This window comes from Vicia villosa, linkage group LG1 (genome assembly GCF_029867415.1).
Source record: "Vicia villosa cultivar HV-30 ecotype Madison, WI linkage group LG1, Vvil1.0, whole genome shotgun sequence".
In the NCBI taxonomy this organism is placed as follows: domain Eukaryota; kingdom Viridiplantae; phylum Streptophyta; class Magnoliopsida; order Fabales; family Fabaceae; genus Vicia; species Vicia villosa.
In genome coordinates, this window is record NC_081180.1 from 101879442 (window position 1) to 101951530 (window position 72089).

At 35.6% G+C, this 72089-nt stretch overlaps 3 protein-coding genes across 6 annotated transcripts; 2 read left to right on the plus strand and 1 right to left on the minus strand.

Annotated features, from left to right (window-relative positions):
* Window positions 1-8302: 8302 nt before the first annotated feature.
* On the plus strand, window positions 8303-10407 carry LOC131613580 (GCN5-related N-acetyltransferase 4, chloroplastic-like). The gene is made up of 3 exons (XM_058885239.1): window positions 8303-8602; window positions 9408-9804; window positions 10022-10407. Exons 1-3 carry the CDS (start codon window positions 8446-8448, stop codon window positions 10308-10310), a joined length of 843 nt encoding a protein of 280 aa, XP_058741222.1. The 5' UTR covers window positions 8303-8445; the 3' UTR covers window positions 10311-10407.
* Window positions 10408-27150: 16743 nt separating this feature from the next.
* Window positions 27151-34484, plus strand: LOC131643737 (uncharacterized). Of its 4 annotated transcripts, XM_058914038.1 has the most exons (18): window positions 27151-27297; window positions 27615-27821; window positions 28020-28086; window positions 28778-28961; window positions 29348-29400; window positions 30054-30142; window positions 30601-30837; window positions 31089-31153; window positions 31357-31417; window positions 31495-31612; window positions 31703-31784; window positions 31884-31956; window positions 32061-32122; window positions 33023-33118; window positions 33336-33490; window positions 33569-33665; window positions 33836-33913; window positions 34005-34484. In XM_058914038.1, exons 1-18 carry the CDS (start codon window positions 27291-27293, stop codon window positions 34110-34112), a joined length of 1839 nt encoding a protein of 612 aa, XP_058770021.1. In that variant the 5' UTR covers window positions 27151-27290; the 3' UTR covers window positions 34113-34484. The 4 variants fall into 4 exon arrangements, with proteins under 4 accessions (XP_058770021.1, XP_058770022.1, XP_058770023.1 ...); XM_058914039.1 differs by lacking the exon at window positions 27615-27821; XM_058914040.1 differs by lacking the exon at window positions 27615-27821 and having other exon boundaries at window positions 27227-27297; window positions 28801-28961.
* Window positions 34485-52893: 18409 nt separating this feature from the next.
* On the minus strand, window positions 52894-55591 carry LOC131613587 (auxin response factor 16-like). The gene is made up of 2 exons (XM_058885246.1): window positions 54428-55591; window positions 52894-54049 (listed from the first exon to the last, which is right to left on the minus strand). The coding sequence occupies exons 1-2, from the start codon at window positions 55499-55501 to the stop codon at window positions 53264-53266; spliced, it is 1860 nt and encodes a 619-aa protein (XP_058741229.1). The 5' UTR covers window positions 55502-55591; the 3' UTR covers window positions 52894-53263.
* Between the last annotated feature and the right edge of the window lie 16498 nt (window positions 55592-72089).

A 72089-nucleotide genomic window follows, 5' to 3' on the forward strand; every position in this document is an offset into this window, starting at 1 on the left:
ATTGGCGCCGTTGCCGGGGATTCTTGTTGTTATTAACTGATAATAGAGTCATAGGTTTAGTGTTATTGCGTTTAGGCCTTAGTTTCCTCACGGTTTTGGCCAATCCGCGTTTAGAGTCGAAAAATTCAGTTTTTGAAAAAATTGTGTTCGATTGTAAAAAGTTTTTTCCTACTGGAAGTAGAAAAATCGTGTGATTAATACTCCCTTACTCTAGAAGAGTAAGGGAATTCGAGCCAAAATTGACAAATTCATCGTTTTTCTATTTTTAATGAATTTTTTACTGTTTTCATAGAGTAAAAAAAATCCAAAAAAATTCTCAAAATTCTTATTTGTCTTAATTAGATTAATTTTTGTGTTTTTATATTTTTCTGAATTTATTTTAATCGTTTTTATTCTTTCTATTTGTTTCTGCATGTATGGGACATAATCGGTATTTCGGTGTTTGTTGAACCCATGGCTGAACAAAGAACACTAACGCAGTTGGCTGTCCCTAATGTGAACTATAATGGTTTATGTATTGAGTATCCCGCAGCTGATGCAACTTTTGAATTAAAATCTGGTTTGATACATTTGTTGCCTAGGTTTAATGGTTTTGCAGGTGAGGATCCGCATAAGCATCTGAATGAATTTCAGGTTGTGTGCTCTGCACCTTCCGAACCTTCACTAGAGGATATTGTCAAACAAATGGCTGCAAATAATCTCCAGTATCAACAACAAATAGATTCTACTCTTCAGACTTTGCAAACACAGATTGGACAGCTTGCCACTTTGATGAATGTCATGCAACAAGCTCAAGGATCAAACCAACAACCCTTGGAAGAGCAATATATTTTTCAAATAGAGTTGCTTTCTGAAGCTGTTGATGATACTTGTTTTGATTTTTTTGCAGATGATTTTCCATCATTGTCTAGTTTTGGTGATGTTTATTCTTGTGATGTTTGTACTGACACTAAAATTTGCTCTGTTTGTGCTGAGATTGAGGCTGCCTTGCAGGTTGATGTTTCTCATCCAGATAAAGTCATACATGAAGTCGTTTATGCGGCTGAAGCTCTTGACACCCCGACTGCCCCAAACACTCCATCCATCAAGCAGCCCCCGTCCTTAGAGTTGAGACAACTCCATGAAAACCTGAAATACGCTTATTTAGAGAGTAATGAAAAACTCCCGGTTGTAATTTCTTCTAACCTTAATTTTTATCAAGAAAATAAGCTATTGCAGGTTTTGAAGAAGCATAAGAAGGTGATTGGGTGGACTTTGACTGAAATTTCCTATATTAGCCCATCTATGATTTTGCATAGGGTCTTAATTGAAGGGGAAGATGAAACAAAAGTAGTGAGGCAGCCCTTCAATCTTTTGAACTCCGATATGATGGAAAATAAGATCACGTGTCCATTCGACACTTTTACTTATCGAAGATTATTCTTTGATCCTGGAATAAAAGGCGAAGGCACTAAAATAAATTTCAAGGTCAATGTACACCGTATTAGGCTATTCCATGAGAGCCCTACTTTGGAAGGAGAGATTGTAAAAGAGGTCTCACTAGCAAAGGCTGTTTATGCGATCACATATCCTCCTTGAATACTCGGGTGTGTTCTTTCCTTTCTCTCACTCTTACTTTATATTTGAGTTCTTTTCATTGAGGACAATGCTTGTTTTAAGTGTGGGGGAGGGAATCATTTATTTTCTTTGCTTTTGTTCTTTGTTTTATTTTCTTTTGTTTTCTTGTTTTGTTTTCAGTTTAAAAAAATAAATAAATATGCATCGTTTTGAAAGTTTTAGGCTATAGACTGATTTGAGTCGAGTTTGCGGAGACTTGGAAAAATTCATAAGATCGGTATCATTCTAACACCGTGAGTCTCCTGCATATGGAAATTGATTTAAATTTGTTATTATGTTTTAGCCTTAATTCTCATTCTCTGACAGCTCTTGAGTAGTTTATTTCAGCAGTCGGCACCATCTCTCACACACTTTACGCAGGGAAGCCGATGAATATAAGTGAGTGTTCCAAAAAAAAAAGGATAAGAAAAAGGGAATGCACCTTCTAAGTTTGGTGACCCTCACCCGGTCACTTAACCCAACGGTTGTGGAACCTTCAAAAGAAAAAGTTGAAAATAAGACTCTTTGTTAGTTGGTTCAGCGGTTTCTGGTGCTGAACTTGGTAGGGAGGATTACGGTTCGATCCCCCGCAACTAAAACTGAGTAAACAAAGGGTTATGCCACGTAAGTACCAGAACCCCGTGCAGAAAAGGATCATAGTCACTAACCGGTCGTCTTGCTATAAGTGTGTGGAGATAACGGGCTTAATGTGATTGCGCCTGAATGAAAAAGAGGAAAAAGCATGAGTAAGTTAGGCTATGGTATAATAATATGATCTGAATTGGTTTGTATATTTAGGAGGCTTATGTCTGCATAACTGTGGTTAGTGTTCTTAGGATGTCCTTAGTGTGCAATATTAGTACCTATCGATGCAAACTTAACCGAAGATGAGTTGTAGCCTATGATGAGTAACTAATGATGTATTTGTGCTTTCTTTGTTTTATTGTTCATTTTGCTCGGAGTGCAAAAGTTCAAGTGTGGGGGAATTTGATCAGTGCATTTTTATGCACGTCCTTTAATGTTTGTACTCGAGCATTTCCTTGGTTTGTTTTGATTATTTTTATGTTTTAATGTGTTTTTATATTTTATTTTATTTTTAGCTTTATTTAATTTTCGCACTTTATTTTTCAGCTTTAGCAGTCTGCACGGAAACGATCATAACTGGAGTTCTGAGAATCCGATTGAGGCGTTCTAATAATCGCCGGAAAGCTAAGAGAAAGAGCTACAACTTTTGTGTTGGAGTCAAAGTCAGATTCGGAGCGCATATTTTCCAGATTTTCGTTTTAATTTGCAGCCTTAGTTTATTTTAATTATGGGTCATTAGTTTTGGGTCTGGGTTATGTTTGTTTGACCCAGTTGGGTTATGACCCGAATTCTTGTTTCTCTCTAGTACCTAGGTTTGGCCGTACAATTGAGAATCACGACATACACTATTCACGAAAAAAAAATACTCTTTTGCTCTGTACGCTTGAATGGAGAACTAAACATCCAGAGTCGATCTACTGTAATCGAATTCCAAAAGCTTTGAGGTTTTTATTTAATCAATTCAATTTCGTTTCTCTTTCAATTATATTCTATGAATTTTCATTTGCTTAATCTGTTATTTCGTGGAATATTTTGATTAATTTCGTATGATTGTATTCCTAACTGTTAATCGTTGTTTACGTCGCTTCGTCGTTAAATTGTGTTTCTATATCGTGTTTGCTTAATTCACGATTGTATTAATCCGTTTGCTTAATTCGGAATAGGAATCCAATCTGTTTAATATCTTTTGCGCTTGTCAATTGATATTGAAATCAAATAGAGATCGAAGCCGCTTAGGGAATTGGTAAGGTAGAAACCCATGATAAGCCGGAACCGAAATTAGTAGATTAGCTTAATTTTTTAATCACTTTTTCAAAACAACTTATTTCATTAATCGCTTTTGATAATCATTTTTTCTATAATTCGAAACTAAACCAACCCCCCTAAATCGATTTACCTTTGGTTAATAATCAACGAGAATCCTTGTGATACGATATCCGAGTTGTCGTTACCGTTACTACAGTTTTTACAAAACACTCGTTTTTGATCCGTGCGCGACAGCGGATCAAATTGGCGCCGTTGCCGGGGATTCTTGTTGTTATTAACTGATAATAGAGTCATAGGTTTAGTGTTATTGCGTTTAGGCCTTAGTTTCCTCACGGTTTTGGCCAATCCGCGTTTAGAGTCGAAAAATTCAGTTTTTGAAAAAATTGTGTTCGATTGTAAAAAGTTTTTTCCTACTGGAAGTAGAAAAATCGTGTGATTAATACTCCCTTACTCTAGAAGAGTAAGGGAATTCGAGCCAAAATTGACAAATTCATCGTTTTTCTATTTTTAATGAATTTTTTACTGTTTTCATAGAGTAAAAAAAATCCAAAAAAATTCTCAAAATTCTTATTTGTCTTAATTAGATTAATTTTTGTGTTTTTATATTTTTCTGAATTTATTTTAATCGTTTTTATTCTTTCTATTCGTTTCTGCATGTATGGGACATAATCGGTATTTCGGTGTTTGTTGAACCCATGGCTGAACAAAGAACACTAACGCAGTTGGCTGTCCCTAATGTGAACTATAATGGTTTATGTATTGAGTATCCCGCAGCTGATGCAACTTTTGAATTAAAATCTGGTTTGATACATTTGTTGCCTAGGTTTAATGGTTTTGCAGGTGAGGATCCGCATAAGCATCTGAATGAATTTCAGGTTGTGTGCTCTGCACCTTCCGAACCTTCACTAGAGGATATTGTCAAACAAATGGCTGCAAATAATCTCCAGTATCAACAACAAATAGATTCTACTCTTCAGACTTTGCAAACACAGATTGGACAGCTTGCCACTTTGATGAATGTCATGCAACAAGCTCAAGGATCAAACCAACAACCCTTGGAAGAGCAATATATTTTTCAAATAGAGTTGCTTTCTGAAGCTGTTGATGATACTTGTTTTGATTTTTTTGCAGATGATTTTCCATCATTGTCTAGTTTTGGTGATGTTTATTCTTGTGATGTTTGTACTGACACTAAAATTTGCTCTGTTTGTGCTGAGATTGAGGCTGCCTTGCAGGTTGATGTTTCTCATCCAGATAAAGTCATACATGAAGTCGTTTATGCGGCTGAAGCTCTTGACACCCCGACTGCCCCAAACACTCCATCCATCAAGCAGCCCCCGTCCTTAGAGTTGAGACAACTCCATGAAAACCTGAAATACGCTTATTTAGAGAGTAATGAAAAACTCCCGGTTGTAATTTCTTCTAACCTTAATTTTTATCAAGAAAATAAGCTATTGCAGGTTTTGAAGAAGCATAAGAAGGTGATTGGGTGGACTTTGACTGAAATTTCCTATATTAGCCCATCTATGATTTTGCATAGGGTCTTAATTGAAGGGGAAGATGAAACAAAAGTAGTGAGGCAGCCCTTCAATCTTTTGAACTCCGATATGGTGGAAAATAAGATCACGTGTCCATTCGACACTTTTACTTATCGAAGATTATTCTTTGATCCTGGAATAAAAGGCGAAGGCACTAAAATAAATTTCAAGGTCAATGTACACCGTATTAGGCTATTCCATGAGAGCCCTACTTTGGAAGGAGAGATTGTAAAAGAGGTCTCACTAGCAAAGGCTGTTTATGCGATCACATATCCTCCTTGAATACTCGGGTGTGTTCTTTCCTTTCTCTCACTCTTACTTTATATTTGAGTTCTTTTCATTGAGGACAATGCTTGTTTTAAGTGTGGGGGAGGGAATCATTTATTTTCTTTGCTTTTGTTCTTTGTTTTATTTTCTTTTGTTTTCTTGTTTTGTTTTCAGTTTAAAAAAATAAATAAATATGCATCGTTTTGAAAGTTTTAGGCTATAGACTGATTTGAGTCGAGTTTGCGGAGACTTGGAAAAATTCATAAGATCGGTATCGTTCTAACACCGTGAGTCTCCTGCATATGGAAATTGATTTAAATTTGTTATTATGTTTTAGCCTTAATTCTCATTCTCTGACAGCTCTTGAGTAGTTTATTTCAGCAGTCGGCACCATCTCTCACACACTTTACGCAGGGAAGCCGATGAATATAAGTGAGTGTTCCAAAAAAAAGGATAAGAAAAAGGGAATGCACCTTCTAAGTTTGGTGACCCTCACCCGGTCACTTAACCCAACGGTTGTGGAACCTTCAAAAGAAAAAGTTGAAAATAAGACTCTTTGTTAGTTGGTTCAGCGGTTTCTGGTGCTGAACTTGGTAGGGAGGATTACGGTTCGATCCCCCGCAACTAAAACTGAGTAAACAAAGGGTTATGCCACGTAAGTACCAGAACCCCGTGCAGAAAAGGATCATAGTCACTAACCGGTCGTCTTGCTATAAGTGTGTGGAGATAACGGGCTTAATGTGATTGCGCCTGAATGAAAAAGAGGAAAAAGGATGAGTAAGTTAGGCTATGGTATAATAATATGATCTGAATTGGTTTGTATATTTAGGAGGCTTATGTCTGCATAACTGTGGTTAGTGTTCTTAGGATGTCCTTAGTGTGCAATATTAGTACCTATCGATGCAAACTTAACCGAAGATGTCATAACATTTGGCAGAACATCTGTCAAAACACATAACAGCTGAACCTATTATGACAGTTGGTCAAGATGTTTCAACATCTTACTCAACATCAGTTATGAATCATGTTTTAGCAAAATTAATGTCAATCACAAAACCATGGAACTAACAATTTTTATTGAAGTGCAGGTTTTTCTACCTTTTCATGGCATGGGACTTAATTGCATGTCTAACAATATTTTTTGTGGCAAAAGTCATTCATAGCTTAAGTCTCACTCCATCTCCATAATCAGGCATTTTGAATTTGGGATACTTATGTTTGTCACCTTCATTTTCACTTCCTAGAGGAGTATCCAGATCATCTGAATCAATATGTTTGCCTTCATCAAAATCATTTGCTGTTGTTGGTTCTTGGTTTGAAGACACTTGGTTTCCATCATTTTCTTATTGCATAAAGGTAAGGTTAGGTACTTCATGTGTCCAATCTCAATCATCTTCATCTAAGTCGTCGAATTCAATATCACTCAAGTCATCATTATCTTCCTGAATAAAATTTGAATCCTCCTCGCTAACGCATCAACTTTGATCTAAATGTACTTCTCCATTTGATACGGGTACGAGTATAAAATTTAGTACCCACGCGAGTATGGACTTAGATACGAAGATTTTTTCAAAAAGCAAATATGGCTCAAGTACTATAATACACGGTCCAAATTCTATCTATTGTAGGGATGACAATTGGACCCATCCCGAGTGGATACTCGCGAAAACTACCCACAATGGATAGGGTAAAAACCTGTAAAATAGGTACGAGCATGAGCAATTAATTATCCACTAAAATTAGCGGATATGAGCGCGAGTACAAGTAACTTAGTACCCACACACCCCATATCCGCCCAATGTACATTTATATATTTATATATTTATTATTATATACACATGTATGCTTATCAATTTTATTAAATACATCACTATTAAATTTGTACGTATTTGAATATAAATGTTTGTTAATTTCTTAACTCAATAATAACATTCTTAATTTTTTAAAAATAATATTAAAAAATTCAAATGACATATAAAACTATAATTAATTAAATTTGTTCATTAGAAATGCAGGTAAATTGATATGAGTATGAATACTTATAGAGTACGAATACGACACAAACATTAATGTCCACGCAAATATGAGTTCGAGTACGACTTAAACCGCGTGTATGAAATCAAATACTATAGTACGCTACCCATATCCTTCCCATTAGCTTCCATAATTCATTGTCATCCCTGAATATAGAGCTATCAAAATGGGCTAGCCCATATGGGACGGCCCGCCAGGCCCGAAAAATCAGAGGGCTTGAGCTTTAAAATTAGAGCCTATATTTTTCAGGGCCTTTTTAGCCCAGCCCTAAAAAGCCCGCTACCCATTAGGGCTAGCCCATATGGGCTGTGGGTAGCCCATCAGGCCCGCATAATTATAAATTTTAAAAAAATATATTAATATTTATATTATCTTACTCCAAAATAGCATATTAATTTTTCTCACTTCGCTAAATTTTATCTCTATTTTATTCAATCTTTCTCTTTTAAATATTATACATTAATACAAACAACATTTTTTCATCGCATTATATTAGTTTTTCTCTTATAATAAATATTCAAGTATTATTTTATACAATTTAGACATATATTGTATTTAGAAACACATTATAGTATTTATAAGAGATAATATAATACTTAAAAATGTATTATGTTTAAAATAACATAATTTTTAATTTTATTTATAATAAATATTATGGAGTTTTTATTTTAATTTTTTTAAATAAAAAAGCCAATTTAGGACCGGGTAGCTCGAAGCCCATCTAGGGCCGGGCTCGGATAGTAAATCTTGAGTCCATATTACACATGATCTTTTTGGCCCAATCCTAAAAAACCCAGAGCCCGCTAGGACCAACCCGTTTAGGGTTGGATAGCCCATATTGACAGCTTTACTTGAATAGGATTCTAACCTGTTATTAAAATTTAATCTAGTTAGATTTAAAGACAAATTTGATAATTATTTAATCACAACATTTTTAGCAACACAAGATGAATAGAAAACAAAATAAAATCAGAAGGCAATGTTTTAGATTCAAGGAATTCAACTCCTGTCTGTCTTTGAAGCTGTCAGTGTGAGTGACCCCACATATTTGGAAACTCATAACTTAACCAACCGATTTGTATTAGGTAGCTTAGCTAACCCAACTTCTAACCCTTCTCTTCTCTTCCAACATTCTTTCATTCTACCTCAAATACACCAAATGGGGTCAATTCCTCTTGGAACTTCAGTATCTCCAACTCCTATATACACTTCAAAAATCTCATCTTTCAATATCAATTTTAAGAAATCAACTCCTTTCCCATCTTGGGTTTCACCTTCATCTCATGAATTACCAATTCTTTCTCCCTCCCAATCAGGTACCTTTTTTTTTTCAATTATTTTTTTAGCATAACTTGTTGTTCAGTTACCATATTTGACTTATTGTTGTTAAATTCTTTAATTGTGTTATTGGATGAAGTGGAATAATGGTTGAAATTTGAAAGCTGATGATGATGTCTGTGAAATTTGAAAGCATTGGATCAACTTGTCTTCTGAGAAATATGGGAAAAATGAATTAAACTTGAAGATTTTCGATTAGTGTTGTTGTTCAAGGGAGGTAGGTTTGATTGAAAAATGAAATATTGAAAACACTATTTTATACTGCAATTAAAACAATCAAGGCATGTTTGAATTGACTTATTTGAGATTATATTGTAACATAAGTACTTGTGAGACTTTTTGAGAGAGCTTGTGCAAACAACTTATGACATGTCCATAAGTTGATAGTAGGTGGCTCAGAGGATCTTAAACGAGACTTTTGATATTACATTAAGAATTGTGATTGAGCCAAACTCGACTTTACAAAACCGGCTTGTAAGGTGAGAATTGTCCCATTTGTAAGCACATGTTATGGCCATATATTGTCTGATATGAGACTACGATATAGGACTCTTGACAGTGTGATTTTATCTTTTGTTATAGAAATAGCTTATACATAATCACTTATATGATTAGTGCTTATGCTATAAGTGCTTAATTTAGTTGTTTATCCAAAGAAAGCCTATATATTTAATAAGTTGGACTTTGAGTTAAAGAGGAAATAGATATATGGGGTACTGGAAAATTTCCTAATTTGTGATGTTAACTTCGGTAGAAGCTTAAAGTTTTGGTGTTTGGATGTAGGATTATGCAGAGCCAGTCAAGTTGTTGATTTGTTTCCAACTATGTCTCCCGAAATTACCGTCAGAGAGGCGAGATTAGAGGACTGTTGGGAAGTGGCAGAGACTCACTGCAGCTCTTTCTTTCCTGAATATTCATTTCCATTAGATTTTGTTTTGAGGATGGATAGGTTGGTGGCTATGTTAGCAGGATTCTCTTTACCGAATGGTTGCAAAAGAACCTGTTTGGTTGCTGTTGTTGGCAATTCACTTGATCAAACCTTCTTATTTGGAAGTGAAGATTTCAAAATTGCAGGTTTTGACGGGAAGTTAAGCCTCAACAAGGGATACGTAGCTGGCATATTGACGGTAGACACTGTTGCCGACTTTCTGCCTAGAAAGGGGCCGCTGCGACAGAGAAGGTGAGTTAAAACTTGTTTCTGAAACTTGGGTTAGTGAGTGAGGATTTATGGCATGAATGATGAATCTGACCTATATGTTGTAGTCAACTTTTGAACGTTGTCACTTCCGAAAAAATGTGTCTGTGTCTAGGTCGTATTTCCGGTGTCTATGCTTTATTTTGGTTCATAGGTGATGAAAATTGATTTTGTAACTTTTATATATGAAAATATATTGTAGAACTGGAGTTGCATACATATCAAATGTGGCAGTTCGAGAAAAATTTAGACAGAAAGGAATAGCAAAACAATTGGTGGCAAAGGCAGAATCCCAAGCGAGAAGTTGGGGATGTCGGGCCATTGCATTACACTGCGATTTACGAAATCCAGCGGCGACCAAGTTATACGAAGGGCAAAGTTTCAAATCTATAAAGGTTCCAGAAGGAGCTAACTGGCCTCAACCAAAGACCTCACCAGATGTTAAGTTCAACTTCATGATGAAACTTCTCAACAAATCAGGAGTTTCTTAAACTAATTAGATACTTCCTAGATAGAATTTTTTTTCCCGTTGTACAATGTAATGTAAATGAAGACAGACATAAGTAAATAAAGAATTTAAGTTAGAAATTGCTGAGCCACTCTAATTTGCAAAGTACTTTATTCCTACTCATGAAGTTTTATGCTGATTTTGTATTGAATTTCAATAGCAGAATGGGTTGATCAAAGTTTCCTTTTCTGTTTTGTCGGACAGAGAAGTTGAAATCAAAACATACTCTTTCTAAAATTAGAAAGGCTACATCATTCTGTCAGTTGAGATTGAGTCCAAACGCATATTAGAATAATATTCAATGCAGACAACAGCAAAATTACAGGAGATATTGATAACACTACTCTCAAAATGGTATATATCACAAAACTTTCATCTTGGAATATTTCTAAACTTAAAGTTTAGAAGATATTAGAGGTACTTTCAAAAACGGTACAAAATCAAATAATATTGGATAGGTTTAGATGACCTTTTGTGAAAACAGTTTGGATCATATCAAATTTTGAATTGATTTTTTTAAAATCAAATTAAATTGTATACATATATTTTAATATATTTTATTATTTTTATTAGTGTGGTATATTATATTAATCTATCATTAGTTGACTTATAATTATTTCAATATACTTATTATTTATTTTAGTGTATATGTTTATAACATAATGGAAGGTTGCCATTCTGGAATATTAATTTTATTCAGTGATATTAACTTTTGAAGGAGTGATATTTGAACTCCTAAATTTTAACACAGGATAATTACACCATATGAAAATACATCTGAATTAAGTGTTTATTTTATTAATAAAAAAAATTATTATTTTAAATTGACAATAATACGAAATCAGACACCTTTTATAGTATCAACATATTTTTTCTCTAAACCTTGGTGTCAATATTCTTTTATGATATATGTTACATTTTGGTGTCAATATATCAACTACCTAACTAAGATTATAACATGCCACCAAACACCCAAAATTACCCTTAATAACAAAAATAATTACCCTTAAAAAAAGCCCTTTATTGTAATTTGCTAAATCAAAATTTTATTCTCACCAATCACACTTCTTTATTCCTCCAACTGGTACACATAATTCCCACTTTTCCCTTTCTCCATCCATCTCATTTGAAAAGACTCATTTTCCCTCACTTTTCTCTCACTTTTCTCTTTCTTCCTCCTCCTCTCTCCCGAAACCCTAGCCCCCTCCTTTCTCTCATACCCACTTTTCACTCACTCTTTCTCCCTCTTTCTTCCCCTTTCTCCATCCGTCTCCTCTCTTCATCTCGTCTTCCATGAAGAACTTTGTCATATTCTTCACAGGAACAATCGAATTTGTTTCTGTTTCAAAGTTCTCTCAGTTGATTTTTTTCATTCTTTGCAATTCTTCATCATCAACAAGACAACTACACAGTTTTTCATTCTTTTCACTCTGTTGGTTTTTGTTTGTTATTTTTACTAAATCCATGTTTTACTAATTTTGATTTATTCTTTCCCCTCTCTCACTTTGTATTGCAATTTGGTTTGAAATTTTTTTAGGGTTTCCCAAAAGCTTATGGAAATGAAGTATGTGCATGATTGAAGAGACAGAACACAAATTAGAGATTGAAGAGATGAATGGTTCACTGTTGAATGAAAGGTTTTGTCTTAGTTCCTCTTATTAATGAGTTTTTTGTTTTAATGGTTTTGTGGTATGTTTTAATTGTTTATGCGATTGTCGCAAGCGTGGTTCCGAACATCATTTCTTCTGTTAAGATTTGTTTAAATCACGGTAAATTTCATTTAGTTTGAGTTCCTGCTCAGTTTTTGCACGACCAAATCGATATTTGTTATTTGATCCCAAACTTGGCAATTGTTATTTGATCTTAAACCTGTCAATTGTTTTATAACTACGACATGTTTGGATGGAACATTTCCTGGTAACCATTTGGACCGCGGATTTGAATCTGGTGCAAATAGTTGGCTTATTCATCTTGAGGTATGAAAAATTGTATCCAAACTTTATTTGTTGTAGCAATTAGTTTTTTTACCGTGACTATGCCTTCACTGGTGAGGTATAACTGATAAGTTATTCACTCATTATTTGTTATAGCAATTAGTTTTTTTGCCATGATCTTACAATAACTATACTTATAATTATCTGAACATCTTTATTATATAACTGAGTGAGTTCTTATTTTGCGTCCTTCATTGGTTTAGGGTCTGGTAAGCATACTTTTGTTCTATACTTGGATAGTCACCTAAAAATGTTTGAAGGGCATCTGGAATTTTTCATGAAACCAGAATTAGCCAAAACTTACTAAACTTTAAAGAGTCAACTGGAGGAATTGATACAGAAAAAAGTAAGTCAAAGTTTAGGTACTCTTACTTGCTTGTGTGTTTCTGTTTCTAAAATTTTGGATTATGAACTCTGATAAATCATTTTTCCAGGTGCGAATATACGGTTTCAGCCACATACTACTCTTATCTTATTTGCATACCTGATTCTTATGTATATACATTTGTAATACATGGTCTGATAGTGTGAATTTTTGTTCTACCAGGCTGTATGAAATATTCTATTTTCGACACTCTTCACTTTTATGATATGATTCGAACTTTTAAGGTTGAAGCGACGTGGATGTTTAGAGGAGGAGAACAAGGGTTGGATGCAAGTGTAGAGAAGAGTGAAAGTGCTAATGATGATGTCTTGATGTTCTTCTTTGAGCTGGACTTAACCACAAGAGTGCAGGTTTAACTGGTTTTAATCTTTTATAAATAGCATCAATTTAAATTGCGGTTGCAGTTATTGTTGCAGTAGAAACCTTTATATCGCGGGAAAATGCGTCTGGTATGGTTGAAATTGAGGTTGCGATGCTGATGCTGATGTGGATACCTTTTTAAACATTGAAGAGTATGACATTGCACAGCTGCTGCGAAATAAACTTATTGAGGTTAGATCAGATATTAACTAATATTGTTCTGGTATTCTATACCTATGTGGATGATAATGTTTACAAGGCTTACTTGAAGTGGTTATGTGTGCGTGCGTGTGCGTGTCGGTAGAGGTTATTTTCAATGAACTCCACTTTGTTAAATCGACAACGTGAAAACAAGCACACTCTAATCAGCTTATTTTTTGTTTTTCATCGTCATATTCTGCTGGCCAGCTAGAACATTGATAGAAAATAATCCTGTTTCGGTTGCAGTTCAGACCTTCAGAGCGCTATTGAGAATAAGGACTATGCCTTGGCTGCTAAATTACGTGATGAAATTTCCATACTCGAAGTAGTGTCTCTGGCTGTGTCAGCTAAAGCCTTAGCACATGAAAATGCACAATATGTGTTGATTTGGGGCAGAAAGTAAAGCATAAAATATTTGGCATGTAATTTAAATATTTCATATCAATACAACAATATGTGTGTTTCTCTTTGATTTCACCTTTTCTGCTAGGCTTTTGTTATCAAATGTTTCCTTTTTCAGTTGTTCAGAAGGTCTTATTGTAATATAATGGAAGCAGTACACCAAGTGTTAAGAGCTGCAGACCAGTTGGAGAAATGTTTGTGCAGATAGCTATTAAGGATTCATTATACAATGATTTGACTTCTCATCTAGGATCACTATATAAATTTCCCAAGCCAAGTGCTTATAACTTCTGTTAATCCATAGTTAGCTTCTTTCTGAAAAGTAAATAGATTAACTTAGCACGAGGAATGTGGAAAAACAAAAAGATAGCTGGGTTTTAAGGAAATCACATTTGACTTTTTTTTTCATTAGAAAATTACAAAAGAAAAAATCAACTTGTGTTTCACAACTCATTTCTAATAGATATGATTCATGAATTTCAATTTACTAAACATGTTTCATTAGATATGATTCATGATAGGATATTATTGTTGCACTAGCTATGGAGAAAGAGAAAGCCTTCCTGAATGCTTGTTTGACTGATTTCTAATATGCTTCTTTCAGTACTACATTTGTCAGTTAAACCTGAATTTTGCTTAGTTTGCTAATTTGCTTTTATGTAGCATCTTTAAATATTTTTGTGATATTTTTCTGTGAAATTCTGTTTTTCTAAAGGTTGAGTACATGGCAAATTAAAATGAGGATCGAGGGCCTTAATTAGATTGATGAAATTTTGTGATAATTTGAAGTTTGTTAAGAATCCGTTGTATGGATGTATTTATTGAACTGGTGGTTGTTATATGCTTATGTTTGATCATGGTGAAGAGCAATGAAGGTTAAGGATTTCATGATGATAGTGGCTGGAAAGATGATGGGAGCAAAACATGGATGATGGTGCTGATTGTTGAAGCAAATGGATGAAGGCATATGCGTGTAAAGCAGATGTCCAACTTCATTTTCCTTTTCTTTTTAAATTCCGTCTGTGGTGTATTTGTCTTCTTCTGGTATGTCCCATTTTATGGAAAGCTGGTGTAACAATGTATGATATGTATTGGCATGTATCATAACATGTATTATAAACCAAATAGTTCTTCTCTTTTGTACATTCATGATACGTGTTCTGGCCTGGGCCGAGCAGGCCCAGCTCCTCTCACTAGCCGAGCAGGCCCAATTCATTGGGCCCATTTACTGGATAACCGTCAAGGAGTTATCCACGCGCGAAGACCACGCGTCGCGCAGCGGGGGATTCGGTCAACCACCTCCGAACCCTACGCTATGATCATCCGGAACGTGAGTCTCCTGCTGACTCAGCCCTAGCATGGGACGTTCTGGCAGTTCCCTAGCACGTGGGCCTCCAGTTGGATTTGGCCCAATTAGGGAACCTTGGCCCAGCGTTGGGGGCTATAAATACCCTCTTTCACTAGAGGGTCAGGTATTCTATTCTTCACTCTCAACCCTCATTCTCTGATAGCTACTAACTTAAGCATCGGAGAACCTTGCAGGTACCCCCCCCCATCTTGCTCTCCAAGCCAGATTCTGCTGCCTTGACGATTCTTCTGATCAGGTACGATCAGTGGCGCCGTCTGTGGGAATCTTGCTCCCCCTTCTTTAACAAAGATCAAAGCATAACCTTTCACGATCGTCATGGCTAACAACAACATCCCAAGCTCCGACCCCTTCCTCCTGGAACATCTGATCGAAGATTCCACCCGCGAGGTGACGAATCGCCGCCGGCAAGAAGAACCTCAACATGCCCTTGCCGGACAGGGAAGGTCGAGACATGAGACTTCGCAACCTAGGAGGCAGCGGGTCCAGAACGTCCAGCAGCTGCAGGGCCTCCAACAGGTTCAGAATGTCGAACAAAACCCTCCCGAGGGACACGTTCAGAACGGGGAAGACCAGCAGGCCCGAACCCACAATGGGCCTGAGCGCCCCAGAATGAGAATGAGACCGACGCCAAAGATGGGCACGCTGCTTCCTCATTCACCCACACCTCCGACAGGCAGAGGACCCGTCATGTAGAAGAGGAGGAACCGCTCAACATCCCCGAGGATGCTGACCTCGTCACTGTCCTCCTTTTCAAAGAACTGCAAAAGACGAACAACCTCCTCCGACTTCAGGACGACCGTATCCACGAGCTGGAAAGGAAGCGACGATACCGCTCCCCTCCGCGGAGACATTACCGGTCGCGCTCCTATTCCTCCTCGCGCTCACCTCCGAGGAGGCACCGCCGGCGTTCCCCATCTTCTTCATGCTCGCCACCTAGAAGACACCGCCGTCGGAGATCATATTCCCGCTCTCCACCGAGAAAGAGCAGGAAGAACCAGAGACCAGAGGCCACTGAAGCAAGAAGCCTCTCCCCCGAGCAGGGTCATCAGGGCCCCTCCAAGGCTGCGCTGAAACCCCGCGAGCGTCCCTCTCCTCGGGATAATCGCGCCGGTCCCAACAAATGACCAGGAAAGACCCCGGCGAGGCAGACATTCAACTTCACCAAGACCAAGCGACGAAGAGGACTTTCGCAGCCCTTTCGGGATTACCTCGACAGGTTCAACAAGGAGGCCGTCCAAGTACAAACAGAAGACTACATGAAGAGATACCTCTTAGAACGGGGACTTCTCCCCGGCAGTGACTTGAAGAAGGCCATTAAGATGAAAAGGTCCACTCAATGAACGCCCTCCTTCGCAAAGCTCAAGCGTTCATCGCGTTCGAGGAAGGAGAGGCTACTGCCATCAAAGCCTCGCGAGGCAGTGACGCCGCTCGCAGTTCAAACTACGAGCACCCAGGTTCGAAGAGAGGGCATGAAAAAAGGAAAGACGACAGATCTCTCGACATCAAAGAACGTCGAGGACCATCTGGTCGCTTCAATGACTACACCCCTCTGAACACCTCGCGGGAGAGGATCCTGGCCGAATGCCAGAACACCGACTTCAAGAAATCAAACATCAGGCCCCCAAAGTCGAACCCCGCAAGGCCGGGAACCGACAAATCAAAGTATTGCAAATACCATAGAAGTCACGGCCATCTGACCGAAGAATGCATCCATCTCAAAGATGCAATTGAAACACTGATCAAGGAGGGTCGCCTTTCAAAATACACACAGAAAGGGGAACCTTCCCGAAGGGACGACCACAGAAACTCTGACGAAGGGAATTCGCCGGATAACAGGCCCCCACAAGTAGCACTGTCCGTCACTCGCCCAGAGGATTTCATGCCATCAGCCGGGATCCTCCCCGCACTCAGTAAATGGGAAAATTTCCCATTCACCATGGTCGTCTCCAACGGCGGGGATCCAGGCTCCCTCACCATCAGTTCAGTCAAGAGAAAGTTCGATGAGTTGCTCAGCGCCAACGCGGACCTCGGCCCCATACTGCGGAAGTTCCGGGGAAATTCAGAACCAATCACTTTCTACCTGGAAGAACTGCCCGGCGGAGCTCCAAACGCCACAATCCCCCTGCTCGTCCGAGCTAGAATGGCGAACTTCGACGTCCGACGAATCTTGGTCGACGAAGGCAGCTCAGTCGACATCATGTACTCCCACCTCTTCCAGACACTCCAGCTGGACGACTCACATCTCACTCCCTATATGGGTTCGGACCTCCAAGGTTTCAACAGAGCTACCACCAAACCATGGGGTTACGTCGAGCTGATTGTCACCTTCGGAGAAGGGGAAGCCTCCAGGCAAGTCAAAACCAGATTCTTGGTGATCGACTGCAAAACCCTGTACAATTGCATCATCGGGCGCCCCACTCTAGCCGAGCTAACCGCCGTGCCCTCCACTGTTCACCTAAAGATGAAGTTTTACACGAGGACAGGACGAGTGGCCACCATCAACGCCGATATCGAAGCTGCCAGGAGAATCTTTGACGCCTCCGTCAAAGGACTAGAACTGATCGCCCCTCCGACCAACTCCAACAAAAAGCCAAGAGCCGAAGACAAACATCCTCGAGAAGACCAGCATCAGACAACCAACGTCAGCTCAGTCGACCTTGATGCACGGTTTACAGAGGAAGAACTGAAGATCGGGGAAGAAACGCAATCAAAGGCAACTCACCCCGTCCGACCTATCCCTGACGGAGATTTCGAGCTGGTCCCCCTGGGCGACAACCCCGATAAAGCAGTAAAGATCGGCAAGGGCATCCCAGATCTACCAAGGAAGCAGCTCATGGCCTGCCTTCGAGCCAAAGCAGACTTGTTCGCCTGGAGCGCCGCAAAAATGCCCGGACTCGACCCCGAGGTCGCCTGCCACCACCTCTCCATCAATCCAGCCGCGAAGGCCGTAGTTCAACGTAGGCGTCGGCAGTCTCCCGAGAAAGCGGAGGCTGCCGAGAAAGCTGTAAAAGACCTCCTAGAGGCAAATTTTATTTCCGAGGCCAAATATTCTACTTGGCTCTCAAACGTTGTACTTGTTAAAAAATCTAATGGAAAATGGAGAATGTGTGTTGATTATACCGATCTTAACCGGGCATGTCCAAAAGACGCCTATCCTTTACCTAACATTGATAGACTGGTCGACAACTCGGCCGACTATAAACTATTGTCTTTTATGGATGCTTATTCAGGTTACAACCAAATCCTCATGGCGAGGAGCGACAAGCAGTGCACAACGTTTATGACGGAGTCGGGCAACTATTACTACAACGTAATGCCATTCGGCCTGAAAAACGTTGGGTCCACGTATCAACGGATGATGAACAAAGTTTTCCGAGGAGAGATCGGCGACACCCTCGAGGTATATATGGACGACATGATCGTCAAATATCGAGAGGACGCCGACCACACCTCACATCTCGAGCGGATGTTCGAGCGGGCCAGATCCTGCAAGATGCGCTTCAACCCGGAGAAGTGTACTTTCGGCGTCCGTGTAGGCAAATTCCTCGGTTTCTACTTGACCGAACGAGGAATAGAAGCCAACCCGGACAAGTGTCGAGCATTCTCCGAACTACCCACTCCTAACAATAAAAAATCCATCCAAGTCTTGAACGGGATGCTCACCGCACTATCGCGTTTCGTCGCGAAATCCGCCCAACACGCACTCCCTTTCTTTAAACTACTACGAAAAGAAGTGACCTTTGAGTGGTCCGAGGAATGCGAGCGAGCACTTTCACACCTCAAACAAGTGCTCTCCAAACCGCCCGTCCTTTCTCGACCCGATAACAACGAGCCTCTATACCTGTACTTAGCCGTTTCAAACGAGGCAGTCAGCGCGGCTCTGATCCGAGAAAACGAAAGCGGGCAAAAGCCCGTATATTTCACCAGCAAAGCCCTGCAAGGCCCCGAGGTGCGATACCAACAAATCGAGAAAGTCGCCATGGCCCTAGTAATAGCGGCCAAAAGGCTGCGGTACTATTTCCTCGCCCACACCATCTTCGTCCGAACGGATCAACCCATCAAGCAGCTCCTCAGCCGACCAGATATGGCAGGCAGGATGCTGAGGTGGTCCCTCGAGCTATCGGAGTTCGACATACAGTACGAAAACAGGAAGGCATTAAAAGCTCAGGCTTTGGCAGACTTCGTGGCAGAGATGACCTCGATGGCCGACTCCCCGGATCCGACCAAGAACGAATGGACCATTTACGTAGATGGCGCCTCAAGCAATTCAGGAAGCGGGGCAGGAATTATCCTAGAAAACGACGAAGGACTCATCATCGAGGTATCTTTAGTTCTATCTTTCAACACGTCGAACAACCAGGCCGAATACGAAGCCCTCCTTGCAGGTCTGAGACTTGCCGAGGATGTGGACGCACGCGAGGTCAAGATCTACACAGACTCCCAACTCGTCGCATCCCACATCAGCGGCGATTACCAAGCCAAAAACGACGTTCTCGCCGAGTACCTCATGCTCGTCAAGGATAAGATGAAAAAATTCATCAAAGCAGACGTCGAGCATATCCCCCGAGAACACAACTCGCGCGCCGATGTGCTATCCAAACTTGCGAGCACGAGAAAGAAAGGAGGAAACAAGTTGGTCATCCAAGAAATCCTACCCAGGCCAAGCATAGGCGAAAACGTGCGGGCTCCACAAATATTCGCTATCGGGGACGACCACTGCTGGATGACCCCAATATATAACTTCCTCACGAAAGACGAACTCCCCGCTGAGGCAAAGGAAGCCTCAGCGATTAAAAGACGAGCCTGTTCGTATACTATCCTCGAACACAAACTGTACCGACGAGGCTTCTCCATCCCTCTCCTCAAATGCGTCGACGCTTCACAAGCACTTGAGGTACTCCAAGAGCTTCATGAAGGAATCAATGGCCAACACCTCGGCGGACGATCACTGGCGAGGAAAGCCCTCAGAGCCGGCTACTATTGGCCGACCATGCAGCAAGATGCCAAAAAATACGTCCAGAAATGCGATAAATGTCAGCGACACGCCGACATGCACCTGGCGCCCCCGAACGACCTCAAATCTCTCTCCTCGCCTTGGCCTTTCTCCACATGGGGAATGGACCTCCTCGGACCTTTCCCGGTCGGGTCTTTCCAAAATAAATACCTAGTGGTCGCTGTGGATTACTTCACGAAATGGATAGAAGCCGAAGCGCTCGCGAAAATCACGTCCCAAAACGTGCTCCGCTTTTATAAGCGGAACATACTCGCTCGGTTTGGGGTGCCACAGACGATCATTACCGATAACGGCACCCAATTCACGGACAAAAAATTCCAGGAGTTCGTAACCAAACTCGGGACGAAACAGCACTTCACTTCGGTCGAACACCCTCAAACGAACGGACAAGCTGAAGCCGCCAACCGGGTCATTCTCCGTGGACTGAAGAGAAGGTTGGGCGAGGCAAAAAAGGCTTGGGTCGAAGAGTTACACAGCGTCCTCTGGGCGTACAGGACGACCCCACACTCGACCACAGGCGAAACACCGTTCAGGTTAACCTACGGCACTGAAGCCGTGATCCCCGTGGAGATCCGAGAACCATCTCGTCGAACTGAGTCACCTCTCGAAGAGGAACTCAATGACGAAGCTATGAGAGAAGAGCTCGACATGGTCGAGGAAATCCGGACAGGATCCTCCCTCCGAGAAGCGAAACTGAAACAACAAATAGCCTTACGCCATAGCACTAAAGTTATCAAACGCGGGTTCGAAATTGGCGACTTGGTCCTCCGCAGAAACATGAAAGATTCGCGCGAGGGCAAACTAGCCCCGAACTGGAAAGGTCCGTATCGAGTATACAATAAAACCGAAAATGGGGCATATTACCTCGAAAACCTTCTCGGCGAAAAACTTGCTCGACCTTGGAATGCTGAAAAACTCAGACGCTATTACAGTTAGAAACAACCTAACGCTGCCCGGCCGCTCGTAACGAACACGAGGAAAGCTGGGCAAGGACTCGCGCCATGGTACAAGCGTGTACGCTCCACGACAGCTTCAGTCGGATAACCCTACCAGGAGGCAAAGCCGACTACGCGGCGGGCCTTACACACAGACCCTCCGCGGAAGTACCTGCACGGCAGAACCCCAGCTCGCGATGGGATCGTTCACGCCGCGAGCACCTGGCCCCGACCGCGGCCTCGAGCTCGCTTATAGCGCACACCTGCTCTGCGCACCCGGACCGTTCCCCACACGCCCGGGCCATATACCTCGGCCGAGCACAAACATAAATATTCGATTAACAGATAAGCATAAATATTGGAACATAAAACGCAGAATATTAAAAACCGACCAAACTGGCCGGGGATATCCAAATATTACAAAAACTATCCGGGCATCGCCCAACTAACTACATTGGCACGCAGGCCACAAAACAGCGGGCACGCAAGCCACTATCAAGAAATTGTCTAGACATCACAATCCTCCTCCTCGGCACCGTCGTCCTCACCCTGGGGCTCCTGCTCATCTTCCCAGTCCTCGAACTCCGGATTTGACTCAATCCGACCGTCCACAACCTTGTTGTACGGACCGATGCCCTTCGTCACCAAGCGCGGATTGAGGACTTTCAGCTGATCCACTGCGGCTTTAAATCCAACCCCCAGAGTAGCGACATAGTCAACCTCCAGCTCCCTCACCTTGCCCAGAAGCTGGGAGCGGGTCACCAAAGCTTTCTCGTCCTCATCCTCCTCGGCAGCAGGGAGATGAGACCTCTCTAGCTCGGCAATTCGCTCACGGAGCCTTTCCCCCTCGGCCTCCAAATCCCTGACTTTGTTCCGCTCTTTACAAAGGTCTTCGACGATGCCGCTCTGAACCTCGTACTTATCCTTGTACTGTTCGAACTCGTGCTCCAGCTCATCATACTTGGTCTGCAGAGCATCATAGTCCTTCTGGGGGCAGACCCTTTGGGCATTCAGGGCCAAGGCCAGGGTGGCCACCCTCATCATTCCTTCAAGATCCTCGGATAAGTCCTTATCCCGGGCCGCCCGATCACGCCTGACTATATGCCTCACCTCCTCGCGCTCCAGCAACACATTCCTCTTGGAGAAGATCCCCCTGTGCAGAGTACATGAGGGCAGCACAATGTCCTCCTCGGACGGGTTGTCATTGATAAGGGGGCGGAGTTCGGGAGTCCCCTCGTTCTTTTGTTTTTTCCCGACCGGAGAACTCCCCGAAGTCCTCCCAACCGACGAAGGGGAGCCACCGTCAGGCGCACCTGCAGCAGCCGCCTTGACCTCCTCTACCCGAGATCGCTTCACGGTCAGCTTGATGGGCCCCTTGTTCTTTGCCCTCATCTTCACAATCTTGTCATGCAGGTCGGCCATTTTTCCTGCAAAATAAAGAGTTAGAACCGAAAGGATATTATTCGAACAGGAAATAGTTATCTCACCTAACAAAATTATCGCATCCCCGTAACTCCCACACTCGAGGATGGCTTTTGTGTTGATATGCCGAGGCTCCAGCATAGGACCTCCATCTTCCTCGACTAAGGGATCCCCGTTGGGGTAGGTACATACTGCCGGTCTAAACCCGTCCACGAAAGAAGCGAGCCGCTGATACCCCCCCGTATCGCGCTCATTGAGATCCTCGTCCCGGAAGATGTAATAATCAGTCCCATGCTCGAAATGGTCGGGTTGCCACTCTAACGGGAACCGAGCAGCTGGGCCCACTCTCCTCACCCCATCCTCGATATACTCGCGCTCCTCGAACAGATGATTCTCGGCATCAGGAGTGAGCGGCTTAATTATAAAATACCGACTCTTGAAATGCTTGATAGAGTCCTGGTAAATGGCGAACAGCTTCTTCGGCTGCTTAAAGGACACCCAACTCCACTTGCCGTTCGGATCGCGCAACCTCTGCAAATGAAACACTCTGAAGAAAAGAGGCAGAGTCGCTTCGACCTCCAAGTACCCGCATACGACCTCAAAGGCCCTTAAGAACGCTAAAGCGTTGGGATGAAGTTGAGACGGGCACAGGCGCAACCAACTGAAGACACTCCGTTGCAAATGAGTGAAGGGGAGACGGAGACCAGCCTCCTTAAAGACGAACTCATACATAGCGAAACGGGGACCGGGGAATTGCGAGCAAATCCTCTGGTGAGATTTGGGCACAAAGGCGCCCCAAGAAGGCTCCTCGTCTTGGTCAAGGTCCTCGATGACGTTAAAGGCTTCCTTGGGACGACTCGTGAAGCGCGATGCAATCGTCCTCGGAGCAACGGCCACCCATTCCTCAAGTTTCCTCGGGGAAGTCTCGACGACAGGAACACCCTCGTCCTGCGAGCAACCAACAGCTTCATCCCCGTCTGATATGTCGAAGACGGCGTCGTCTTTGTTCTCGTCGGCCATTTACCTGAAAAGTAGAGGAAACAGTGAATTCGACTGGTCAAATCCACCCTTCCACCGCAAGTCAAGTGAAAGGGCGAGGAAAAGAGACGAGGAGAGAATTCCACCCCCCTCGGACAACGACGAGCCAAATTAGAAGCACCCGCGAAGTAAAGCCGCCACGTACGGCGATGGACGGCAGGTGCATCTAGCTCCCCGGCAAACTCACACCCTAACTGTAGCATGTCGTCTCCTTCACTCGTCTCACGCAAATTGTTCACTATTAAATCTAAAGCATGGACGTCTAATTCAACTATTCCTGTCCCACTCACTCAAATCTTACTCGGCAAACACATAAAAGAAATAACGATCTCCTACGACTACTCGGCAAACTCATGAAGCTTGCTCGACGCACTCATCAATCCTGCCCGCCGCACTCGAAGCTAGAACATAAAACTTAAATAAAAGCTAGGAGGAGACGAGGAACTTACTTGAAGTAGCAGAAGAAAGAAGTGCGAGACGAAGAGGAGAGCTGTGAGCGAGTCTTGTAGGTTTGCAAAATGTTAAGTGACAAATGAATGGTCTTCTCGCTCTTTATATAGGGAAAGGAGGCCAAAGGGTGTCATGATAGCCTAGGCAGCCTAGGAGACGCCATCATTGATTACACCCCCAAGGCAGCTCCATCCACGAAAGGGTGCCACGTTACGAAACAACTTTGGAAACCCAAACGGCGCAGTCTGCATTTATACCCAAAAACGGCGCTGCAATGATGACACTCTCCGAAACTGCCACCTGTCAGCCACACTCTGACAAGCGGCAACCAAGCATGCCAAGAGGAAACCAAGGGACAGCCATCTCCTCGACGGGTCTTCGAGGACACCATCCGACCACCCTTGGCTCTTATCCCCAGCAACAACCTTTTCCCTCGCAGACGTAGTCGTACGACGAGATCCCAATTGACGACCAACATTCGTGCTCTTGCTCGGCCAGCCTCTTGGCTAAAGTCATCACTCATAAGACTAATGACTTGGGGGGCTCCTGTTCTGGCCTGGGCCGAGCAGGCCCAGCTCCTCTCACTAGCCGAGCAGGCCCAATTCATTGGGCCCATTTACTGGATAACTGTCAAGGAGTTATCCACGCGCGAAGACCACGCGTCACGCAGCGGGGGATTCGGTCAACCACCTCCGAACCCTACGCTATGATCATCCGGAACGTGAGTCTCCTGCTGACTCAGCCCTAGCATGGGACGTTCTGGCAGTTCCCTAGCACGTGGGCCTCCAGTTGGATTTGGCCCAATTAGGGAACCTTGGCCCAGCGCTGGGGGCTATAAATACCCTCTTTCACTAGAGGGTCAGGTATTCTATTCTTCACTCTCAACCCTCATTCTCTGATAGCTACTAACTTAAGCATCGGAGAACCTTGCAGGTACCCCCCCCATCTTGCTCTCCAAGCCAGATTCTGCTGCCTTGACGATTCTTCTGATCAGGTACGATCAATACGTATGGAATTTATTGACAGATGGTAATTGAATTAAAAATCTGAAACAAAATGTGACAAAGGCTGATGGTAATATATGTATAAAAAGACAACTCATTTTGACATATATAAATGAAATAAGAACTCCTCCTAAAATATTTTTTTTTTGGTAATCTTTTGAATAAAACATGAAATAAAAATAAAATGAAATTCCTTTTGTTTGTATTTTTTTAAATTCAAATGTAAATAAAGATGGAAAAGAACTTTGAAATAAAACTCTTTTTGATAGTTGTGGATGCACCACTTTTATTAATGAAGATTACTTTCTTATATTTTATCATCTATTGTAAATATATGTAAAGATTTATTAAGATATAAACATAATTTTATTTATCTCACGGGTCACTATCACCACAATATCTATTTTATTTTATTCACCCATCTTATATCATCAGCTATTTTTACGGGTCACAATCACCGCAATACCTTTATTTATTTATTTTAACAAATCAAATATTTGTAAATATTTATAGTTATTAGTGATATTTGTTATTAAATTATATAATTCCATTTAAATAAATTATATACTAATTAAAATTGAAAACTATTCATCTAAGAAGATTTCACGCGACACTATCACCACAATACCCTTTTTATTTTAATCAACAAAATATTATAAATATTTATAATTAACATAAATTCACTATTTTCACGGGACACTATCACCAAAATACCTTTTTTATTTAAACAGCAAAATATTATAAATATTTATAATTATTAGTGATATTTATAAATATTTATAGTTATTAGTTATACTTGTAAATATTTATAGTTATTATACATATTAAATTTATCTAAATTTATCATGTTAGTGATTTGATAAATATTTCTTTTTAAATATTACATACTTACTATAAATATGTTTTGTGAATCTTAAATTAGCATTTCTCATTAGAATTTTTAAACTTTTCTTTTGGCATTTCTAATACATTATTCATCTTAAGATTTGATTTACCCGTGCGGACGCACGGGTCTTCTACTAGTTATGATATATGTTACATTTTGTATTAAATTTATTATTTTATTGTATCACTATAATATTATATTAATTAAATTTTTTTTTATAAATTAGATATTTAAAAATTAATTTTTTAAAATTAGTTATTCAAAATCAAATCAAACCATACATAATTTCATCTTTAGATTTTGTACTTGTCAAAAGGTAAACGCTATACGTGGTATCTCTATACTAAGTGGAGAATATTCATAAATCTTAGTAATTGATGGTAGTTAGGGTTTGTTCACAGTGGTGAGAGACCCTGTCTATTTGTGTTTTAACGTAGTATGAGAGGGCCAACTGATCATGTGAGATGAAAAACTGTCTTTATGCGTTATGCGGGTTAAGTTGTGATCGATTTTTTATTTCAAAGAGGAAAAGTATTTTATATATGCTCTTGAGTTTTTTAGGGACTGATAATCGCCCACTTCAACGATTGACGGTTGAATCCCTATTTCTTAAGATAACGCGGATTATTCTATTGACTATGACTTTCCTCTAACCGAGCAATTTTTCCCCATATTTTTCATGATTGGGCAAGAAGGGCGTGTGCACTTAGGGCGAGACAATTCCTAATGGCGATGTATAGGTGTCGTCTCGCTAGAGGATTACCACTCTCCCACTTTTATTGAACATTTTACAAACATATCATTAAAAAAATATCTCAAGAACGAGGACTTTGACAAATGGCGAAGTGCTTTTAAATAGATAACGTTTAGGTACTACGAGTCCCTAAGTCTCACGAATAAGATCATATGCCGATCATGACGAGACTTCATGTCCCTCAGGCGAGACGTTAGACCTCTCGGATGAGACTTCTATCAAGCTCTTAAACAAGACTCTAAGTTAAATCTCTTAGGTCAAACTTCGATCGTGCCTCTTAGATAAGTATTTTTGAAGATGACACTCCACATTAATAAAACGATGTTATAAGTCCTTCAAATAAGATATTGGACCTCTCGAACGAGACTTCTATCAAACTCTTACCCGAAACCTTGGTAAGCCTTATAGACTACACTTCTAACAATAAGCAGAGAAGTTTATTCTAAGCATTATAATTTTTCTTTTTGAGTATAAGGATTATAACTTTTGTCCATAAAACAAACGCACCATAAAAATAATTTAGATAAAAGATAATAATAAATATTTAAAATAAAAAAATACAATAAAAATAAGCATATACTTTATTGTTATTCTCGTCCTTGTCTTTTCTCCTACACGGCTACACGTGCAAGGGCTTGTTACCTGTGTTACTGATTTGGTGTGGAAGGTGACAGAAGAACTTAGGCGCATCCACTACCTCATTTTCTCCGTCGTAGCAATTCAAACGCTCTGCAACTCAATTTCATCACATGGCAGGTAAAGTTTCCTCCATTTCCCATTTCATTCAATTCAATTCTCTCTATTTTTCATTTTTCCGCTTTTCCTTCGTTATTTTAATATATTCGTACTCGTCACTTCAATTTCGTACTACGATTTTACTGGAATTGATGCAACCACCCCCTACTGAATTGGGGGTTTAGCCTTTTAGCTGAAGTTTAGAACTTTTGAACCACAAGGCCAAAAAATTGAGAGATATAGCCGATGGAAAATTGACTAGTTGCCAATATTAGAGAGAGTGAGAGATTTAAATTTGAGTCTAAAAATCTGATAAAAGTGTAAATGTTTATTTGCAGCAACATCAGGGAAGATTGTTCAAAATGTTTTTATGTCACACTGCTGCCTACCGAATAGTCGAAGGGACTATTGTGCCCCTTATACGCGCAGCTTCCTTCCCTCTCCTCCAGGGAAGTTGACATGGACTAGCATCTCTTCCATGCAATTGCGCACATTATCGAAACCCCAGAACGATTTTACTTTCCGGAGAAATATTCTCTGCAATGGTCTGTTCTAGACTCTTATTATCATACAGGTTGAAATAAAGTGAAATGAAAAACTCCTATATGTTGTCTGATATTGTTTGTTTTAAATTTAAAATATTGCTCTTATATGCATACTTGCTAATGGATTACCTTTTGACAGTTTTTAGCTTCTTTGTTTTCTAATGGATGTTTGTTTCTTCCATTTGGATTTTTTTGCAGCTTCTGCATCTTCTACCGTAGTGCCACATCTTGACAAAACAGACTTTCTAAAGCTTCAAAATGGCAGGTCAGTACCAACCATATGTCATTGTTAATTTTCTGTCTTAATAGAAATTTGCTAGTTGTTAGGATTTTTGCATGACTTAATTTGGTCAAAGGATTTGTAGAAGTTCTTAGTGGCAAAAAGTGGAAATATGACATAAAGTAGGAACTCTTTGTTCCTTTCCTTTCCCTTCCCTTACGTTGTTAATTGCTGTACTGAATGTATATCGTGTATGCTATAATTTTAGATTAAAGAGAAGAAACAGTAAAGTTTATTGTACTCTTTCTACTTAGGAATGTACCTTAGTATTACCATTTAAATTAATACATAAATGTTAGAAGATTCGTCAACCTTTTCTAGCGGCGTTATAGCATATCATAATTTGAACAGATCACTATTGCTCCATGCTACAGTATTTAGTAAGTGCTGTCAAATAGCAGGTATATTAGTAGCGCTATAGCTCTGTAGCTTACAGCGCATTGAAATTTGAACAAACCGTTATTTTCTGCATTCTGTGATTGATATTTGAAAACACTATTATCTTTTGTTTTTCCCTGTAATGATGACTCTATCATAGATAGAGTATTTTTTGGGGAAGCTTCTGGGTGCAAAGGCCCATTTTTCTTCCTTTTTATTTTCATAATTGACATTTATTAGGTCTACATTCCTGCATGCTAACTCGTGTATTACTTTTAAATGATATTAATTTAAATAGTGACATACGTGGTGTGGCTCTAGATGGTGTTGAGGGAGAGGGGGTTAACCTCACTGAACCTGTTGCTGAAGCAATAGGAGCTGCTTTCGCTGCATGGTTATTGGAAAAAAAGAAAGCAGATGCTTCTCAGCATTTGAGAGTTTCCATTGGCCACGATTCCAGGATATCAGCCAAATCCCTACAGGTTTAGATTGTTCCTCGTATCATTGATTACATTTTAACAACCCTTATAATAATGGACTTTATCCATCGTGTCAAATTTTATATTGATTTTGAATAGAATTCCAGTGTCTCAAATAAATACATATTTTCCGATACATGAAAGATGGAATGAACTATAATAATTTGAAAACCTATTCCATTTATACTGTAGTTCTCACTTGTGTCTATGTAGACTTTCCATCATGTAGAATATTTATCTTTTAAAGTTGATTTTGCAATGGTTTTGTAGTTAGAATTTTGAAGTGAATCGAAAGTATTCTTACAAAAAAGTACCCGTGTTAACAAGCTTCCTAGTTTGAGAATACGATTAAAAATGTACTATATGATGATCAATTCTTCCAATTTCAGAATGCAATTTCTCGAGGGCTTGCTGGTGCTGGCTTAGGAGTTGTCCAATATGGGTGGGTGGCATTTACTTTTTTGCAGCCATTATTTTATTTGAATAAGAACTGGAAGTGTCAGTTGTTGCAAACTCTAATGTAGGCAGTCACCTGGTCAAGCCGGTTCCTACATGTCCATTCACTTTATCACTTTTACGCAACAATATCAAAATCTATTAGGATCTTTCAATACATGTCCATTCAATAAGTTCAGGGAAATAGTCATACTACTCCCATGTTTCCGTTTTGATAATTGTGATTCACATTTGATGATTTTCACTTTTGTAGCTATTGTTATTAGAGAATAATATTCATACACTGTCAGTGTAAAGTTATTTTACACATTCAACCAATAAAAAATCAACAAAATGCCATGTCATTAAAAGTTTTTTAAAATAAAAGTGGGGTGTAATTGGATGCATGGTTGTGATTGGTTGACAGTGTAAAACCATTTTACACTGTCAGTGCATGACTTCTTTTCTCTTGTTATTATTGTTGTTGTTTTCATTATTATTTTATTATTATTTATTATTATTATTAGTATTCTTATTATTATTTTATTATTATTATTATTATTATTATTATTATTATTATTATTATTATTATTATTGTTATTGTTATTATTCTAACTATTTTAATGGTCTAGTGAATTAATACTATTGTTTTCTTTGTAGATTAGCATCAACACCAGCTATGTTCAATAGCACACTTACAAAGGATGAAGCATTTCTTTGTCCTGTTGATGGTTCTATTATGATAACAGGTACATTATGAAGTTTAAGTCAAGTGTCATTTCCTTGTAGTATTCACTTACTTTCATCCATGGAGTTTAGTTAGTGTCTTTGGACTTTTCCTTCTATGAAAACCCCATTTTAAATCGTATGTGGAGATTGTGGACATAGCACTGCCTCCATTTTACTAAAGATGTAATAACGAACTCTGGAGAATGTCTTCAGTTGGGATCTTACCTAAAGCCACTAACACATAAGCTTCGATATCGATACAATGCGAATGAACAATTTATACCAAAAGCTTATGTTGCTAACCTGAATGGTTTTCACTCTTAGCCATTTTAATACTGCATGTTCTTTTTTTCTGCATATATTGATAAATATTCGTTTGCTATAGTCCATAGGTTGTTAATGGTGATTTTTAGTGAACTTCAAGTAAGTTTAGATATGAATTCATGTTTAATTATTAAATGTCTCTTTCTATGAACAGCAAGTCATCTACCTTTCAACAGAAATGGATTCAAATTTTTCACCAATGCCGGTGGACTTGGGAAGACTGACATCAAAGATATCTTAGAGCGAGCTGAAAAATTGTACAATCAATTTACAGCAGAAAGTTTGACAAATTCTGAGAAAAAGGCTTCCTTATCTATCAAGACAGTCGATTACATGTCTGTGTATACGTCTGATCTAGTAAAAGCAGTTCGCAAAGCAGCTGGAAACATAGGTATGACTTGCAGTAAAATGGTAACTTGGTGGTTTATGCTTATGCTATGGCAGGGTCTAGGAAAAGGTTGAAGCCATTGCTAGAGTATTTTTATAATAACCAATATGTTTGAGATAGAATTACTGGGCTGTTCTTTAAATAAGGTGGAGGAATAATGGAATTCTTACATTCTGTCTTTATGACTCTGTTTGTTATTGTAGAATTTATAGTTCATTAGTCATTGGTTTTCTGAATGTTTTATATGCCTGCAGAGAAACCATTGGAGGGTTTCCATATAGTTGTTGATGCAGGCAATGGAGCAGGTGGTTTTTTTGCTGTAAGTTTCCTTTTAGATCTCCTTAACTTTTAATGTTTTATGAATAAGCTTTTGTACAAGACATTTTAATTTGGAATTTCTATAAACACGCCCGCCATTTGAAAGTGATGAAGAACAGAAATCTATAGTGAATATATTTCTTGGGAATGGTTTACAAATTGCATCAAGATTGATATTCGATGTTTCTTTTTGGTGAATAATAGGCAAAGGTGCTGGAACCTCTTGGGGCAATAACTTCTGGTAGTCAATTTTTGGAGCCTGATGGTAATAACTTTATTGCGGGAATAATTTCAACTAAGTGTTGTACTTGGACTTTGAGTAATAATGGCTTCTATATTCAGGTTTGTTTCCGAACCATATCCCCAATCCCGAGGACAAGGCAGCTATGAAAGCTATAACCCAGGCAGTCCTTGATAACAAAGCTGATCTTGGAATTATCTTTGATACTGATGTGGACAGGTAAGGACCATCTTATTGATCAGTTTCTGACTTTGAATTTGTTAATCATCCTTCACTTTGAATTGTTAAACATCAATGATTTTCATCTAGATCTGCTGCTGTGGATTCCACTGGCCGTGAGTTCAACCGGAATCGCTTGATTGCCTTAATGGCAGCTATTGTTCTTGAAGAAGTAAGGCTTTTATTGTTAGCTATATTTGGTATTCTATTTTTTTAACCTTACACTTCTCTTAATACTTCTTAATCTGTTTCCTTCCATTACTTTGTCTAGCATCCCGGAACAACTATTGTCACAGACAGCGTGACTTCTGACGGTCTTACCACATTTATTGAAAAGAAACTTGGTATGGACAAATTTAAGTTTGCATGACCTTTAGTCTATCCCTCCCTCTTCCCTTAATGTGTTTATCATAAGCTTCAATTATTTGCTACTACTATTTTTTCTCAGGTGGCAGACACCATCGGTTCAAAAGAGGCTACAAAAACGTAATTGATGAAGCTATTCGTTTGGTATGATGCATGTTTTCCTATAACAGTAAATTATACTTCTGTTTAAAGGAAAAATTTCCGTCTGAGTACTTATGTACCCTTATTTCAAATTTGAACCTTGGAATTTTGGCTAACTTTATTCCAAATGGGACATTGTAGTAGAACTCATAAATTGCAAAACAGAAGCAAATCGATAGAAACTGGTTCTTTACCAAATAGAATTAGGACAATTTCTGATATTTATTGAGACAAATAGAATTACAGTAGACAATAACACACAAGTCACACATTAACAATAGAATAATTGTTCTCTAAGTCTTCGAGAGCCTTTGCCTCTCCCCGTCCCAAATATTCGAGAGTTGGGTCTGTTCCACTAACCACTCCATATTTCCAAGATAAGAAACTATCCCCTATCTTCCTCTATTTATTTTAAACATAAACACATAGAATCAATAAAATGTAACTGCTCCTAATAATATAATAACGGCCACTAAAATGCTCCTAATTGTCTAATAAATACCTCTTAAAAACTTAATGAAAGTCAGTTTTCCTTAATGAGAGGTCTAACACAAATCTGACATAAACTATGCAGGCTACAGTACTTTGGGCTTTTTAGGTTTCAAAAAGTGTTTCATTTTTCCACTTCCTTTTTTTACTTTAGTTAAAGTACAACTGTTGTTTTCACTATTTCCTGAACAAAATGTTTGAATGCAGTAAACAAAGTTAAAAAAAACAATGTAGCACTTTTGTAACAAAATAGAAAATGGAAATGAAAATTGAAAGGGTTTTTCTCTAACCAATCAGGTCTCTAGCTTATATCATGTACTTTTCATCTTGTTTCTGTTTATAGTTTTCCATTTGAATTTCTCGTTTTCACTATATTTGCTAAATATTTAATTATGGAGGTAATATTGCGGACAGAACTCTATTGGCGAGGAGTCACATCTGGCAATTGAAACCAGTGGACATGGAGCTCTTAAGGAGAATAATTGGCTTGATGATGGTGCATACCTAATGGTAGGTTTTTATTGTAGTCATATTGAGTAAGTTTGAACACGGACAAAGCATATACACACCTCTACTTACACCTCTACTTTGCACCGAATAACCCTTAACTTGACACTACCTTGTATTAGAATGTGATATTGCACAACACTGTAGAATCAAAGAATTAGATTATAAGGTCAAAAACTTGTTTTAATTATTGGAAGTTTGAATTATCCACGTTGTGCAGGTCAAGATCTTAAATAAGCTTGCTTCTGCAAGAGCTTCTGGTGTGGGTGGAGGAAGCAAAGTTTTGACTGGTCTAATCGAAGGGCTCCAGGAACCAGGTTTTGCTGCAGAACTGAGATTAAAAATAAACCAAAACCATCCAGATCTTAAAGGAGGGTAAGTTGTTGTATAGCGGTTCTTTGTTAGTGTGCATCCATATCAATGTTTTGAATTCACTTACATACCAAATCTCAGATCTTTTCGGGAATATGGAGAAACTGTGCTGAAACATTTGGAGAGCTCAATTGCCTCTGATCCAAACCTGGAAAAGGCTCCTGTAAACTACGAAGGGGTATGCTTATATCTTTGCGTTTTATGCTTGTTTAACTTATTAACATGTTCTGTAGTTGGAAGTTGCTTACAATATGATGTGTGTAAATTTCTAGTCTGCAATGATTGGTATGCCGAGTTTGTATTTCCATTATAAATTGTTATATCTTGTCTGTTCTAATCTTCAATCAGATCCGAGTTTCTGGCTATGGTGGGTGGTTCCTTCTTAGACTATCACTTCATGATCCTGTACTTCCCCTTAACATTGAGGTAAAATGCCTTAAGATATTGTGTTGGAATTTTTATATGCAATTTTAAACATTGCAACTAATTTAATATGTTCACGTACGTGACACTTTAGGCACGTAATAACGAAGATGCTGTGAAGCTTGGACTTGTTGTGCTTGCAGCTGTAAAGGAGTTTGCAGGTTTAGACACATCAGCCTTGAACAAATTTGTCGGTTCATAATTTGATACTTTCAGGTGATGGGAAGGCTTTTGCTTCTGTTTCTGCATTATACAAAGAGACTCGTTTTACATATCAACAGCAGGTTGGGGTGAATTAAAGGTTTAAAATCTTGATTAATATTTCATCAGTCATATAAAAACTACAGTGATATGACCGTTTTGAGATTGTGGTCTGTTTATAGATATATCAAAGGTTTATGAGATGGAATTTTAGTGATACATCTATTTTGAGAGTAGTGGTTATCAATATTTCTGTTGTAATTTTGTTGTTCTTTGGTTGCATGTCATTGACTTCTGTCTGATACACGTTTAGACTCAAAGGCTCCACTATGATGTTTTTTTTGTGTGTAAATAATCATCTATTGGTTTTGAATTTCTCTGTCTTGACAAGAAAAAATGAAAATTGGAATTACACTGAAGTTCAACCCATAATCAGCAGAACCCATGGTATTGGTAGGGAGTAGAGTGTGTCATTTGTAAACTTAATGGCTAGAACTTCCCGGTAGCGGACAAAATGTTTCTTAGTTCAAATCTTTGTCATATAGATCACTTCGACATATCAAAATAAATTGGTTATTGACATTTCATTTTTACATATACCTCTGCATATCATGTATTATGGAGACCTCATGCAGACCTCGACATATCAAGTAATCTCGATTACAAAGACCTTTTTTCTATTGGTCTTGGTTACAAGGACTTAGATTCTACACACCTTAGTATATTAAGGAGACCTTAGTTCTACACATCTCACTATATGATATTGGTTATGAAGATCTCAATCCTATAGGTTGTGATATGTCATTTCATCTCAATTATAAGTCATATCAATTATGGAAACATTGTCATATCAGTTACAAAGACACTGGTTATGCATATCAAATTGAACTCTGGCTAGCCAAGTAAATTATTAAAAAGCCTTAAATACCTCAATGGGATATCATTTTCACAAGTAATGATACACGACATGATGATCATCTTTTTCATTCATGATGATTTAAGCACTAGCACATTACTTGAGGACAATCATTTTTTCTAACGATCCTTAATTTGACATGATGATCATTTTTGTTGAGAAACGAAGTCTATTACTTTTACAGAGAGATTCATTTTCTTTTTACTATAATTTATTTTTCATTTCTGTTGGTAATTGAATTACAAATATTCGATTGTTGTGCAAGGACATCAGATGCAGGGGTATGAGTTCGAACCTGAGATATCCCACTTGTTCACTTTTAAAAAGGTGAATTCCAACCACTAGGCTACTAGATCCAAAAAAGAAGAATTACACATTGGAGAGCTATATATACATTTGTTAAGTTTAACTGAATTAGTTATTAAATTGTTCATAGAAACTAAATCTATTACTTTTGCAGAGAGATTCATTCTCTTTTTGTTATAATTTATTTTTCATTTCTGTTGGTAATTGAATTACCAATATTTGGTAGCTGTGCAAGGACATCAGATGTAAGAGTATGGGTTCGAACCCGTGACATCCTACTAGTTCACTTTTAAAAAGGTGAATTCCAACCACTAGGCTACTAGATCCAAAGAAGAAGAATGACACATTGCAGAGCTATATATACATCTGTTAGGTTTAACTGAATTAGTTATTAAACTGTTCATAGAATCAAGGGATTCTGTTAAGAGTTAGTCGGGACTAGGGATCACTACTATGCACAATAGGTACATTAGATTGTTCGCATATTATGATACCCTTAGTATACCATGCAAACTAAACGGAGGGGGATTAATTGGGATCCCTCAGAGTCATCTTATTCATGAAGTCTTCAAACTTGAATGGAGGCAAGGTTTTAGTCATGATGTCAACACATTGATGTGGCTAGAAATATGGAAAACCTCTAATTGCCTGTGGGGGACCTTTTCTGTAATATAGAAGAGATCAAACTCCATATCTTAGTTGCGGGCATGGAGAATAGGGTTATGAGAAAGAACAATTGTGCTGAGGTTATCACAATGAATGTTAGAAGTGAAGTAATTAATGCCTAATTCACGAAGAAGGGACTGGATCCATAAAATCTCAAATGCAGTTAATGTCAAACTGCGATACTAGTTTGAGGCCAACAACCATAGGGGAAGAAAAGGTTTTACGTTAAGCATGTTGGTTTTAGTGAGAAGATCTCTTATGTATTTTGTGTTTGAATGTAGAGAAATTGGATAAAAGTTCGAATTAGAACAATGCATACTTGTTTAAAGAAACAAAGTAAACATAGAACACATTAAAAATAAAATAAAATGCTTTGATTAGGATATTAAAAAAGGGACGCAAATTCATACATGTTTCCTCATAAACTTTTCTCTCTCTGTGACTTGGATACTAGAGTTCTTTAGGGAGTATTGATAAAATTTGCGAACCTTTATTACATAACTAAAATCAACTTATATATTAAATACATCAAATAACCGTCGATAACGGTTACTACCCAAAAACTCGACATGTATCCCATTACATAGGCTTCCATCTTCTGATGCGTTTCCACGTGACTTTGGTCTTTGAACTGCCTCTTTGTTTACTATTGAAACCGTCTTTACAACCTCTATCGAAGAGCTTTTTTGTTAAATCTTTTAGTGTAGTGTCAAAATGTCTCTAGATCACTTCATCTTTAGACTCTAGAATATACTATGTCCCAAAACCTAATAGGCGATTCGAACTCACCACTTCTATACCATATAATTTTATGTCGAAATGCTAACCCACTACCAACCTTTCAGAGATTTTGAGAGAGAGAGAGAGAGAGAGAGAGAGAGAGAGAGAGAGAGAGAGAGAGAGAGAGAGAATCTTATGGATTGTTTTTGAGATTCTTCCAAATCAGGCTTAATGGGTTTTAGTTTAGTGTCAAAAATTATAGGCTAACAAGGTGATATACTTTATACAAGGACATCAACTTTTGATGATAACAACTAATGTCTTCTGACAAGTCAAGCATAAACAGTTAAGCACATAAAGATGCAAACTTAAATATTATAGTTTGATGGACTTGACTATTTGATTATGGCAATTAAATGGAATGTAACTTAAGTCTCATCAAGCCTCATCGCAAGCTATTCTAGAAAATGTCTACAAAAGATAAAGTATCTATAAAAGTCTTGAAGTGTTAAGGATCCTCCTAACTTAGTAGTGAGTGAACCAATTGTAAAGCAAAAGAACTTTATCGTAAAAGCGCATGGCTAAAGCACACACACACACTAAATTATATTCTCAAACTATTTTAACCAAAGAAAATATATTCAAAAACATCTTGAATTTATGCCAAATAAATTGGGAGCTATCCAAATAACTATGGGCAAAATTTTGACATATCTAATCGATTAACACTTTTGTTTAATCGATTAGCTTATTTCAAAATTGAATCCCAAGCGTTTAGGACAGCACCTTAATGATGTGCAACAACTATATGCATATTTTCCTTCCTTTTTTAAACTTACAATTGATTATATTTCAAACTTTTAATCGATTGTAATCAAGTGCTAATTAATTAGATCGTCATAAAATGCATTTATTTGAAATTTCTTTTTAAGCCAACCTCTAGCCTAAAATAGAGGTCCTTTCCCTTATATCATTTCATCTAGAATAGTATTTTGACACAACTCATACTCTCTCTAAAAATTTTGTTTCCTTTTTCTCCCAAAAATTATAGTCGAAATGCTCAACAAAAAAGTCTTTTTGTGAGTGAGAATAAGTTGTAGTTCTGAAAGGTTAGAATTATAAAATTCACCAAGGGCATATTTTATACCTTTGTTGAATATAATATTCATTTATAAATTTTTATTTGGGTTAGAAGGTAAACTCATAAAAGCTTTGGTTTTGGGATTGTGTGATTCAATCTCTTTAGGTTCTTGGCCAGGTCATGGTAAAACCACAGTTAGATTAAATTTCAACTTGTGATAGAAGCTTGGATAAAGTTTGAGATTATTCCGGTATTAATATCTCACATGTTATTATTCAGTTCGTATAAAATCAAGATTTAAGGTTCGTGAGTTTATTCTGTGATAAAAGCTTGCAAGGTTTAGTAACTTGAAGACTAACCGCTCCAAGGTTCTTGTTTGTGGAAATCATACTAACCGCTTCAATCTACTGTTTGAAAGAAAAAACTAAAATTGAAATATTCTAAGTCTTGTACTCTTTGGTTGAAGGTCAACCATATTTCCTTGTATAAGGGGGTTCGTGAGTCTTTCATCCTAAAATCTATCAACGTTTATTAGATACTCTTAAGAACAATTATTAGGGAGAGGAGTATGTCTTATTTTTAACTAAACCTCTATAATTCTTGACATTCTTATTTCCTTTAACTCGTTACGTTTCCACTATTTATTTTTCCGCTGCTAATTATTTAAAATATTTTTAAACTCTAATTTTATTTCTTAAAGTTTTTCAAAATCACATTTTTGTGAACCACACAATTCACGCCTTCTCTTATGTGTGAAGTTTCAAGTCCAACAACTACAACCTATGTCAGGATTCCATACATTAGTTTTATCTTGTGTTACATGTGTGTTAGCCATTAATATGACCTCCTCATAATCATTATTGCTTGCATGTATAAATTGTGCTTCTTCTTTGAAATTACTATTTGTTTCTTTATTGAAGTATCTCTTGCATAATGATCAATTTTCTTGCAATTAAAGGATCACACTTCCTTGTTATCCACATTCTTCTTGTACTTCTTATTGCGATGGGCACTATTCTTATTTTTCTCTCCTTGAATCTTTGAATTCTTGTCAGCACCTTCACCATTCCACTTTTTCTTCTTCTTCTTCTTCTTCTTCTTCTTCTTCTTCTTCTTCTCCTTCCATTTTTCTTTCCTTTTGCATGTCTTTAAGGCATATTCTCTCATTTTCTTGAAGAACTTGGCTTGTAGAGTTTGTTTTATGACCTTCTCAGAATTTCTCTACTTCAACTTTAACTCATAAGCGTCCAATGATGCTTGCAATTCCTTAAGTTTTATCTCACTTAGTTCCTTTGATTCTTCAACTTTTGCGATGATGTGATCAAATTTTACAGTTAGAGCTCTCATAAACTTCTTAACATTTTGTAGTTCAGTTATATTTTCACCATCAGACTATATTCGATTGGTTAACAAAATTTATCTTGAGAAGAATTATGCAAATACATCACTATCAATCATTTTCCTATTTTTCATATTGCTTCCTCAAATATTGCAATTTCACCTTCTTCAATTTCTCATCACCTTCATACAACTCCTTAAATGTATCCCATGCACACTTATGTGTTTATTCCTCTATGATCTTCTAAAAAATATTTAAATCCACACATTAATGAACCAAGAACATACACTGTCCATTTTTCTTGCTCAATTTGCAATGAGTAGTCTTCTGCAATTTAGTTGCATTGGCTTCCAATGTTGAGATCACATTATTCACGATTTCAAACAAACTTCAAAATTTAAATATGACTTTCATTTAGATGCACCATTTGTCATAATATTTTCATTTAAACACTGGTAGTTTTGTGGAGAATTGGCTAGAAGTTGAGCTACCTATTTTCATTGATGGAAGCTAGGATCAAATCGATTCTTGATATCAATTTGTTGAGATTACTCATCACACAAAGTAATGGCCATAAAAAATGATAGATGAATAATGATGGTATATTTCATGATTCTTCTCAAAACATAATGTACAATATTTATATAACATATTGGTTAAGCAACCAAACCAACTAACTAGCTAACCACTTGTTTGTTTGTTAGTTACTTTAAGGAAAAATACTCATTTTGGTCCCTTAACTATACCCTCTGGTTCACTTTGATCCCTTAATTATGTTTTGTGTCACTTTGGTCATTTAATTTTCTAAAAGCAACCACGTTAGTCCTTCTTTTAGTGAACCATTAGTAAAAGTCCAAAAATAAGTTCCATGTGGCAGTTGACTTGCTGAAGTGGATATGTGGAGTCCAGATGGAAAATGAAATGAATAGTTGAGACAATCTTAGGCAAAGCAAAACAAAGAAAAGTGCATTTTCTGAAGTCTCCTACACGAACACGAAGAGAAGATTGTGGAAGCGACTGCAAAAACGATTTCGAAGGAAGGTGCTTGCGTTTGTAGGGACGACTAAAGACCAAGTTTTTGTTCCAGGTAAGTATTATCTACATGTTTTCTTAATTGGATTAGGGCTTTCTGTAGATTTAGGTATTTGGTAGATTTAGGGCTTTGTGCGGATTTAGAGCTTTGAATGTTTGTTCTGGTACTATGTTAGGTGACAGTTACTACTTGAATAGGATTAGTGGACGAATTTCTAAAGCTCATAATTCCCCACAGTGGTGCATTTGTTGATCTTGAACTTAGTATGTACGAAGGAGGTTTGGTAGTTCAATTGACTGTAGATGTTGATAAGTGAAGTTATTTTGAGTTAGTTGGTGTATTGAAAGAGTTAGGTTATAGGGACAGTGTTGAGAAAATGTATTACAATGACCCACAATTTGGGATGAATGCCCTAGTTGATGACAAAGGTGCTCTAGAAATTGCAGACCTCTATAAGGTGCACCAAAGGGTTGTATCTACATTGAACATACTTTATCTCAACCTGATTATTTTGATGGTCATTTGGATAATGTTGATGAGGCGCCTGACAACATTGTAGATGAGGTGGAAGTGTTGCTTCACAAGTTGCATGATGACATTATGGATAAGTTGAATAGAGCTAATGTTGGGGATGAAGATGACAATGTTGCAGTGAATGATGGTAATGTTGGGGTGGAAGTTGACAATGTTGGCTTGAATAGTGGGGAATGTTGTTCTGGAAGAAGGTGATGTTGGATTCAATGATGCTAATTTTGGGGTGGAAAAAGGTGACAATGTTGGATTGAATGGTGCTATTATCGGGGTTGAAGGTGACAATGCTGGTGTGGAATCAAACAATGTTGAAGTGGAATCAACAAATGTTGGAGTGGAAGTAGACAATATAGGTGAGGTGCGTGATGAATATAATTCTGATGATAATGAGGATGGGAGCTACCAGTATGATAATGCTCTTGAAGTAACCTTCGAAGATGAATCTGATGGGTATGATGAGATGGATGAAAATGAGCTTGTTGATCTCCTTCTATGTGATAGTGATGTAAAGGCTAAGGGAAAAGGAAAGTGTGGAGAAGATACAAAAGAATACAAGGGGAGTGATAATGATAGTGATGATCTTCAAAGTGGTTGTGATAGTGACGACAGTAGTGGAGTTAAAAGGAAGAAGTACCAAATTTTCAAAGCAACCAAAGATATGTCCAACTACAAATGGGAGGTAGGAATGTTTTTACTTCAAAGGATGACATAAAGGATTAAATAGCCTCATGTGTTGTTCATAATGGTAGAGACTTAAAGTTCAAAAAAAAAGACAAGAAAAGGGTGAGGGTGAGATATAAGGATGGTTGTGAGTGGGAGGTGTATTTTGCCAAGTTACAAAATGAGGAATCTTGGTAAGTAAGGAAGGTAATTGTCAAACATAATTGTAGTAGGGAGTATAATGTTAAGATGCCAAGTACACAATGGTTGAGCAAGAGAATTCAGACTGCATTAAAAAACAATCCTAGGATGAAGGTCAAGGATATAAAAGAAAAGGCATTAAGGAAGTGGAATGTAAGAGTAAACAAGACTAAAACAATCAGAGCAAGAGTGGCTGCTAGGGATAAGGTTGATGGTTCTTTCTTAGGAGTGATCAATGAAGATGCATTTCTCCATATGATGAAGACCCCACCAAGATTTTGGAGTAGATCATATTTTAGGACAACCAACAAGTGTGATATTGTGTTCAATAACATGTTAGAGGCCTTTAATTATGTTATTCTTGACTCAAGGCCTTTAATTTTTGTTAACCACAATGCTTGAGGAGATCAAAAGTTACATCATGGAGAGATGGGCCGAAAATAGAATGAGGTTCCAAGATGTATATGGAAATGATATTTTTCCCAACATTAGAAAGAAGATTGATATAACAAGCTGTCTTACAAACTTATGGCTTGTCAGGTATGCAACACATTTTATTTATAAAATTGGTTGTTATTGTATATCAATGGTGGTAACTGTTACTTATAGCATTGGTTATTATTGTAGAATGTCAGATGAGCACATGTTTGAAGTAAGGCATGTAGAAAATCCAGCTGAAATATTCACTGTGAACTTGAAGGATTACTTGTGCTCTTGTAGAAGATGGGATCTCACAAGACTTCCATGTGTCCATGAAATATCAGCTATGAAGAGTAGGAATTTTAAAGTTGATGACTATATTCCAGAATATTATAGGATATCTAGGTACAATGCAGTCTACAAGCATGTGCTTTACCCTGTGAATGGATCCAATTTGTGGGAAAAGACTCCATATCCAGATGTGCAGTCACCTAAGTATAGGAAGATGTCTGGTAGACCAAAGAAAAAGAGAAACCTTGAGCAAGGTGAGATTGATGGGACTGAAAAAAATTGAGAGAACTAGGTTTTATAGTCAAGTGCTTTAGGTGCCAAAAAAGTAGTACATAACAAGAAGACTTGCAAGGTTACACCAACAACAGAAGCAACTCATACCACTGCTACACATGATGCTGCATCTTAGGCCAATATGCAACTCAGGCTTCAGCAACACAGGTTGCTGCGTCTCAAGCCAATGCAACACATGCTTCAACAACTCATGCCAAAGCTACACATGCTTCTACAACTCAAGCTTCAGCAACACAAGAGAGTGCAACACAGGGATACATGAATGAAACTCAGTCTTCTCAATGAAAGGCAATATCAGGGAAAGGCAAAACTAAAAAGGAAAAAGGAACTGGCAAGCAACATAAACTTGGTGTAAGAAGGCCATTTGTTCCACCAGGACCAACAACAAGATCCTCTGCATCCAAGAATGTGGTTGGTCCTACTACCAGAAGGTCTACTCCAACCAAGAGAAACACATCAAAAAGAACCATCTAGTAGTATTTAGGTTTTATCTAGTTTATGGATTTAGGAAATGTAACATTTTTGATATTATGTACTATAATTTGAACATGAATATGTAACATGTCAATGCATTTTAGAACCTTTATGAAAATATACCTGTCTTGAAAAAATATCAACTAATGCCATTTTGTGTTAATGTTTAGTTAATTTGATTTGTGTTTATGGCCATTATTTGCTTATGTGTTAATGTCATTTTGTGATAAGCCATACATTTTCTGTTAATTTCAACATCTTGTGTCATTATAGACGTGAAAATTGCTATCTCATATGCCAAAATATTAAGAGTAATAATCAACTGATAAAATGTGTCAAACAATATATATAATAAATAATATATATTTAATTGATAATTGTGACCAAATACATATGACATTACACATAACAACTGATAAATTGTGTTAAAAATACTCATGACATTATATATAACTGTTGTACCCCAAATTTTGACCCTGAGATTCTACCTCCTTTTGAAAAGAGTGTGATCATCATCATTATCATCATTCATAATCAATCATGCATCATTTGGTAACTAAAATATACAAATATTGTGCTTGCTTTTCACAAGATAGGTGATTGATCAAGGAACTCAAGCAATTAGGGTTTTGAGGCTCACAAAGGAGCTCAAGTGTTCTCATATGCTCAAGTGATTCCGCTCATCAATATCCAATCCCAAGAGTGGGTCAATTCAAGATCAACAACTTTCAATTTCATCTGGTCCACAATTAGGGTTTTTGACCTAATTCATCGGGAAAGTTGACTCTTGTTCAAAGCATGGCTCCATGACTTAAATCATGATTCAAGGATATCCAATGCCTCATTATAATCCACTCACATCATTCATTTTATTGGAAGATCCTAATTCAATTGATACTCACAAGAATGCAATTCATTTGGAAAAAGTCAACTGTTCAAGATCACCTTTGACTTTTGAGAAATTTGGTCAACCATGGACTTTTGAAGATCAAAATCATGAATATATGTTTATTGAAGTCATTTGATCAAGAAAAATCAAGAAAATCAATCAAGAATAAAAATGTCAACAATTAGGGTTTTGACTTTTTCATGAAGAAATACGTTTTTTTACTCAATTTTGAAAGGCCATAACTTTCTCATCCCTTGGCCAATTTTTTTCTCCAAAGATCATTTTGAAGAAAAAGTAAAGATCTACAACTTTCTCAATGTGAACAAACTCCCAAAAGATGAATGGTTTTAAAGTTATGAAGCTTGAAAATTAGCTACTTTTTCAAACACTTAAAATATTTTCAAGAACGCATAATTTTTCTCAAAAAGTAAGTGACTTTGAAGCCATTTCTCATCAAGATTTCTTGAGAATTTGAAGAAACACGAAACATGAAAGTTGTAGAGGATGTTTAAGGCTTTCCAAAAAGTACTAGAACTCCTCCATAACATTTGTGAGCTAAGAGATTCGAAGAGGAGAAGATGGCACCATGTTACTTGAATTTTAAGTCATGAACATGAAGAACCAAGATGCCAATTCACTCCAATATGCATTGAGCTTGCTTTACAGATCCCTTAACTTGTTTAACACACTATAATTAGAATATTACACTTGCTTTTGAGCTATGGACCAAGTGATTCCAGTCTTAACCAATGCATAATGCTATTTGTGGCCAAAAGTCATGACTTCCATTCTTGAAAAGTGACTTTAATCACAAACACAAGTACATTTGAGCCTCTACATTGTTTCTTCTGATCCAAAAGCATTTCAAACTCAACAAGCAAGCTCCTAAGCTACTAAGAAGCTCCACTATGTTCTAATTAAAGGCATTTCAAATCTTGGAACCATGGATTTGCAAGATTCCTTCACTAAGAAGCCAAGCAACCTAATTTGAAATTGGTACAACCAAATGGTCTAATTTCCCCCCCACAAATAAAAAATCTTGCCTATAAATAGGAGGCCTTGCCTTTTGCATCAAACCGACCTCAATTCTCAAAGTCACCATTCCATCCAAAAACTCCTAATTTCTCACTTGCATAAACTTATGAAATTTGAGTTCTAAACTTGTTCTGTGTCAAAAAAGTATCCAAACACTCTCCATACACCTCATACAAACTGTCCGAACCCTCACATTGCATGTGTAACCACAGAAACACCACCTTCCATTTTCACTTTGAAGCTTTGCACATTGATTCGAGTTGAGCTACACAGGCTACCTTGATTCAATTTAAGCATTCAAACACCTTCCATACACTTCATAGAAGCTATCCAAACACTTGTTTTACAACTGTAACACCTCCATCATCATCCACCATTTTCACTTGAGCCATTTGCAAGTTGATTCAGGTAGGAACATCCAGGAGGTTTTCGATCTAATTGAGCATTCAATTAGCATCCACAAGGTCCTAGGAAGATATTTGAATCATCAAAACACTTATGGAAGTCCCCTATTACAAGTTTCAATTTCCAGCTTCAAGAGGTAAGTTCTTGAACTTTGACTTTTTAATTATTGTACCTATTTCAATATATCTCGATAGCAGTTTGTTCAGCATCATGTGAGGATTAAAATCCCTCTATTACTTGTTATTTATCATGCATATTAGCCATTTAATTTCAGTTTGAAGTTTTAGGGTTCTTAGTGTTTTCTGCAAAATTCGTGAGCCACGGTTAAAATAAACTCATGAGTGATACATGGTTGGATTTGTCTTGAAAAATCACACAACTTTCATGTTTACATTTTAAAAAATGGTTGAGTATTGATCAAATTTGAAAATCCAAATTTTTGTGTCTCAAGGTTGAAGATGAAGCGCAAACTGAACTTAAAACATATTTTTAAATATATTATTGTGCGCGTTTGTTTAACAGTTGAAGCGCGTTGGCTCAGTGGTAAAGTTTTGACTTGGTAGCCCCAAGGGCGTGGGTTCAAGCCTTTCCAAGTATAAAAGTATTTTTTACCACTTGTTTTTTTTTACCTTTTTAATAAACTTTGATAACTATTTTAAAATAGCAAATTAATTCATTTCCACTTGATTTTTGGATATTTCTCATTTATCTTATCTATTTTAAGAATATATTTTAAAGTCCCTAAAATAATAATTATTTAATCATTTTAAAACTAAACCCAAATAAGTGTTTTTATGCTTTTAAAAAAGGCTATTAAATTAAACTCTTTTAATATTCTTCACCAATTGACTTGTACGTGTTTTTGTGAATCAATTAGGGTTAGGGTAAACTTATCTTAAAGATGTTAACATGTTCCCTTAGTTAATCTACTTAGGGTTTTGTTTTAATCAACTTTAAATTAATTAGGTTTAGGTGTACATAAAACCCTAAAGTCCTAATCTTGTGATCTCTTGATCTTTTGATCTTTTAGCAATACCATGTTAGTATAACTTATTGCTATGATCTCTCCTTACTTATATACTTGTACATATACTTGTTGATTTGCATCCTTGTACATTCATACTTGGTTTATGATTTTATCTTTGTATATATACATTGTTGAACTAACCCCATATGCATGAGATATTTGTCCATCCATCATATATCATACTCATACATACATGATATGATCTAGAGGTATGTCATCCATTTACTCATTAAGCCTTTTATCTTTGAGTTTATACCTTGATATTGTTAAACTCATCCTTGATTGTATCCATTATACACATATTATATCACACACATCACTTGAGATATTCATCATGATTGATTGCTTAAGATGTTTTCTAAACTCCAAAGAAATGGGAATGGTATTGACTAAAATTATCAAGGTACTCACTCTCTTTTCCAACTCTTTTACTTTGTGTTCAGTATTGTTAAAGATATGCACCCCACTTGTTTTAAAATGGTTTTATATTGTTAAAGCTCTACCTTTTTAAATCAACTCTTGATTTTGTATTGTTAAAGTTCAACCAATTTATTTTTAAATCACTATTGCCTTGTATTGTTAAAGCTTGATACCTTATAAAACTTGTTAAGTATTATTAAAGCTTAACATTTTAAAAATCCATTGAGTATTGTTAAAGCTCAACACCCAAAAATATTTTGCCACTTGGCTCTTTATTTTCCTTTTAAGAGGAACTACAAAAGCTCTGACTTCCCTACTACACTTAAGGGGTATGTAGGCCTAAGATGTGATGTCTTATCGAGCTCAATTTTAAAATCTTCTTTTCTCATCCTCCCACTCTATTTAAATAAAAAACAGTTTTATAACAATAACAATAAATGTGAGGGGTGCTAATAGATGTGAGGGGTGCTAATACCTTCTTCTTGCACAACAAACTCTCGAACCAAAGATCTCTGATAAGTTTATTAGTTTTGAATTTAAAAACTTCTGTGGGTTTTATTTTATTTCGCTCTTTCTCTCATTTCCTTTGGAAACAATAAAGCGCGATGACGACTCTACTAAAATGTTTGAGCTAAGTCAATCAATGGCTCTAGTCTCAATTTTTCACCGCTACAATAACAATTGATACATACTCCTAAAGCAGCTTAAAAAACATACACATAACATTACCAAACATATCAAGTTCAAGGATTTTTTCCACTTCAACATCTTGTTCAATTGAATTTGTATTTTCATCACTGATTTCGCTATTTCTTCATTTCTAATCCTCAAGTTTCATCAAAATCTCTTGCTCTACATTCCAACCTATTCATCAATACTTGATTTGTGTCTTCTGTCATTTCCTCATGAAACCAAGAGAAAACCCACAACCTCTTTGCAAGGATCCATGCAAATTACAAATTTGGATCAAAACCTGTTTTCCATATTTTAACATACCTAAACAGAAATTAGGGCTACAACTCCAAAATTTCTTTCCAAAATTCTCTCAGTAGTTGCCCTACGAAGCACAGCTTAATCTCCACAATGGAAATTTGGTACAAATGGGGTGCTAGTGTATACACATGACTCACAACTATCCGAATGTTTCTGCTTCATATGCGAAAAACACTGGCTGGCCTTCATCATTCAGTGACCAAGACGAGTTGAACAACAAGAGAACAATGATGGTAGGAACGAACAAGATCTTGAACAAACACAGAGAAATAGGAATAAGAATTTGCCCTAATTTTACTTAAGATGGAAACGATGATGAAGATGATGAATAACGCAGAGGAATAGGAAATATAAAGAAGATGAAGAAACCTTGCCAGCTCACCTGCCACATAGATAAAATAAATGGACGTTTGATGCCAATTGACGGAAGGGACATATTTGCATCTTTTAGAAAATTAAAGGACCAAAGTGACACGGAAAATACTTAAGAGACCAAAGTGAACCAGAGAGTATAGTTAAGGGACCATATTGAATATTTTGCCTTACTCTAATAAATTAACTGACCTAGTTAAAAATTCACTAACTGAACTCTACCTGCAAGAATGTATATTATGCCTGGGAAACTAACCACTCTTTGAATATACACATATAGTATTATTATTTCTGTAATATACTCGTACGAGTGTAGGTGTTTAGTATAACTATCTCACTTAATTAATAAAAGTGAATTACAACATAATAAATTACACAAAAATATCATTATTTTAGATTACTTTTTAAAATATTTCATTAAATATCTACTTAATAAAATTATATTTAAGATGGGGATAACTTTTTTACATATCATAAAAATTTCCGTATTATATCTTCAACCAATCATATAATACCATTTAATTTTATCATCTTTAATTATTTATTAAATAATATATTTTTTAGTTGTTTTTAATACATTTTACACTAAGAATAATTCTACCCAATTTTTTGTGTTGAGTAGATAAAAATTCACTATTTAACTTGTGCAGAAAAGTTTTGAATATATATGATTACACTCACTCTAACATCTAATACATTTAAATTTTACTGATATATGTAAAATTTAATGTTAAAATACATTTCATTTTCAAAATAGTAGACCTCACACACATTTCTTCAAATAAAAAATGCAAATCTCAAATCTGTTAAAGTGAGTGTATACAGGATTGAAAAGTTTTACAGTCATAAGAAAATTACTTATATAATAAGGGCCACATTTACTACATTTTAATATTATATATCAATCAAATAATTGTTTAGAGGCATTATTAAAAAAACAATTGGTTAAAGACAGTCAACTTCATAGACAGATGACAACCCAAAGCAAATTCACACCCAATGTTTGAAAATGGTACTATTGACTTATTTTAGGAACCAATTTCGAGTCAACCAATATGAACAATCAAGTTCATTATTCGATGCTATCTTGTTTATTTACCAACATAAAATAGTAAACAATTGAATCAAACATGAAACCAGCTGAAGTTGACAATCCCCATGCAAGTGGAAAATATCTTGATACTTACATAATTTTGAGTTGACTTATGAACATGTCCTTGAAACCTATTGGGATCTGTGTTTGATCCCAAAAAATAACATGGCAGAGTTAGCCAACTAATTCAAAACCCTTATAATAAACCAGCATTAATTAAGATTTCACGTGCAACCTTTAAGATTAAATTAAACTAATGTGTACTGTACTACATAGTAATCTTAAATTATCCAACATTAGAACACGGATTGTGGCGATGTTGGGGGCATGAAATAGTTGAATTGAGCTGTGTTTTTTGACCCGTGTATGTGTATATATCTTTGTTTGCCTAGCTAGAATAAATTGTATACAACCAACACCACACATTACACATATATAGTATTCAATTATTCACACACTCTGATGAATTAATTATGTCAAAATTTAATGTTCATGTGAGGAGGGGATTTTTATAAGGTGTAGCTGAGATCCCAAGGGATCATTTGCTTTTTCTTTTCCTCTAAGTGCGCCATACTTGAGGATCCAAACGTGTATTACAATGCTACTACTAGTTTATCACTAAATGTTTGCAAGAGTGTATATGGGTTGAATTAGATTGGGTTTGGTTTAATTTACTATCTAACTTGTTCAAATTTTAATGGATTTACTTGTTTAATATGCAATTTTACGGTCAATACAATTACACACATTTAAATTGGAAAAAATATATTGTTTAATGTTTAATAAAATTCATCATTATATCATAACGAATAATAATACAAATTCCAAGAATTGGTGTTAGTGAAATTTTTAATACGAGTGTTTCTTTCAAAATTTTAAATTCGAATTCCATCAGATACTAACAAACATTGTGTTAGGTCAGTCTATACACTGTGACTTTAAATGAGTCATTAGTTAATAGATGGTGGAATTAGTGTCATTGCATAAAAGGTCTCAACACTGAATATCAAATTTTCAAATAATAATAATAATAGAAAATTGCAAAGAACATTTTCCTAAAATACATGAATTGGAAATAATAAAAAAACAAATAAGAAATAAAAAGTAGTCTTAAAATTACATGAATTTATTGAACTATTACTATTTTTTATAGGCAATAGATTAACTTGACATTAATAGAGAAAGAGTACAAGGGATACTCGCTCGTTTACCAAATTACTTGACAATTAGAAAATTTAAAGGGTTTTTGCACCAAAAATAAAAATTCTTACAACCATTAGATTGCAACCTAATAACATGCCAAAACCATGAAATAAATTTTACATGATTGTAATGAGAAAATAGAATATGTATTCAAAGTGTAAAATATTTGTATATGATGAGAGGCATATATCTCACTAAATCACGCTTCTATTGTTAAAATATTTATGTGATAACAAATATAATTTTTTGATTAATTATATGTGTTTGTGTACTATCTTTAAATTCAATGTGATTTATAGTGATATATTAATTTTATATTTTCATTTAAATCAATAATAAAATATAAAAAATCAATAATATTACATCAACAAGTTCCCGAGTTAAAAACACAAATTTCATAACCAAATCAAGATTATACAAACTATTGCGAGTTGAGCCAAATTTATTTATATTTTAACATGTTTAGATAATTAATTGACCGATTCAACTTGAGTCGACGGATTTGTAAATCATACCAACCAAATACGAGTCGACCCAACTATGAACAATCCTAAATATATGTATATACTTCTGGTAACAAGGACAACTTAGGTGACAACCCTAGCATTCAACACATTAATACCGCTCATTTATGGCATTTAACTTATTATAATTGACCCATCGGTGGCCATTATTATTCAATAATTCAGCCATGTCCTACCTCCACAGACTTAAACAACTTTCATAAAAAGTATTGTCAACAAGAAAAGTCACGTCCTTATGTTTTCTCCAAATGCCATCTGATTCATTTGTGTTCACAACAATCATTGCTTTTCTTCATACCCCTACCCTGGTCCATCCCAAACAACCAAACCAAGCTAATACAAACAAAATAACTGAAAAATAAATTAGATACAAGTTGCTCAATTCACCATTGTAACTCTTCTAGTAAAAACACTTTCATGACTTTAACATTAAAATCCAACTCATGGTAGATTAATTAAATATAGCATCATAGGACATCTGTCGTTACTTTTAGTCGTACCTAACACAATTGATGTTGGAAAATTTAGGTTGTTGTTAGTATTATATAATACAAACATCATAATAATTTTGTACCAAAAAAAAAACATGATAATTAATTTTTTGTTTCTTTTTTTGTATGGAGATTCTTAACTAGATACTTTTGAAACTAATGCACACGGTTTATTGTCCTATTGTGGGGTAAAATGGAAAGAGTCCTACGGAGTATACAACAAGGTTTTATTGTTGCTAAAATCCTTAATAAGAGCTAAAATTGTTTTTGTTTTTTTTTTTATTATTGTTGAGAAATATTGAAGAATTGATACATCATTGTCTTGATAGTCCAATGTATGTCCTATCCATCGACCGTAACTGAGATCGGTAAAATGTGGGCCATATGAGTTGGTTGGTACTAAGTAACACTATTTGTTTTATTGTTGGACTGCAGTTGCTCATTAGTTTGACTGTCTCAAAACAGGCAAGTAATTAATTTACCATTTCTCCTGCAACCATAGTAGTAGTACTTGTTATAACTTATAAAAAAAGCACTCTTTTTAAGGAAGTAAACCTAATTAAGATTTTTATGGCTTTCAACTTCGGATTGATAATGTGTCTCGTATTTAACATATGTCAATCTTTGACATACATATGTTAATTTAGACTCGTCTTTAAAAATTGTGAAAGGTGGGCTAGGCACAACGACATTTATAACTTTCAACTTCTGATCGATAACAGTGTTTAGTATTCAAGAAATATCTGATATTCAACATATGTCAATCTTTGACATACATATGGTCAATTTAAGACCGTCTTTAAGGATTGTGCAAGGCTGACTACAACACAAGAACTTTTGTGGCTTCCAACTCCTGATCGGTAACAATGTCTAGTATTTAACACATGTCTGATATTCAACATATGTTAATCTAAGAATATTTTTGAGGGTATTGCAAAGGAGGCTACAACACAAGACCTCAATATTCAACATATGTCAATCTTTGACATACATATGTCAATTTAAAGTTGTCTTTGAGGATATGCAAGATGTCTACAATACAATCCCTCAATTTTTTCATATTTAAATTGTAGTTAAATATAGTCTCATAATAGATTTGACATACTTAAACATGATTAAATATGATTCCTAGTTGTTCTGTTACAGTTGAACCATCGCTAACCTGCGTGCTAGTTGAACCATTGCTAATCTGCGTGCTTGCTTGTGCGACTATTTTGTAAGTTAAAACAAGTATATTGATTTCATGCAAGTATGCTAAGTAAAACTAGTATATTGATTTACCTCATAAACAATTTTGATTTAGTTACATAATCAATTAATGTTTATTGCATACTTGATATCACAATGGATTTATTGAAATAATCTTGAGTCACTAGATGTGATTTGTGAAACTCAACAGGACAAAATATTCACTAAATTGAAACCAAAGAAACTTGAACATTCAATGAAGAAAATCAAGACAAGTTCTAAATAAAATATCCTTGATAGAAATTCATTCATAGTTACATAATCCCATAATCAGAAAAGGGATTCTCCCTCACTGCCTTAAGCAAGTGCAAGTTAAAGAAAATATTACCCTTTAGTTCCTCAAAGGGTTTATTCAGTTGCAACCAAAAACAGAAACATAGTATTTCTCAGAACCAAATAAGCAATATTTTTCTTAACTTGCACCTAAATAGAATTATGCGAAATCGAAAAAAAACAACAAATTATACGATACAACAAAGGGAATCTGTTTATAAGAATAGTTAGCTCCTTGATCAATGTCTTATGAAGCCATGCACAATGTTGTAACATTTTCTGTTCCAACAATATCAGTCTTATGTTGTTGTTGATCCTTGTACCAAGGTGACCCTCCATCAGAAGAATTCTCAACTGGTTCAGAAGAAGAAATGTTTGATGTTTTCAAAGAAGCTCCTTCGGATAAAGAACCACTCTTTGAAATATTCGAACCGTTGTTGTTGTCTTCGGTTTGAATGAGTTTTCCAAACAACAAAATATGTTTGTGGGGTGCTTTTGCTTCAATATTGGATACTTCCTTAAAACTTTGACCGGAATTTCCCACACTCAACAAGCAAGATAAGTCAACAGTAGTGTTCTTAGTATTGTTGTTGATACTCTTGTAGGGCCTAATAACAGTTTGTTGTTGATCGAATCTCGACAGTGACAAATTACTAAGAAACATGTCATGGTGAAGCTTGTTGAATGGAAAATCAGATTGGTTATTTTGTCCAAATTGAGCATGCCTGGCTCCCTGTATGCTTGATGCAGAATAACTATTAGTCGTAGTACTATCTTGAATGTTACAGAGAGACGAGTTCGCGTAATTGAGAAGATTAATATTGGAGAACGACGATGTTGATGATGTTGTTGTCGTTGTTGGCATTGGAAGTTGGTTTATGAGATGAAAATATGGATCTTGGATAAACCTCGGTTTCTTCCTCGGTGGCGTGAATGGCGAGAGGTTGAAATTCGGCATGTTTGAAACTAGTTCAACTAACCAAGGGTTTACACATTTCACATTTTGAAGTAAATCTGGTTCATCCCACACTACCTGAAAAACAAAACATGACATCATAAACAAGAAAATTTAGAACAATTACTTCAAGCTAATTCGGAACGAGTTCAACAAAAATCGAAATAGGATCCACTTCAAAGTTCAAACAAACTCAAAGCATTAATACTTCTATATATAGTAACAAATGTCAAATATTTTGATTAAATTGTTGCTTAAAATCTCATTCACCTAAGTCACTTTCATATGCAGTAAACTGTTAAAGTGATAAACAAGTACTAATTGTTTGTATCAGAAAAACCATCACAATCTGACAAACTGTAAACTGTTACTTCTGCATTGAATTCAACAGTACAATAACAGTAAATGAGAAAAAAAATAGTCAAAAGTTCAGAATCAATAAAAGGCTATTGTTACCTGAAGAAGACGCCAAGGAGAATCAGGCCAACGAATTGGATCTTGAACTTTAACAGAAGAAATAGTTCCCATAAACCAACTGATTCTAGAAGAATCTTCAGTTTCAAAAGGCATTTTGAATCTCATACCAGAACACCATTGAATTTGCATTGCAGATTTAACAGAAGAAACCTTAACACAAAACTCAGGAGTACTAGCTCTTGGATAATACACAACCTCAAAAGATCTTCCATTCACAGCACAGTTCACAGCTTCAACAACTGACTCAGAAGCAACTTTTCCAATCAAACAATCACTTTTTCTATTCTCATTTCCACACAAGAAACCACCACCAAACAAAGGTGATGATGCCACACGGTTCCAATTACCAGAAGAATTCGAAAACTGATCCGTTCCACCGCCGATTCCGCCTTTCTTGGCTCTCCTTATACCAACACAGAGATCTCCATTTTCAGCTCTCAAAAACACAATCGAATCCCCAGCAACAAGCTTCTTATGATTCACGAAATTGCTCCAACCAGTAGTCAAAAGATGTCTCCTCGGTGTTCCTCTATAGATATGCCGAAACTTCCAACACTGTCCATGCATATCCTTAGCGATAATCGTCTGAACAGGTGGTTCTGCAGAGTAATCCAATCTAGGAAAAATAGTCTCAGCGCAGTATCTCGGAACTGAGAACCCTCCACCATTGTTGGCATCAGATTGTGTCAACGTCTTCGCAAAAGAAGCTGGCTTTTCTTGACCCTCTAAGCCATTCTTTCCAAAGAAACAATCTTGTTCCAAATCCATCTCGTTTTCTCTCAAAGGGGTTAGCCTCATTTTGACATAGACTTCATCAGTATCAGGGTCAGCCATGTATTTCATGGCGGAGATTCTACAAAGTATAAGCGGAGGAACGCGCGTTTTGGTGAAATCTACTTTGCCATGAGCGTGCTCAGCGTGACCTTGTGGGAAGTAAAAGACTTTTGTGTTGAGTGGTGGCATTTGAACCATGGCACCAGCACAAGCATGCCATAGTTGTGAATCTAAGCACTTTTCAGAGGTTTTTTCCATGGAATCCATAACTACAAACATGGTGGATGAGAGAGAGAAGAGAGAAAGAGAGAGAGTGATGTTGTGGGAGAGAGAAGAAAAAGAGTGGTGAGTGAGAAAGAGTTGCAACTTTTTTTTTATGTATAGAAGAAGACAGGAACACCTCACATACACTCTCTCTCTCTTACGCGAGTTGCCGACCAGAATGTGAATTCGACAGACATGAACTAACATGAAAATCGATGTCACAATTTAATGTGCATAATAACAAAATAACCATATTCAAATCAATAAAACATTTTATAAATACACTTTTAAATACCTATATAAATTTCATTATAGAAAACAAATGATATTTAATTTACATTTAAATGAATATAATAGTAATAATAGTATCAATACAAAAATGTCAAAATATAGTCCCAAGAAAATCAAATACTTCCTCCATTTTTTTTGGTTATAAATTAACGAGTATTTCAAGAATTATTTGTACTGATAATTTATAAATTCAACTTTGATCCTTTATTATTAGTATTTTTTTTTATATTGATCTTCCATTTTAGAAATTAATTTTTAGTTAATTTATATTTAGTTTTTTACGATTTTAATTCCTCTTCAAAAAAACATTTTTAATGGCATAACACTCTAATTTACTTATGATTGCTAAATTAGCATAAAATTATTTCAACTCAATTTTTTTATTTTATATTTAGACTAATTTTATTTTTAAATTTTTTCAATTATATTAATATATAATAGCAAAGTATTAAAAAAATATAAATAAATTGGTAATCCTAACTCTCCCCCTTTCCTCCTCTTCTTCATGTAATATATTTGATACAACAAGCGCCTCTTCTTCATCTACTATCTTTTTATTTTATTTTTCTTATTCTTTCACTCTTTTTTTAAATTTTTTCTTCACCCATGACTGAATTAAGGTTTTCATTTGTCTCAACAAATTAGTTCGGTCTAAAAGAGTAGATGTTGTTGTGAGCTTGAGTCATCGTTGATGACATCACAGGAATTCTGAAAGGAGGTTTTATGATTATGGTAATTTTAAGGTGATGAAGAAAAAAATTTAACTATTTTAAATGGTTTGTTGAAGACATGAGCAACCGTGTAAAGGATGTGATTAGATCTTTGAAAAACAAGAATGACGAGCTTATGGATTTTAACTAGGGAGTTAAAGAAAAATGAAGAATCACTAAAGATAAAGATTAAGTTTATGGATTATTATCTAGGTTTGTCACTGGTGTTCATAATGTAATTTGTGTTTGTATCACATGTATTAAAGTGATGTAATTTTCCTGTGTAGTGTGATGTATTATGTAGTGTGATGTAATTTGCATGTTGGAATGAAATGAGATTTTGACATAACATATGCAAGCTGTTTTAATTTTGACATGTTGAAGTATGCCTTAAAATCTTTGCTGATGAAGAGAAAGAAAACATATTTTAAGATTGCCAAAAATTAGGAAGCCGAAAAGCAGCAAAAATGTCTGGTTTGGGTGGTTTGTGAATTTCGTGTTTGATCAGTTAGGTTTACGGATCTATTTTTTACTTTTAGAATATTAGATATATATTAATTTAGAAATAGTCTAAATAAATATAAAATATATTATAAAATATTTATAATATTTTATTCTAATAATTAATGGATTGTGTTTTTGGACTTTGTTTGTTGGGTATTTGCTATTATAAACATGTATCTATAAATAAGTATTTTGCAAGTGTGAGAGTCTTAAGGTTTATAGGGTTTATGGTTTTCTCTAGGGAAAACTTAGAAAGTCAAAGGTTTTGGGAAACTTTTGTAGTTATCTAAGGATATTGGGAAACACCTTGAGTTTGTGTGCTTCAAATATTGAGAGTTAGAGAGGTTGAGAAACATTTGGGTAGAAAATAGGGATTTATTCTCGGGCACCTTCGGGGTTGTTCATGAGAATTATGAAGGCAAAAGCTTTTTTCTTGTAACTCATTTGTAATCTCTTATAACAATTTTACGAGTATAGTGAGTTGGAGAACTGCTATGTCCTCCAGAGTAGATCTTTTGATTGAATTGAATAAATAAACCTTTTGTTTTTTCTCGCTTTATTATGTTATAATTTCTGCTTATTGGTTATTATTATTAAAGGTCATTTATTTTGGTTGCTTCTGTTCTTTGCCTCGCATATCAAAATGTTGATTTGAATTTAACCTTGTCATTATTCACAACAAGACATAACATGTAATATCATATATTTTTGAATTTGTAATTGTACAATTTGACACAACGTGTAATTTGATACAACCTATAATTTTTTGAACATACACAAAACATGTAATTTGACAAAAAGAACCTGCATAACCTATAAGGTTTGAACCTATAGAACTTGTTATTTGACACAACCTGTACAGTTTGACAATAATTTGTTTCAAACCTACACAGAATAAACCTATATATTTTTGACATTATGAACTTTTCCAAATAGAATCAAGCTATGAAATAGAACCAGAATAATGTTTTACACAACCTAGTAATAATGAACCTGCACAACCTATCCAACCGAACCAAACATAATTGTTATAAAATTGAACTAGAAAATGTTTTACACAACCTGATTATATTGAACCTGCACAACCTGTTCAAACAGAACCAAAGAGAATTGATATGAAATTGACCCAAAATAATGTTTTAAACAACCTGGTTGTATTGAACCTGCACAACATGTTCAAACATAACCAAACAAAATTGCTATGAAATTGTATTGAACCTACAAAATTTTGATAACCAACCAGAATATTTCTTTCTCCAATTTTCATATAAATATTTAATACATAATATATGTTCAATATATTGGCTTGGCTCTACAATAGCCTATACCAAATCCTAAATAAAAGTAACATTAAGTAACATAACATAAAGTAATGACATTAAGTAACATAATGGAAGAACATAAAGAAATGTAACATAACATAAGGAATAATTCACACCTTTTGTTGATATGATATAAATCTATAGAACGTGTGTTAGATGGATGGTAAATCATCAAGTAATAATTTTAGGAACCATTTCCGTGAGCTCTTTGTTTCGGCTTTCACAACCAGATATGATATCAACATCATCTTGTTATTTTTATCCTTACCAACAATAGCTATCAATTGACCTCCAAAGTCCCCTTTTAAAAATCATGCATTTAGCCCAATTAGATACGCTCCCTTCAGAGCTTTGTATTTAATTGTTCTCGTTATTTGTCTTCTAAGTTTTCATCAGAACTTCTAACTAGTCTCTGCATATTTAATCACCCGATTAGAGTACATAATTGTCTTCTCAATTATTATGTATTTGTTATCATCAAAACTATGAATTAGATGTAGAACTAAACTATGTTCTAACACTTTGCTTTAAGCAAACTGGACCCTTTTGAAGTCCTCTGAGGCCTTCCTATCATGGATGACGTTGCATCTAGGGTACATAAGAGCCTAGGAATTCTTTTTGTGGCAACGGACAAGAAAGTCTAAGAGACGACTTTCGCCTGCTTTAGGATAGACAACCTTCATCTGGTTCTCCTCCTTTTGGATGTCCCTTTCGACTTTATCCCTCTCAGCATTTTGATTCATGTCTACCATGTTGACTTCGACGTTAGGACCATCACTGATCTTGACCCCATGGAACTTGACTCGAAGACCCTCAGTAGCCTTCGTCATCTCAATACCTGCAACATAATCGTCAGTGGTTTTAACATTGTTACCTTTGTTGATGAGGCCTTCATTAGCCTCCTTTGCATCGATGACAACAAAGTCTTCAGTGACTTTGTCTTCGATCACTTCCACCATGTTAATGTTTGTAGGCTCAGCATAGGTTGTGTCAGCAATGGGCATAGGGTCAGCGTCCACCTTCATTTGAGTCTTGTTCTTCTCACCTAACCTGCGGCGCCCTTCCTTGATTTCATTTTGAATGAGATCCCTGAAAAGAAAACATTGTAAGGTTTTATGCCCTAAAAATTATGATATTTGCAAAAACCTCTCTTCTTTTGTTGATCTAACGGAGGAATTTGGCACCAGATGGAACTATCATTTGGCCCCATCTTTGACTAATAGATCAAAAATCTCATCACACTTTGTTACATAGAAGGTGTATGTTTTCTTAGGAAATTTATCACCTTTTTCAGGTTCGATAGGGTTCTTCCCATTCGAAGGCTAAAGAATCGTCATAAACTTCTTGTTCGGCGTCTTCGGCTTCGACATATGCAACTATCTCTATTTTATGACTCCTATTTGCCCTAGCCTTCTCAGCTTTTAGAAATTCCACTTGTCGAACTCTATCCGTCAACTGGGCCATCTCAACTTTATAGAGAAATCTAAACCTCTCACAACCATCTCAACTAGTTCGTGTTCTGGAAATTGTGTAAAGCATCTTGCTTTTAACTGGCAGAATATGTTGAGATATTTGTCTATAGGTTTGCTAAATTTTCGTTTCACATAGGCTTACTCACTCAAACTTTTCTTCGATTGGCCTATATAGAAATGTTCATGGAATATCCTTTCTAAACGAGGCCACTCTTGGATTGAGTTTGGTCAAAGGGTGGTGAACCAAGTGAACACATTCTTGGTTAGCGAACTAGGGAAATATTTTACTCATTCGTTTTCATTATTCACTATATCTCCGGCCTCGGTAAGATACCTGGCTATATGTTCGACGGTGGATTCACTGGTGTCACCAGAAAATTTTGTGAATTTTGGGACTTTCCAGCCCCTAGGTAATTCAGTTTGCAAAATATACTCTGATATGGGGGAAGTGTAATTTGGTCTTCGAAGACCAACATTCACCCCCATTTCATGTCATAATTCTTTCGATCATGGTAGTCAGGTTATTCTCTCCTAGCATTTCGTTTTTCGAAAATGCTGAACTACTTCGTCAACATTTTGATTTCGATCAACCACTAGAACCCTTCTAGGTTCTTCCTCCCTATGTAGCCTATTGATTTTGAGGTTGTTCGACCCTTACTCCCAGATTGTTTTCACCCAATGTTTTATGGAAATGGTTGGGTCTGGTTAATTTGTGGGATCCTCTTCGAATTCCCTACCCATATTTTCTCTTATCCAATCATGATTGGGCGGTTGAACCGTTTCTTTAGGGCCCCAAAAAAATTTGTTATTCGTCCCATCTCCGCAGCCATCTGCTGGTTTGACCGGGCATTCTGCAAGTTTTTATGGATTGCATTCTGGATTAACGGGTTGAATATTATACTCATTTGTTGGGCAAGCTCCCCCACAATTTCGTGGTTGCTCTCGTCCATTTGTTGCCTTAAAGTTGCAGACGAATTTATGGTGAGCGAAGGCAACTGGTTGGCGAATCCTGGTGGTCAAATGCTTTGATTCAAATGGTTAACACCAGAACGCAGTCCCTGTAATGGTAAAAATGTTGTAGCCAAAGGATTCGTATACATAGATGTACTATTGTGTAAGTCTGCCGTAAAAGAGGTTGGCATACCATATGGAGGATCTCACATTAGAATCAAAAATTCTGGTGTAAATGGCCTAGATACGTTGAATTCTTGGGGTCTAGGGGTTGAAGGTTTCCCCTAAGTTATTGCAGAGTAAACATAGTGTATACTCTATGCGTTTGGGGGTATATCCACCGAGACTGTCGCTGAAAGGATTTGTCGTCGAGACTGTCGATGTTGGAATGGTCGTTGTACCCTGACTAACTGTTATGGCATCAGTTGTTGTTGCAGAAATCGTGCTTTCTCCTATCGGAGGAGGAACTTGTTCTGCATTGTTGTTTGGAGATTTAACCATCTTCCTATTGTATTTTCTTTTTGGTATTTGTTCGTTGGTGTTGGCTAATTTCCCGCTCCTCAATCTCAAACAACAATGTTAAATAATAGATAGTATAATAACAAAAATAAGGAAACAAAAAAAAAATTGTGACTCGATATTTAGACATTGTCCCACTGGGCATGCCAATTTGTTTACGGTGGAAATTAGTAAACAAGTGCTAGTCCTCCAAAATGATTATTATTCTGGTTGCTTGCAGGATCGACTAGATTTGATCCTAGGACATAGTCTAAGTTTCGAGATTTTGATGTTTGTATTGTGTTCATTCTTTGTTTTGTTTATGGCTAATTTGTAAGTAAAAAGAAATGTGCTTTAAAGATACAAAGTATAGTACAAAAATGTTAAAGGTTCTGACTCGAAAAGGTAAAGAAATGTAAAAGGGAATTTAATGAAGATAAATGTAAATTGGTAAAAGACTTTGTAATTCGATTGGAAATAAATGGTAATTCATACATACATTTCTCAGGACTCATTTCTCTATACACTTTGATACTTTGAGTATGATTGAGTTTTATACAGATTTGAACATACTAAAATCTAACGCTAAGATTCTAATATAGACTAATTTGACCCTAATGGCCTTTTTCTCATGGAATGCCACGTTCTTCATTTTTATGCTTTTCAAACTCTGAGGCCTCCATGTGTCTTTTATGGATAAGACACATCATTTGAATTTTAAATCTTCTCATATCCGAGGTGCCAAACTCAACCAACATGGCTATCGAAGCTTGTTCTTTACAAAGCTCCAAAATATTCAAAGTATTTATCTTTGTCTTCGAAGACATAAAACTCTGATGGCAATTCGACAAGATAAAATCACTTCTAACAATTATCACTTCGAATAGCCTTCAAAAGTTAGACTTCATGTCACTATTCAAAATGTGTTCTCTTCAATAATCTTCCATTTACCCTTCGAAATTCCCAGCTAACACATGCTCACCAAAAGCCCTGCCAATTTGAGCATCAACTCTAACAAGGTATTGAATACCAGTTTCGTTGGCTTTTTTCACCTTTGTATACATCGTGGCATCTCTAGTTTTTCTTTTACGTGTATTAATAGAGTTTGCAGTAGATGTTGTATGAGAGGTTATAGTCGAATCGGCCATGACTATCAATAGTCAAACTAACGAAAAAACCCTAAACAACATGACCAAGAGACTATTTCAGTGAAAACAAAATGACGAATATACAAATTAACGCTATAGTGAAGAACAAACCTACTTGTGAAAATGATGTTTGATGAATATCTTTTGAAGAGTTTTGATGAATATCATCTTGAAAATCGCATAGTTTTTTACGAAATGACGAACTAATGTTTGAGTGTTGATAAGTAAATGAAAAGTTAGAAACTAGATATAGTACTCTGAAGTATTTCATGCAAAATAAGTGTCATGTCGGTTTTACACAAAAAACTAATTATTAAAAATATGAAATAAAAAATTTCATAGAGCCATATTATAGGAATTCATTTAAAAGATATACCACGTTGGTTATTTCAAAAAACTGAGGGGTTTAAGTATATCAAACAAAGTATTAAAATAAGATTTTGAAATTAGTATTATCAAATTGTTAGTGCAAAATATTTTAACTCTCAGTTAGAACAAATAAAAAAAATAAAACTTCATTGGAAAGACGCCAAGTGAGAAATACGTATTTCATGCAACTGGGTGTTGAACCGAGATACCTTCTTGCTAGCTTGCCTCAGTTTTACTAAATAACAGAGGGATAAGTTTTTTTAATTAAAAATAATAGTAAAACATGGCGCTCCCAATACCTATACCCTCGTTTTTCATTGTTTGAGGTGTAAGTTTTGTCGTAAAAAACATTATTTGTTATAATGGTTGTAGGTTGAAGTTGTGTATAACAATCTAATTGTATGAAGTAGTGGTTGCCTAGGTCAGTTTTATCGGGTCCCATGGTGGGAACCAATTGTGCTTGCTAAAAGTACAATGATTGACAACCCCATAATCGTGTAAGGCTATCAAAGGGTTTTAAGGTTATTGTGGTGTTAGAGCAAGCTCACGCAGGAATGGTGAAAAGTTATGTATATGGTGTTTTCTCAATGAATTGAATGTCTTCCCTTAATCCTGATGATTGCGTTATTTAGAGGAACCTCTTGGGTTTGGGTCTTAGAATCCAAGAACGCAGTAACTGTCTTTTCCTCCACCAGGTGCGTCAAAAATGAGTAGTTATTTCTCATATATATCGAGGAACATGACATTTTTCATTGATTATCCTCCCAGTATAATTACTGGGTAGGGATACGTCATTCTCACATCTTCGTATATGAGCGAGTATTTCAATAAATGAGCGGTCATTACAGATAAAAAGCGATATTATTAGAAAATGAGTGCGCATTGTGAAAAACGGGCGCAGACAACGATAGGTCGGTGATTAAGATCCTGCTACGGACAATGGGTTATATTCAACCGCTTTTGGTGAATTCTACGTCACCTCTTTTTTATCCTTTGCAAATATACCAGAATATATGAGAAACATAAATTTACAAATTCCCAAATTGTAAATTAAACAAATATGTTTTTATAAAATAATAATAATAATAAATAATAATAATAATAATAATAATAATAAGGATTAAATATATTTTTAGTCCCTATAAAATTACTATTTTTGACTTTTAGTCCCTATAAAAAATATTAACTTCTAGTCCTTATAAAATTACTTTTGCACACAGTTTTAGTCCCTCTACAAGGACTAAAACTTCGTGCAAAAGTAATTTTATAGGAACTAAAAATTAATATTTTTTTATAGGGACTAAAAATCAAACTTGAGATATTTATAGGGATCAATAACATATTTAGTCTTAATAACAACAACAACAACAATAATAATAATAATAATAATAATAATAATAATAATAATAATAATAATAATAATAATAATAATAATAATAATAATAATAATAATAACTTCCAAAAAAACAAAAAATAAATTTGATCATTGTTAAGTTAAAAATGAAAAAAAAATATAAACATAGTTCTATACTTCACATGTGAGATAAATCTACATCATTTCCATCATTTAATCAATATACTTATCATTGTTAAATTAAATAAAATATGATAAAATTTATTAATTACAATAGTAAAAATTAAATTTGTATATGATGCATGAATTGACTGATCTACTTAATGCACATTAGATAAACTAGTTTGTATACCCGTGCGAGGCACGGGTTTAAATTTAGTATGATTGATTTCGATCAGTATGACTATAACGAAGTTCAAAATAACTATATAATGATTAGTATATTCATGGCTTTTGATCGTCTCCGTGCGAGGCACGGGATAAAAAGATTCAATAAAACTTTATACATAATAAAAACATTTACTCTCATTTCAAACATTCAATAAAAAGTATTTGATAATTCATTTATTTTTCGAAAATATTGACTTTTGAGATAGAATTTTTCAAATATTAAAAATAATTTTTATTTATTCACTCAAGTTTTAAAATTAAGAATTGTTTTTAACAAAGATACATAAGATTCATATAGTATGAATTTACATTAACAAAAATATCATACGAATATAAAATTCATATATTATACATTTACATTTATTCATCTTTCTTATAAATATTTAATATATAATAAAATAATAAAATAAATTAAATATATAATTATCCATTTGTTTTTTTCATAAGAAAAAGTTGTGATTTCTATCAACTTATAAATGTTAACATCTTAGAGGACCCATGCATCTTAGAATCTCCACGTTATTTTTAAATCTTTTCTCTTTGAGTTTGATTTTTTAACTATATTTTATTATAAATAATTATATATAATAATGGTAATAAAGTAATTTACTATTACAATCATATTTATTTTATTAAATCTATGGGCTAATCTGTCAGTGTAACAAAATTAAATTTAGGTCTTTTTATATATAACTGGTAAACTTTCGTTTAAAAAATTTCTCAACTTTTTAGTCATTTTTTTGTGTATCTTAAAAAAAAATTATTCAGTTTGTATTAAATAAAATGAGATCTTTTTGTATCATATATTTTTGTTTCTATTAATCAGTATACATTTTTGTTTAATACTAATTATAAAATTACTATTGCCAAATTTAATACAACATTAACGTTAAAATTAATAATATATTTCCTTAAATAAGTGCATTATTTGTTTTTAATCTATATTGATTTATTTTTATGTTTTGCATTCTATTACCTACTATTTAAATTAAAAAATAAAATTGACTTCATCATTATTACTTCCTTAAACGTTTTTTTTATATGACCGGACAAATAATAATGACTTTTACACGAAAAATGGTTAGTCAAAAAAAGTTTATTTCCTCTATTACCATAGCAAAAACTTTAATAAGTTATATGAATTTGAAATTAAATTATCTTATAATTTTTTAATGTAAATAATAAATGATAGAAAAATATTTTACTAAATAAATAACTAATATGCTGCTTCAATATTAAAATAATTATTAAAATTATTTATTATTCAATCCATTTTATATTATTTGTAGCAATTGAGCTTCTCATACGGATTAAGATAATGTGATAAAAAGAAGAAAGAGAACTTCTTTTTGTTATATAACCCTTATTTTATTTATTATTCTTTTAATTTTTATAACTTTCATTAATATTTAAATATTGTCATAATTCATAGAATGCCAAAAAGATACATTGAAAAATTGGTTTGTTTGTTTTACGTGATAAAAAATAGAGGGAAATCATTACAAATATTTTTCCTCCAAATAATTAAAATTTTCCATCAAATTTTATTTTATAATGGATAATTTCCCATTAATATAATTGTTAAATTAAATTAATTGGAACAACATAATAAAATAAATATTAATTTTTTGCTTTTATACCAATTTTAAACATAATAAAATAAATATTAATTTTTTGCTTTTATACCAATTTTAAAAAAATCCTCTCTGTTTGTAATGTGTCACGTGCCCATTTCCTGCCTTTTTCTCTCTACGATTTAACAATCAAAACGTGCCCATTTCCTGCCTTTTTCTCTCTACGATTTAACAATCAAAACATAAGTAAAATACCCTCAACCCACGTAAACCCTAACCCCAATCCATTATATAATTTTACTGTTACAATTAGATGGCTTGATGCGGATGAAAAAATTCAAAATATTTACTGTTACAATTACATGGCTTGATGAGGAGAAAAAAAATTTAAAATAAAACAACAAAATCGAAGAAGGAAAAAATTTTGATAGCAAAAAAAAGGAAAAAATTTAGTTATGTCTTGTTAATTTCTCTATCTTCTTGATGGTGTTTTTGTGATGATGTTGTGGTGAGGTTTCCTGCAACAACAAAAAGAGGATTTATGGTGATTGGTTGAGCGGATTTGGATGGGTTGATGGAGGTATTTGTTATGAAAATGGTAGATGACTTCAAGGAAGTGAAGGTATGGTTTTATAGCATGAGGAATGAATGAATTTGGGCAGCTTTGCATTGATTAATTTTTGGCCCAATAAATTCCAAACGTGAGAATCAAAACAGAATGAGCGATGTTTGATCTTTCCAATGGTACAACCACTCCTTATTTCACGTGAAAAATAAAAACAAAGTATAGTTAATAAGGGATTGTTGAGATTTTCAATAGTGAAACTAATGATAACAACTTCACGTGTTTCAAACAATTTTTATTATATAAATAATTAAGTAAATATAATTAAATAATTAAAGAAATAAATAAATAAAGAAGTAATAAAATTTACTATAAATAGAATGGAAAAAAAATGTTAAAATGCATAAGGGAGTGACACTTGGCAAACTTGCCAAAGTACTAATTTTGCTTTATTATATTAAATGATCTGATATAAATTCTATATATTAAATTTCTTTAAGACAGTAATTTTATACAAAACTATAGTTGAAAAACAAAAAAGTACTCCAATGTACAGTGTACGTATACCTACCAACAGATAATTAAAATGTCACAATAAAAAAACCGCACGCTCCTATCACGAAAAGAAATCACATGCAAATTTACTATACAAAATAAACACATGATAACTTGAAGTCGCAAATATTGATACTGGCACTATCAATTTAATGCAGACACTAATCAAATGGATGAAACTTCCAATGTATACGGATCAAACAATAGGGAAAAGCAAACTTTAATTTGTAATAATGAGTATTTATGAAGGTCAAAAGGTAAGGAAACACCTCATCTCACGGAACGATAAAAAAAACGAAATTCAATATTCTAACGATCAGAGAACAGAACCATCCACGAATATCTTAGTCATTAGAAGTGTCATTAAATATTTAATTTATTCTTTAAGACATAGATTTAATTTTAAAATACTTGTACTTGCTGAATTACTGAATTTTTTAAATAAAACTTTTAAACAATGTTAATATTGTATTAATATTTGTCTCGAGAAAGAAGTTAGATTTTGACACGTCTATATACAACATGATATTTTAAAAACATCATCTCGAACTGATTTTTTTTTTCGAAATTAAATATAGTTGTTGTTATGGAGCGAAATTTCATTAGAGCGGAGTGGAGTGTACTTATAAAATAATACTCTAACGTTTAAGTTAGGAAATGAATGAGAAATAATATACAAATGAGAATAAATAGAATACGTGAGTCTTAGCGCGCGAAGGGTTTTATAATGAGAGGTCAATTAAAATTGCTTCGCTTGATTCAGCATCTTGTACGAATCATCGTCTGATTAGATCCGATGTTGGAAAATTGACAAGAAGTCAGAATTGTGTGCTCCGAGCTTGACTGAGGTCATATCTATTTGTCTGTGCATGTTTTGCTTGTATTTGGGCCTTGACTGAGGTCATATCTATTCGTCTATGGCATTACAAATGGATGGACAAAGAATAATGTATTAGCTTAATCCATATACACACACATATGTATACTTATAAGTTAACGTTGTTGTTTTTAGCTTATCATACTTTAAATTTTGTTCTAATTATAGGAGCTTAGCAACCAAACATCATACTCAAAAGAAGAAATTAATGACATTCGATCTCGTTGGGCCAATTTCTTTTTATCTTGTTATGAATCTCTACAACAACAATAGTTTTTCTTGGTTGCTGTAATCTTAATTTGTATATGAATAAAGGTTTTGTCATTTTGATGTGCAAATATGTAAATGTCAAATGTGTGTATTCTAACTTGATGAATTTAACATGTAAATTTGTACATTTTGTTTAAAATGATATGATATATTTCAATTATGTATATTTTGTAGTTTGACCTCTTGAACTCCAAACTTAAATGTACGACCAAATTTGTGTGTATTCTAAATTCTTAATCTGAAAATCTTGATGAAATTCTAGGGGTAGGCAAGGCCACAAGATATATGAAAGGAATTGGGTTCAACTATGGCTCTTTGAACGTAAAGTCTAAGTTCATTCCACCTATCAAAAAGACCGAGTTCATCATGTCAAACTATATGTTGTAACATCCTGTACAAAATCATTACTAGCACACTAATATCTACACCAAAGCTTAATAGGTGTGTCACTACTGTTGTTAACAAGGCCATATAAGACCTTTTGGCTACATATCATATGGTAAACCATACTGCAATTATAATCATCGTCTCATCAGGAACACTCCAAAAGATGTTCACCCTCGACAAGTATGGAAAGCCAAAGAAGTAACTACAAGTCACATTGCCTACACTTCTTTAAGAGCTTCCTCTCACAAAGATTGATATTTTGACAGTGGTTTCTCTACACATATGATTGGGAAAATGAATACTTGAAAGATCTAAAGTCTTACTCCAATACTTTCGACGATGGAGCTACAGGAAAAATTGTTGGAAAGGGAAACTTGGATTACCCAAGCATCTCTAGTTTGGACTACGTTCTCCTTGTTGAATTTCTCATTATAAACCTCATCAACATTAGCCAACTATGTGATCAAGAAGTATATGACAATTTCAACTGTTTAGAATCTATAGTCACTAACAGACATTTGGAACAAAATAATGAAGGGTACTAGATCATCAGACAATTGCTATATGTGGTCCTCTCTGTCATACCCCAATTTTTGACCTAAGATACCACCTCATATCATAACATATGCATCATTTGCATCTCTAACAAATTGTATAGCCTGTGTTTGTTACTTGTGACTCAGCAGGGTTTAATCAGGAAATCACTCATCAGTACAAGTAACAATCAATTAGGGTTTTGTTCTCCCTTCATCTCAAAAGAACCATCTTCATCAACAATCAACATTTGGTCCTCAGAGATTCATTTCAACAAGCTCAAAGATTTTGAATCAACCAGATTGGGGTTTTGACTGAAGACAGTATACTCTTGACTTTTGCTCAGGATTTGACCTAATGACTTGGGACATGACCTCAAGACCCCAAGTGCATTATTTTGACCTAATCCATTGGCTCAAGACATCTCCTACACCAGGATTGATCAACAGTGAAATCTCAAATCATCAGAATTAGGGTTTTGAACTATCAGGGACTAAAATCAGGGATCACATTTGGGAAACCCTAAAAATCCCCAGGAAGTCAATCAAAGGTTTCAATCATCTTCAAATAAAGTGCGCCATTTCCATTTGTGTGATTCAAGAGTTTTGATTGAAATCTATTTCAAGATTTTGGCCTATGGATTCGTCATGGTAAAGAAAATTGTTTCTTATGGATTACTTGGAAGATGATACAAGTTTGAAACAATTCAGGAAAATTGCAAGAAATATCTTTTAGTCTATTTGTTGAAAGATTATTTTCAAGTATGGTTCTAAGACCATGAATTCAAGAATTTCAAGTTCAATATTATTTCAAAGATCCATGATGGCAAGAACATGTTTCAAGGCCTAAAATTCAAAGGATTTCCTATTATTTTCTATTCAAAAGGAATTGAATTTCTAAGTTCAAGTTCATTCAAGAAAATTCAAACTTCATTTTTGAGTAGCAAACTCATTCAAGATTCTAAAGGAAATTCAAGTGGAGTTTCTTTACATGAACAAGTTCCAAATTTCAAATGAGTAACAAATAGAGACTTTGTCCAAATTCAAGATTACATTGTTTCAAGTCTAATTCAAGGTTCAAAGATATTACAACTTTCAAATTCCATTCACTTTCAAGAATACAAGTTCATACAATTTTAAAGTTGGAATGAATTGGAAATTACAAGGAAAAGAAAAATAAAACTTCAAAGACATTCTTGAATTCTTCAATCTTCAAAGTCTTCATTCTTCAAGTTCAAGATTCTTCATTCTTTCTTCAAGAGTTCTCATGTGACATGAAAAAGAAAACAAAAGAGGGGTGAGATTAGCAAAAGTCAAAGAATGTCAAAGAGAGATTTTTATGTCATAAAATTATGCAACTTAGAGATATCATAAAATGACATAAAAATTTACACACATGGCTTATATCATGAAAAATATCTTTGCATAAGAATATTCTTATTCTTATTCTTATCTTGCAATGATGAAGAATATATTCTTATTCTTATTCTCATTCTTGAGATGACTATAACCTCCCAATCAAGTTTCTTAATTCCTAACACATCCCTAAATTTTGCCTATAAATAAGAAGTGATTTCTTTGAAGTTGGACACACCAAAGCTACTATACTACTAGCTTTCTCACTTCTCTCTCTTATCATAATTTTCAAGAAGTTCCATAGTTACAAAGAAGGGAGAGGTAGTTCTTCATACCTCACTTGAAGATCTTCATCTTCAAGTCTCCCGCAAATCCAAAGAGGTGGTGGCATCGTCTTCATCAAAGGGAGCCTACAACAACAATTCCAAAAATTGTTAGTAGCAACAATTCAAAGTGGTTTCATCATCAACAACCACACGGTTTCAATTCAACAAATCGCAAGGAGGGAGGAAAGAGAGCAACTTACAGTTTGGTTCATCTTCCTATCACCTTCAATCAACATCCTGCAGCTGATCCAAACACCGACGCTGCAATCATAACAGTTGCAACAGCAACAATTCACGGTTCAGAATCAAGGTTCACAACAACATCAACACATCATCAAAAGTTCTGAATCATTCAACAACAACAATTCTGAAGCAGTGGCAGCAACATGCTCAACAATTCAAAAAGCCACAGAACAACATAACTCAGCAACAAAATTCCAAAAGCAAGAAGGATCAAAATCATACCTTGGTGATAAATCCAGGTAAGTCGTTTCTACCTTACTCTCAATAATTGCTTTAAATCGCAACTGTAAATTTCGTTCTTGTATGTTGTCTGAAAACTGAAAATACAGAGAAAATAAACAAATTGTTGATATGTCGTAAAAAGAGGAAAACGAAATTGGAACAAGTTTGTGTTACCTTGGGTTAAGAGAACTTTTGTTCTTTCAAACGGAATCGGTGATATCTTTGGAAACACAAGCTGTTGTTGTTGAACCTAGAACCACCGTGAAATCGAGAGCCACCGTGAAATAGAGAGGTTTGTTGTTGTTGTTGTTTTTGTTTCAGTGAGAGAACCGAGAGCACCCTGTAAGCGTTGTTGTTGTTGCTACTCGGTGAGAATTTGAGAGAAACCGAGAGCGATTCTGAGAGAGAGAGAGAATCGTGAGCTTGAGTGAGAAATCAAGTGAGAGGTTCGATTGTTCTTTTGTTTTTGGTGAGAGAGAGAGAGAGCAAGAGTGACCAAGAGAGTGAGTCTGGTTGTTGTAGTTTCTCTGGGTTTATTTTCCAGAAACAATAGTGAAAGAAAGGAAGGGGATGAGGCGCTGCCTCTTATGTTAATTTAGGGTTTTCCATAAAAAAAACAACTCATGTGATAAGAATAAAACCGGATCCGGGTCACACTGACCCGACCCGGTCCGACCCAGTCTTTT

Excerpts from the sequence above, each read along its gene's own strand:
- LOC131613580 (XM_058885239.1), top strand. The coding sequence starts at position 8,446 with ATGGGGTCAATTCCTCTTGGAACTTCAGTATCTCCAACTCCTATATAC. Across the intron at positions 8,603-9,407 it reads TCTTTCTCCCTCCCAATCAG|GATTATGCAGAGCCAGTCAA; the intron begins GTACCTTTTTTT and ends GTTTGGATGTAG. Across the intron at positions 9,805-10,021 it reads GGGCCGCTGCGACAGAGAAG|AACTGGAGTTGCATACATAT; the intron begins GTGAGTTAAAAC and ends AATATATTGTAG.
- LOC131643737 (XM_058914038.1), top strand. Across the intron at positions 28,087-28,777 it reads CTAAAGCTTCAAAATGGCAG|TGACATACGTGGTGTGGCTC; the intron begins GTCAGTACCAAC and ends TAATTTAAATAG. Across the intron at positions 31,613-31,702 it reads TTTGATACTGATGTGGACAG|ATCTGCTGCTGTGGATTCCA; the intron begins GTAAGGACCATC and ends ATTTTCATCTAG.
- LOC131613587 (XM_058885246.1), bottom strand. The coding sequence starts at position 55,501 with ATGTTTGTAGTTATGGATTCCATGGAAAAAACCTCTGAAAAGTGCTTA. Across the intron at positions 54,050-54,427 it reads CTCCTTGGCGTCTTCTTCAG|GTAGTGTGGGATGAACCAGA; the intron begins GTAACAATAGCC and ends TTTGTTTTTCAG.